Source organism: Siphateles boraxobius, unplaced genomic scaffold, assembly GCF_051911475.1.
Source record: "Siphateles boraxobius isolate OS27281-9 unplaced genomic scaffold, OSU_SipBor_1 19, whole genome shotgun sequence".
NCBI classification, from domain to species: Eukaryota; Metazoa; Chordata; class Actinopteri; order Cypriniformes; family Leuciscidae; genus Siphateles; species Siphateles boraxobius.
This window is the reverse complement of record NW_027508799.1, coordinates 8,941,112-9,013,200: the sequence shown is the minus strand read 5'-3', so window position 1 is coordinate 9,013,200 and position 72,089 is coordinate 8,941,112. Positions and strand designations below refer to the sequence as shown.

Here is a 72,089-nt window from a genome sequence, read left to right as displayed (position 1 = left end):
GAAGGCCAATGGCTGAGAGAATTCCTGGAGGGACTTCATCAGAGCCAGTCACTCCCGAAGATTCAAGTTCCTTCATAAAATGTAAGAGATCTACATATGTGTTATTTTTTATATAGGCTGTTTTTGATATTTCCATATATTTTACTTTGGGTTGGGTTTTTTGTTGCTCCCAAAATATTCTGATGGTAATATCTGTCTTTTGGAGCCTCCTGTCCCAACAGAACCCCAGACAGTTGTAAGTAGCCTACTCAATACACCAGAAATTATGACAAATAGTATTATAAAATGTGCTCAACCAAATGTTCATCTTCACTGGATGATGGGGATGAAGAAACAGTTTCTGCTGCCACAGAGAGGCCTACAAAGGAAATGTTAATATTGTGTGTCTACACATCAGACAAATCTACACATTCACATTTCTTCCAATTATTTATGTGGAGTAGCCTATAGAATCTAAGTTTATATCTAAGTATAAACGGATATTCGTATCTCTCCCCCGTCCCCAGAGTGTGGAAGAACAGCAGGAGGAAGGTCCATCAACTTCTGGTGCACAGATGAACACAGTTCAGTGATTTTCAGTGAATGTTTGTTTGTTTGTTTGTTTGTTTGTAAACTTTATTGTCCTTCTTCAGGAAATTTGTCTTGGGCTCAAAGCTACATTAATACACCACATACATACAGCAAATGGACTCGAGGCTGCATTAGTACAGTATACATATAACATAACAAATAACAAATGCACACACAGAAACTATTGACCTACATTACTGCATCTTGCTATTTAACATGTTAGTTGATAGGGGAATGAAGGATTTTTTATAACGGTTACTCTTACACAATGGTACTCTATACCGTCTCCCTGAAGGCAGCAACTCATACATTGGAAATAAAACATGGCTGGTATCACCTACTATTGTCTGTGCATTTTTTAAAACCAACGATTCATAAATTGATTGAAGTGATGAGTATTCCCTTATACCCATAACCTTCATTGCAATTCTCACAAGACGAGCAATCTGTGATTTTAATTGAACCGAAAGATTGCCATACCAGATTTGCATGCCATAATTTAAAAGACTACCTAAAACGGCATAATAAAATAATTGCATAATTCTCTGATTTACACCAAACAGCCTAAGTTTTCTTAAAAAATACAAGCGTTGTTGGAATTTTGAGGCGACGTAATCAATGTGAGCTTTCCAAGTGAATGAACAATCAATAACCACACCTAGATACTTATAGGTATCCACCTGATCAATGACATTATCATTGATGATTGGGCTGTAATCACCTAATTTTTTTGGATCTATTATCATTTCTTTAGTTTTTGATGCATTTACGATGAGATGATTGACATTGCACCACCGCACAAAATTCTCAATTTCAGACAGATACACTGATATATCATGATCTTTCGCCAAAAGACTCAATATTACTGTGTCATCAGAATATTTGATTATATAATTATTCCTATTTATACTAAAACAGTCATTTGTATATAAAGTAAACAAAAAGGGAGAGCATACGCAACCTTGAGGCGCACCAATACTAATTGGTATGGGATCAGAGAGTGTATTGCCACAGTTTAATTCTGTAGAATTTGTTTAGAACTACATGATGTTCTTTAGAACTACAATCTACTGTATTTTCAGTTGCCAGTTAAGAAGTTATATAGACTTATACATACTATAGACTTATTATACATCTTATTTAAAAAATTGCGGGCCAGTTTATTCATTACTATTTTAATATAGAGGATTTTCACTACACGTCATCAATCCGGAAGTCGGCCATTTTGGAGGCACTGAACATAAACACTGGGTGCTTCTCAATATCCCTCCTCGTCTCCTCGCTCCTCTGTACTCCATCCTATGACCCGGAAACCAATCAAGCACAGCCATCTTGAAGGACATCTCAATTCTCTAATTGCACTGCGAGGAGTCGAGGATCGAGAAGTGAGGAGGCTTTCAGAGTTATGAGCAAGGATACACAGGTGTATCCTATTCGGAAATGCTTTATTGACTAAACGTGACGCACGTATACATTCTCCTCCCCCTCCACATCAGTCACAATCATTTTCATTTATAGTTTACCTTTGCAGTTTATAAACCACACATCTCACATATTTCAACAGGGTATCTTGCTTCATTATTATTCATTATGAATTTCTTAAATAAACAAACTTCAACAACTTAAGGGCAGATCCTTTGAGCACTGCTGATGACGCTGTTAAGTGACGCTCGAGTGATCAAGTATTCCAGTGTATAAAAAAAGCTTTCATTCGATTCCTCCGTCCTCATTTTCTTTCCTTGCATCCTTCCCTCGCATCCTAGGAAAGGAAGCGAGAAAAGGAAACAAGGATGCACAAATAAGAAATGAGAAGCACCCAATGCCACTGAACTGAACGGACTTGCATATTTGGCTGATTATTGCTGCTAAAAAATGGTCCTATGGAATCTGATCAAAAATGATGTCCACACTGTGTATCTGTTCCCATCGAATTTGTGTGTTCATGCAGCTCTTTGGCAATATGACAATGGCGTTGATGGAGGGGTTTGCATTTGCCATAGACCCCTTTTCAGTTGGTAAACATGATGACGTTTTTATGTGGGCGGAGCTTAGGTGGAGGCAGAACAATCCCTCTGGCCGCTTCACTAACGCTAGTTTGCAAGTTTTGTTAGCTTGTTTTTTAACAATGACGGGAGAAAATCTGATTTTATCTTAATGTGCAAGGTCCCTCACTGTCCAGGACCGTGATTGTTATTTGCAAAAGTTAATTTTAACGGATGAAACCAGATTAGCTGACCCATCCACGCTCAGTCAATGGATGGTCGATCTGACAGGATTAACGTTACCTCGGTTGAGTGGCCTGCCTTCTACACCTACCTGATAGAGAAACCGAGCATAAAGACAAACTGAGGGCATACAAATCTTTAGATGCCTATAACTGTGATGAATGGTCTTGACTTGTGGCAACGTTACATTGCGCGGTCCTGTCCAGCGCCAAGGCCAGAAGACGACAAGTAAAGTGTAAAATGTAAAGTGACATTACAGTGCAATTTTAATGATGTGAATATTTTCTAGAAATAATATTTTTTATGCATTAAAATTATATTAATTAACTATGTATTTGATTATTCTTTCTTACCAGGGTCTTCAAAAGTCTATCACAATCAATCACAACAATGTATACAATCACAGAAGATTCACAAATAATCACAATAATTTAGAAAACATGCAATAAAATTTCAAATTGGATCCTGTAGGTGAATCTTGCACCCAGAAACACAACAAGATGACATTTAATAAAAATAATAATAATTTAAGATCCTTATTATGTAGCAGAATCTGTGCTGGTTTGTATTGGCCGCCTCAAGTTTTCACTTTGTTTTGCCTCCAGCTAACGCCGTGACGTAATTGTGACGTCGGCGCAAAAGGGGTCTATAAAGATGTTGTCTTCTTTTTTATTTATTTATTTATAAGTTTATTTGTGTAGGGACAGTACAAAAAAAAAAAACATGATCCCAGTCAAAACTGGAAAATATGTAGTGCACATAAAGAATATAGCCAAAGCTAATTTTCATCTCAGGTCCCTAGAAAGGCTTTTCTAAACAAAAAAAAAAAAAAAACAAAAAAAAACTTTTACGTTACATTACACTCTTACATTACACTTTAAAAAATAAAACTTTTACTTTTCCATTACAATACACTTTTACATACTAAAATTATTACATCTAAATAAACGTGCAGTTCTGGTTTATTTTAAACCACTGCTTTACCTTCAGTGTAAAGGACTTTATTTCCAGTATTACCTTATACTCATTTGGGAGAAGGTTCCAGAGTTTGGAGCCCTCAACAGAAAAGGTTCTTTGCCCTTGTGTAGTCTTACGAAAATTAATCCTACAATTCCCACCTGCCGAACTCCTAGTAATTCTACTTGTATCATCCTGTCTCTTTATCAATTTATTTAAAACAGATGGTGCCTTATTGTGCAAACACTTAAAAATCAATTTTATATATGACAGATTCTTAAAATTTGCAAAACTTAGCATATTCAATTTTTTTAAAACGTTGCAGTGATGCCATTGATATGGCTTTTAATCCATTATTTTTAGAGCACGATAATACAACATTTCAATTTTTTTAATTAAGGTATCAGTTGTTTGAGTCCAAACTGTAATACAGTATGAAATGTGGGACAAGATCATTGCATGCATAAACAGATGTGCTGCCTCAATTGAGATATAATTTCTAATAAGTCTGAAACAATTTAGATTAGTCCTTACCATTTTTGAGAGCTTTTTTATGTTTATCAAATTTAAGTTGTGAGTCTAAAACAATACCTAAAAAAATTTACTCATCTACCTCCTCTATTTCTTTATTATTTACTCAAATTATTACTTATAATATTATTAATACTCAAATTATTTTTAAACAGCACATAAAGACTGTTTTCTTAACATTCAGAGTAAGATGATTTTCCTGGAGCCATATAGATATCCTTTCCATTTGTTCATTTAAAACTGCAGCAACCTTGACAGATGACTTAGCTGATGTATAAATAACTGTGTCATCAGCATAAAGCTGAAATTCAACATCTTGACAACAACATGGTAGGTCATTTATAAACAAACTAAAAAGCAAGGGGCCTAAAATTGAGACTTGTGGTAAGCCCATTTTGTTTCTCATAAACAATGATTTTGTACACTGTAAAATGTAACAAGTTGACTTTACTTAGAAAAAGTGAGGAAACCGATTGCCTTAAATTTTCCAAGTAAAGTATTTTATTAATTTTTAGTTGGCGCAACTTAATAGCTTTTGTATAGACAACTTGTTAATCAAGTATACTCAAGTAAAGTTGACTCAAAATCATTGGTTGTGTTAACTTCTTATTAGAGTTCACATTACTAGGAAAAAATTAGGAAACTGATTGCCTTAAAATTTTGAAGTAAGCTGAACTAAACAAATTAAGTTAAGACAAAAAGACAAATTTTGAAGTAAGCTGAACTAAACAAATTAAGTTAAGACAAAACGACAAAACTGAACTCAGGTAAAACATTTTTTATTACTCATCAATTGTCTTTATGCACTACAATGTACTAAATGTCATTCAGACACCCCTAAATATGAAACAGTTTTTTGTTAATGTAACTAACAATTTTAATCACAAAAAGCACATTGTTATTCTTGTTAACCCTAAAGCAACTCAAATGTGCAGTGCAAGTGCAACTAAAAAAACAGCAAAAAAAAACTCTAATTATGACTGATGAAAGCATCAACATTAGGGTAATGCAGGAAAATTGACACTTTAAAACAAAAAAGTTCCATTGGAAAAAATGTTAAACAAAAGTATTTAACAATACAACTGTTATAAAACAAGATAAACATTTTCAACCAAGGTTGACAAGTGACAATTTAGAAATGTTTTGTGTATTTTACATATTTTTTGCAACCACAAATTTAAAGGGATAGTAAAGGGATAGCCACTAAACTGAAAAAATCTGTCATAATTTACTCTCCCACATCTCGTAACAAACCTGTAAGTTTGGATAGTCTTTGAAACACAAATACAAATATTAAAAATTAACCAGTTAAGCGTTTTATGTCCCTCTATTGAAAGTCCAGATAACCCTAACTTAAAAGATCTAAAAAGATTGTTAAGATGTCTTTATGATTTGTTTTAAGACTAGACCCTTTCTGTTACGGGTTTGAAACAAGATGAGGGAGTGTAAATTATGACAGAATTTTCAATCTGAAACAACATTTACTTACATGAGCAGCATGTTTTTAAGTGACTGTAGTTTAGGCTTCAGGAATTTGTGTCCCAGAGAAAGAAACACTCTCTGAATAAAATCAAAGGTGTTCTTGAGCTGTGGAGGGTACTTCAAATTGAGCGCATATATCAGCCCAAAAAGTAGGCACATGGCATCCGGAAGGTTTTGAAGTTCATCCATAACAATGACTCCTTCTAGGATGATTGCTGTGTGTGAACCCTCTAAATGCAGTGCTTGTGAAGAATCCTGGGTTTCTTCAGTCATCACAGTTATAATCCCAATGGAAATCTGGGGTGTGTCGCAATCACTGTCCTAATAAAAAAAGAACAGAAATATTAAAATTCTGGTTACATTACAAATAGGAAATCTCACAAATGTACATGTAACTTAAAGAATCAGGACCATCACCTTCTGTTCTACATACAACTCAACTAACAGATAAACGTTAAAGTACTGTGTGAAAATTAGACCTCAGAAAACAATGCACAGTACTATGACGGCAGAACAAACACACAAGAAAATGTACAATTACATTTGAAGAGTTTGTGTCTGGTCTGTTTCTGGGATAGTTGAATGAAGCATAATTGAATGGCTATATGTGATGTATGTGTGGGGGATTAGTTTAGAATGAAATATACAGAGAATGGTACTTGCCAATATGGTTTTGAAAAAGTCTGAGGTGTCTTCTCCAAAAATGAGGGGAAGTCCACGAAGAACTGCTGTGCGATTAGCAGTGATGTCAGTGCCCTGGAAAACCAAATTAAATTTAAAATTAGTCGAATAAACTACTTTAAAATGAAGTGATGACTGCTCTGGAAAAAAGTTTTATAACATAGAATTAAATTTTATGAAATAACAGTTACAGAATTTAGTTTAAGAAATAAGCATAGACAAGCTTACCACAGACTTAATTTGCTTAAGAAATTCAGAAAGTTTTTTTCCAACTGCCCCTTTCTTGGATTCAAAAATTTCCAGAAATCGAGCTGTATGTTGATCAAGTGCTGTGAAAAATCCTTGCTTGAGGTTTTTGCTTGTGATGCGAATAAACTCTGCATTGATCTGTAAAAGGAAAAAGAAAAATGTTATATCTATTAGGCTTTTGGTTACTGTGTTATAGGGATACTTGAAAATTGCCTTATTTACTCACTCTCGTAGTATCCCAAATGTATCTCTATTCTTCAGATAAACGTAAATGTATATTTAGAAAAAGAGTTCATATGGATTAATGTCATGATCACTGTATAGTATGTGCTTTTAAGAGCTTTCACATTCTTTCATACTCAGAGATGGACTATTTTTTTAAGAATTTTTATCTGAAGAAAGTCATATACATCTGGGATGGCATGAGGGTAAGTAAATGAAGAGACGTCTTTATTTTTCGGTGATGTAGTTTAATTGTTACTTACTTGACTTTCTGTGAAGAGTGATGGCCATCTTTGAAGAGTCTCTTTTACTGGAGGCTCGATCTCAACAACCTCTTTTCTTCTCAAGGAAAAAGTGGAATCCATGAGCTGTGATATCAGGGTGGAACTCGGATGACATTTCTTCATTTCTTCCACAAGTTGTAAGCGTTTAGATTCCATGCTGCAGTCATCCTCACCAGAAGGATAATTTGGAAGAAAATTGATTTCAAATCGTTTAGGCCTTTTAACACTTCTCAAAGGATCTTGGCTTCCCCTTTTCCCTACGTTCATAAGAACATCTGTGCATCCAGCTCGTCGTAGCTTCGTTCTATAATTTCCCATTTTAAATTTGAGGCTGTTCTTCCATCCGTTCCATCCAGTGGAGGAACCTGGTTCAGTGAGGCATGGATGTTTTTTGACTAGTGAAGATGCAACATCATTGAAATCGTCATCACAGGGATATGCTTTGAAGCTGTACATACACTCAGCAAGTTTTTCAAGAATTTCGTGCTTCATGTCCCTGGGAACTTGCATATATGTCTGGTCTCTCATGTACAGAAGGTTTCCTTGGCGCAATCTGAACTCAATATCTACAGGAAAATTGGGGATTTCAAATGTCTCTGGCCACTGAGCCTGGCGTACATGAGATGGCCCTTCTTCAGAAGACAAAGATACAATGTCTGTGTCAGCTGTACTTGGTGTAGGAGATGGTACAAGAGAGATCACCTTTAAGGTGGGCCTCTCAGGTAAATCTGCAATGTCTGTGAGGTTGATTAGTGCATTGTTAAAATCAGCATCTTCGTACTGAAGAGAAAACTTGTATGGAAGACCTAACTTCTCTTCAAGTTCTTCCATCAATGTGTCCAAAGTTTGTGGTTTCCTATGCAGCGTGATTTTCCGTATGTTATTTTCATTCACTATCACTCTAAGTATAGTTCTTGTCTCCATTGTGTCCAGTGAACCTAACAATGAGAAAAATCAATTACTTTTACACTTGAGTTCTCAATAATAAAGGGATAAAAATGGAAATTCAGTTATTTACTCACCCTCATGTTGTTTCATGTTGTTTTAACCCTGTATGACTTTCTTTTGCTGAACATAAAAAATGATATTTTGAAGAACGTTGGAAACCAAACACGTTCAGGTTGCCATGGAAGTCATTAGGGAACTGAAACTGTTTGGTAACAAACATTGTTCAAAATATCTTTTGTGTTCAGCAAAAGAAAGTCATGCAGGGTTGAAATAACATGAGGGTGAGTAAATAACGTAATTTTATTTTGTAGGTGGACTATCCCTTTAAATGTTCAATTTAGCAAAAGATAAAATGTTTCGCTGTAACAAATGTCCTGCCCTGAATTTTGTATGGTGCCAGTGGAAAAGGGTCATTCAAATCAAACAGCTTAGTGACTTTCATTTCTGATACATGGCTGCATAGTTCATAGGACCGTAAATGCTCAATGTACCACGCTGTCTGTTGTTTGCATACAAACAAAATGTCAGTGTTGATAATGACAATTTTTACAATTTGTCTAAAATCAGGCAGACATGAACTTGCACCAGCAGACAGAACCATATCAGGACTGTAGTTGATCCCATCAATGCACACATTAGATGTGACAAAGACAGTGCTTTGGGTAGCAAAATTCTGCTGAAGTACGTTCTGTACACTCTCAGGAAAATATGAAGTCAGTGTAGATGACACTTTGTCCATCTGGACTGAAGGTTTAAAAAAGGATGACGAGTCCATGTGGTATGCTATCATTCTCTGATGTCGGACTGCCAGAGTTTGTGTGACATTTTTGAAATTTTTTGTGTCACGAATGATTTGTTTGAAGAATTTATGCTTGCCTTCAAAACGCATGGTCCAGACATCTCTAAGTGGCCCATATGTCCTTATTAGTTGTGGATAATGTTCAATGTAGTGGTGTTTAGGACGCAACATGAAATGAGGAAATACTTTTAAAAGCAAACCTCTGTGCTCTGAAATTTTAGCCTCAAGAAAATCAATAGTATCATCCGTAAATCTGAAGGATATCACCAGTTCTAGAATGTCTTTCAAAAGCATTAAAATCTCCCATGTTGCATCATTTTCTGGGATGTCAAAGCCAATCATTAGTGGAAGAAGTCTTACAAGTGCCCAGTTTTCATGGGCATTGCCCCCAATCGTGCCTCTTGAGGCAAATGTAGTTGGAATGACCTGAGGTTGATCGGTCTTGTCTATGAATTTGTATGGAAATTGTTTGATTGTTCTGTTCACATACTCAAGGGTGATGTACTTTTTGTTGATTAAATCATTGAGGCACAGTGACATTTCAACGGGTATGACACCCTCCAAGAGATCATGCATGATGTCAGGTGGAAAGCCACTGACAGAGTGAAAATGGTCAAGCTCATTTAAAACACACCGGCCTTTTACACCATACTGTTTTACCAAATTTTGGTCTTTTAAAACTTCTTCAACTTGCCTGTCATGATTCTGCTTTGTCCTGGGTTCAAATCCTCCTGACAGTACGTCTTTCTGCTGTATTTCACTCTTTTTCACCATGCAAAAGCGGCAAGGGTGTTCCACAATAAAACTCTCTTGAAATCCTGCCAAGGAATGAGCACCAAGATTATCTGCAGATACATTGAGAACAGTTCCCTTAACACATTCCCCTAACTGCTCCAAAAAGACACCATGTTTCTCCAGAGTTTTGAGGTCTTGTACAAGAGGGTGAAGGACTTTCTCATAGCCATATTGTTTTACTGCACTAGCCTTGCATAAGAGTGCCAGTTGAATTGCCTGAAGAGATGACCGGTGTTTAGATGGAAGATTAGCAAGAACCCAATAGACACTGAACATCTTGTGTTTCTTTTTTGAAGTGCCAAGAGGATTGGCAATCTCAAATTCATCAGTGTACAGGGTAAGCAAAATCCTAAATTTCCCTGCCATCAAAAAATCATTCTCACGATAGTTAGTGCTGTCTTTGTAAGAGTTGATCCCAATTGCATTGTTAAAAGGAGCAAGAACTTTCTCAAAGACATCAGTTCTGTTTAAAAGCACCTGCAGCATGTTCAGAATTGGCACATAAGTAAATGATTGTGAGTCTTTCCCAAGTTTATATTCTGTTGGCACAACTATTGGAAACTCTTTTTGAAAATATGATGCTCTTTTACTGATTGTAGAGAGAGACTCACCAGAATCAGTCATTTTCAAGATCAAATTATTCTCTGTGACAGCTTTCATGATGTCTCTCAAAACAGAATCATTATCACGGACTCCATGTTGATCTAGAATCTGCTGTATGGCATTACGCAAAAGGGGCTTTGACAGAAGAGATATCTGATTAATTTGTTGAATTACTTCCTGTACTGCTGCATCAGAGATATGCAGAATGGTTTGCATCTTAAGAAAGAGCAAGCCTAAATTACGTTCTAGTTGATTCTGCAAAAGATCCAGATTTTGAGTCTGGTCCTCTTTTTCATTTTCATCTTCGTCAAATTCAGTAGAATCCATTGACTCATGGTAAGATGTATTTTGTGTAACATCTTGTGGTAATTCTGCAGCTACATTTTGAATTTCAACTGCAATGCTAGCTTTTAACTTCCTCTGACTGCTTAATTGGTGTTCTTTACATTTGTGAGCATTAAATGTAGAATAAATTCTGCTCTCAAAATTGCAGTCATTATATGGGCACTGAACCTTTTCATTCTTTTTTAAATGCTGACGCAAGTGGGTGAAAAACTCAGATTCTGTACAAGGTTCCTTAAATTCACAGAGTAGACAGTGAAATATTATTGGAGATTCTTTTGATCCACTTGTTTGTTCTGCATCAATATGTTGGGAATGACTTCTTGTTAAATGAACCTTCAATGCATTAAATGACTTAAATGAACACAAACAGTCTGCGTGAAGACATGGAAATGGTGTAGTTCTGGTGTAGCTTCCATGTTTTATGCGATAATGCTTCAATAGGAGAGCTCTCTTTTCACAGGAAAAAAAACAGTACTTACATTTCCATTGCATGTCTCATCTCACAAAGCAAGCTCTGCAAATGAAGAAAATAATATTAACATACACACTTTTTTAATATACGGCTTTGTATTTTCATTTATAAATCAATATAGTGTTCAAACATTTAAAGTGTGGGGTGGGCGATATGGCAAAATATGATATCACAATTCTTTTCATGTTGGTTTTACTATTTTGCATTATAGCCAAACGAATTTCCATATTTTCAAAAAACAAAGCTAAAAACAAAAATAGAATAGCAGACATTTTAGGCCAAAATGAATGATAATAAAAAGCTTAGTAATTGTTTTATCTTTGTTAATAAAAAATAGGAACAAAGATACACATTACATATACACAAAATAATATACAAATGAAATAACACCCTATACTTTGGCTTGACAGTATACATTAATAATTTATTCTTATTAAAGCCACTGTATTTAAGTCAAGAGGAGTGAGTAATTTTCACTGTCTTTTGTTTTATTAACATTAAAAGAATAGTTCTCCCAAAAACAATTGTGGGGCAATTGTATCATGTACTCTTCTGTTGAAAATTAAAAGTTATTTTGAAGAATGTGGGTAACCAAACAGTTGATGGTCCCCATTGACTTCCATATCATCCTACTATGGAAGTCAATGGGGTCATCAACTGTTTGGTTATCCACATTCTTCAAAATATCTTATTTTGTGTTCAGCAAAAGAAAGAAATTAATACAGGTTTGGAACAAAATGAAAGTTAGTTAATGATGACACATTTTAATTTTTGGGTGAACTATCCCTTTAAGAAAAAGGCGCATATGCCGTTCATTATTAGACTGCTGTCACTTAAAGACCTGCACGCTTCTAAAATACATAAACGCATCCGATTAAATTAAGTTCACTTTTACTTTAGACATAACCAACTGTGTTCATGAAAACATTGTGTATATTTCACAGTATTACCGCAATAAGACGCGAAATATAAAGTTTAGTAATCAGGTGCTGTTAAGTGGTTGATGATGCACTCAGAAAATGACATGCGCCCATTTCAGAACAGCACGCAAATTAAATGTTTAACCGGCAAGGCTTTAAAGCACAAGCAAATAATTAAAGTTTGTGAATTGCAGTGTCCCGTGAGTGTAACTCCTGTGTGTTAACATCTGAAGTAAATGCACGTCGAGTTGTAACTTTACAGTAGGCCTATAGCCAATGTTGAGACTGTGGCGCCAGAACTGCAAATGATTTTCGCTGTAGCACGACACTACTATATTTCTTCAAAACAGATCGTGGAGAATTTAATCCCACACCCTTAATTTGAAGTAATCCAAAAGTTAAAATATATTAATTATAGCATTGCTATATTGCTACATAATTATTGCAACATTAAAATATAAATCAGTAAAGTTTTTTTCTCAGTCTACATTATACTCACAATAAAAATAAATAAAACATAAAAAGGTTCCTTGATTGAAAGCATGGACCTAACGATTAGTCTAGCGATTTGCAAATGCTAGACTGCTCATTACGAAGCACAATCCAACACAATCCAAGAATTTGATTAAAATAACACATCCAATGTTCATGTGTAACGCTAGTTTGTTTAATCTGTTTTATTTATTACAAGATCAATTATGTATATTAAGCAATTCAGACATTAAAATAAGACAAAAAAGCACTGACTCACCTTTCCATGTGCTTTCCTCGTCCGAAATAATGGTATTACGTTTCCAAATCGGCTCCGCCTACTGGTAGAACTGCGCATGACCACTCGAAAATGTTCAAGATACTTATTATTTTAAGTAGAGGGTAATTTAATCTATTGAGTTTAATAACTTACTGTGCTAAAAAATTGTCCTTACTTTATCAAACTTAGTAAGGTCAACAAACTTATTCAAAATAAGTTTTATTCACTTAATGTTATTAGTAAGATCATCAGTTACATTTTACAGTGTATCATCAATTTTAACACACTGATCTCTTAGATTTAAATAAGAGGTGAACCAATCAATTGAACGTTTACTAAAATTAAATGCACTTAATTTAGATAAAAGAATAGTGTGGTTAACTGTATCAAATGCCTTTTTTTAGGTCAATGAATACTGCTCCCATCTAATTTGGTCCCTGATCCAAAGAATGTCTAGCTTTTTTAGAAATAGCATATAGCTGTTTCGGTGGAATGCTGGGCTGTAAAACCAAATTGATGTTTATGTAGGAAGTTATTACTATCTAAATAGCTTATTAATTGTACAGCTACAACCTTCTCCAAAACCTTTGATATAACCGGCAAGATTGATATTGGGAGATCATTTGAAAGGTATTGGGGAAAACACAGTCTCTAATTGATACATTTGTCAAATGAGTTAACGGAGTTGTCATCACGGAGCTATGTCTATTTATCAAATCAATATCTAAATTGTAAACATCTTTTGCTGTTGAATTCGGGAGAAGCTTTAAATTTTCAGTTATTCTATTTTCTTTAATCTCCTTAATAAAAAAAGAAAATTGGTAGCTCATCCTCCACCTTATTATTAAATGATATTAGTTTCAAATTTTGAGCCAAATCATCTACTGAACTTATAAAATATGTATTAAATTCATATGCTAGAGAACCTTTATCTTTAATAAATTTTCCATCTATTTGTACCTCTTTAATTGTTTGCTGCTTTTGAGTTTTATTTGTTAAATTATTTAATTGTTTTCCATAGGGTTGAACTTTGACCTTTGGTATTCTCTATTATTTGTGTATAATATGATACTTTTGACTTCCATAATTCTTGTACTACTTTGTTTCTGAGACCTGTATCTGTATCTGTATTTAATTTAGAGGATAATGCCGTTTTTAAAGCTAGGTCTCTTTTTTTCATAAGATACGAATATCACTGTTTAACCATGGTAATGATACATTTTTCCTTGAACATTTCAAAGTAGTATAATATTTGTTTACCAAATTACTGGTTCAGTTAAGGAAGTACGACACAAGTTCCCCTCATTTATCTGTAATATATTATCCCAGTCAGCATTATTGATCTCTATTTCTAATTGACCTACTTTAGATTTCTGTATCCCAAACTTAATTAGTTCTATCTGGTCTCTGGTTTTTGAATCGGATTAGTCGTTGTTTAGTTACTTTCCTTACTGATAATACCATATTATGGTCCGATAAACCTGTCAGTAGATTATAATGTTGTATAATACGCTCTTCCCTATTAGAAAAAATAAGATCTATCAAAGTCTTACTAGTTCTGGTCACTCTTGTTGGCTTTTTTATCAACTGGTCATAAATAAAAATGGACATCAATATTTTTTACTTTTGTCTTCCTCTTTTATCTCCCAAATTTATATTAAAATCACCATTCAATGCACTCACCTAAAGGATTATTAGGAACACCATACTAATACTGTGTTTGACCCCCTTTCGCCTTCAGAACTGCCTTAATTCTACGTGGCATTGATTCAACAAGGTGATGAAAGCATTCTTTAGAAATGATGGCCCATATTGATAGTATAGCATCTTGCAGTTTGGTAGGTGATTGAAGGGGTGGTGATGGCGCAGTGGATAAGACACATGCCTTTGGTGTGAGAGACCCGGGTTCGAATCCACTGTGAGACACCAATGTGTCCCTGAACAAGACACTTAACCCCTAGTTGCTCCAGAGGCGTGCAACCTCTGAAATATAGCAATTGTAAGTCACTTTGGATAAAACCGTCAGCTAAATGAATAAATGTAAATGTACTGCAGTTGATGGAGATTTGTGGGATGCACATCCAGGGCACGAAGCTCCCGTTCCACCACATCCCAAAGATGCTCTATTGGGTTGAGATCTGGTGACTGTGGGGGCCATTTTAGTACAGTTAACTCATTGTCATGTTCAAGAAACCCATTTTAACTCTTCGGGGTCGCCGATCACGCCGGCGTGATCAAGTTACATGACCAGTTTAAGACGTCGAAGCATAAAAACAAAGTCACGTTGAGCGCTGCCGTCCACTTCTGTCGAAAGTGCTGGCTTGAAATTCTATTTTACTTTTTGTTTTGTGTTGATAGACCAAGTAAAAACGGAGATATGATCATTTAAACTTTATATAAAAAAATACTGACGCGTTCGTAAAAGAACGCAAGATGGGATGCGACAGGCGTTGCATTTATTCTAATAACTTCGTCGGTTTTTGTCATAAAACAAAACGGAGAAAAATGTGTGAATCTGCTGACTCTGCTCTTCAGGCTGCACATTTTAGGGAATGGAGGAGGAGCCAACTGAGCTAAGACGCAAAATTGAAAGGCAGAGGATTTTACGGAGTTGATAAAGAGAGACATATTTACGTTATATATATAGAGAGAGATTATTGCTAGTTTTTGGAAGAGTTTGAGTAGATTTTGAGAGTAGTTTAGGAGTAGTGTAGATAGTTTAGGTAGTTTAGGAGTAGTTTAGGTAGTTTAGGAGTAGATTTAGATAAACTGTTTTGAGGAGAGGCAAAGATAAAAAATAAAAATCACCTGATATTTGTTGTAAATAGTTGTATGTATAATTTGATTTTGTGTTCATTTTACCTTTTGTATGGTATATTTGCAGTATTGAGGAACCCCTCTTACTCAAGGAATGAAATCCCTGTAATGTAGCTATCTGTGTAATTGTACATTAAGTGTTTTGTAGAGTTTCTAAGCAAAAAGGAAAAGAAAAAACGCCTATTGCCACACCTGCTTTTTGCTGCATATAGTTTAATTTTATCTCAATTTTACATTTTTGATGTTGTATTTGCACTATTTGCGAACCCTCATACTCTGGGAACGCAAGGCCTTAAATATAGCTCTCTGAATAATTGTGTGCACAACATTTTTTTAAAAGTGGCTGAGCTAAAAAGAAAGAAAAAAAGCCTATGGCTACACCCGCTTTTTTTTGTAAATCATATTTTTTTTGTATATAGGTTGATTATATCTGAATTGTACCTGTATATGTTGACATTTACAACTTGTGTTTACATTTTAAACCTTTTAAAATGCTTCATTGAGCATGTTTGTGTTTTTTGTAGTAGAAAAGCTATAATTTTTCTATTCGGATTTTGTGTTTTTTGTGTGATTTTGGGTCCAGTATGTTGATAGAGTACATCAAAGTGAAAAACTAATTGTCTGATCATATAGGTGATGTTGTGCTGAAAAAAATCATACCAAACATTGGTATGCTAAACATTTGTTTATGTTGCAAAATTTTAAAAAAATAAAAGTACTCAAAAACGGCCAAAATAGCCCGAGACTCCGAAGGGTTAAATAATTCAAGCTTTGTGACATGGTGCATTATCCTGCTGGAAGTAGCCATCAGAGGATGGGTACATGGTGGCCATAAAGGGATGGACATGGTCAGAAACAATGCTCAGGTAGGCCGTGGCATTTAAACGATGCCCAATTGGCACTAAGGGGCCTAAAGTGTGCCAAGAAAGCATCCCCCAGACCATTACACCACCACCACCAGCCTGCACAGTGGTAACAAGGCATGATGGATCCATGTTCTCATTCTGTTTACGCCAAATTCTGACTCTACCATCTGAATTTCTCAACCGAAATCTAGACTCATCAGACCAGGCAACATTTTTCCAGTCTTCAACTGTCCATTTTGGTGAGCTCTTACAAATTGTAGCCTCTTTTTCCTATTTGTAGTGGAGATGAGTGGTACCTGGTGGGGTCTTCTGCTGTTGTAGCCCATCCGCCTCAAGGTTGTGCGTGTTGTGGCTTCACAAATGCTTTGCTGCATACCTCGGTTGTAACGAGTGGTTATTTCAGTCAAAGTTGCTCTTCTATCAGCTTGAATCAGTCGGCCCATTCTCCTCTGACCTCTAGCATCAACAAGGCATTTTCGTCCACACGATGCCACATACTGGAGGTTTTTCCCTTTTCACACCATTCTTTGTAAACCCTAGAAATGGTTGTGCGTGAAAATCCCAGTAACTGAGCAGATAGTGAAATACTCAGACCGGCCCGTCTGGCACCAACAACCATGCCACGCTCAAAATTGCTTAAATCACCTTTCTTACCCATTCTGACATTCAGTTTGGAGTTCAGGAGATTGTCTTGACCAGGACCACACCCCTAAATGCATTGAAGCAACTGCCATGTGATTGGATGATTAGATAATTGCATTAATGAGAAATTGAACAGGTGTTCCTGATAATCCTTTAGGTGAGTGTGTAGTTTCAATAGAATTATCAAACATTTCCAATAGTTCATTCATATCATCATAAAAAGAAAGAGTGTGTGATGGAGGATTATATAAAACAACAATATTAAATTGCATTCGCGGAGAAAGTATCACTTTTATAGCTAAACATTAAATTTTTGTATTTAGATAAACTCTTACACATTTAAATGTATCTCTAATATAGATCAACACCCCACCACCCCTCCCAGATGATCTGTCTTCTCTGAAACAGACATAGCCAGTGACATCTACCATTTTTGTTGGGATATTACCTTGAAGCCATGTTTCACTCATAAAAATGTAATCTAAATTTGATTCAGTCAAAAGAATATGAACTTGATCCAGCTTTGGCATCCGACTCCGGATGTTTAAGTGTCCACCTAGAATTCCTCTTAATTTAGATTTAGCATTCCATACAATTTTGGCATGATTTACAGTTTGAAAAAAATTCTGATCTGTCTGTTTCAGTGTCGATCTATATTCATCCATAACTGACCTCCTCTCCTGGTAAGTGTCGTCAAGCAGCTGATCTCTCCTGCAGACTCCTTTCTCGGTTTTGCTGGAACGATGTCGGTCTGACGTGTTTACCTTTTTTCACACCACACCCGCCTAGCTCATCGGAGCCGTTAACCACTCCGACAACCATCTCACAGTTCTCACTTCCAACTCCATCGCCATCGCCCCTTGTGCTCGCAGATCATGCCGGATCAGTCCCGCGAGACACAACAAGCCCATCGGCGGCACAATCCCGCTCCAAAAGCACATCCACCTGTAGTAAACTCTGCAGATCAAGGTCCCCAGCCACGCCGGCTCTAGCTGCAGCCGGCGCCCCTTCAGTGAGATCTTGCAAGCCCGGGAAAAAGTGATTATTCACAGAGCTCGCAGATTCAATTGCAGCTGCGCTTATGCTTATATTTTTGCCCATATTAGGGCCAGGATTCAAATGGACATAGCCAGCCAACAGCAGCAAGGTGATCAAAATGTGCAACTTAAAGCTCTTACACTTGTCCATGTTTTGTTTGGTGAGTTTCATTTTGTAGTAATGTCCCACTGATTTGTGTCCAAACCTCCGATATAAAATGTAATGGCCGTATCCGTAACAATACAACTTGATTTGTTCCGTTTTTAACCTTAATCGCCTATTGGGTGATGAAGTTTGCTTTGTTTCCAACCTTGAGCGATGATGAATTAATACCAGCACCATGCAGCCGCTGATCAGTAAACAAATCAGTTGTTTATGGTTACCCTTTATGGTGGAACATTTCCTTTTAAAAAATCCAATGAGCTGAAAAACAATCATTTGCAAAACTTTAGCTAGGAGAGTGGAGCCTAACCAACCACTCATTCCCTTGGCCGCCATATTGGAGTTTAAATTTTACAACATGGAAATGTGTAGCCACCGCGCTGGACTACTGCGTCTTGAGCTGTAGAACTGTAGGAGGCTAGTATGCACAGCTTTTTTCCACGCTCTTATCTGGCTCTTATCCGGTTTAAAAAATAATAATTTTCTGCTTGTCCGGCACTTTGCAACAGTACAGCCTTGTTGCGTCAGTGACTTTAAGCATGTTCCCTATAACAACGTCTGACGTTTACATTTTACGTGGCATGAGAAAGTCACATACCACACGAAATCCGATCAGAGTGTTCAAACTGAAGCGGATTTCCTGATAGGGTGATTTGAATAGGATTTCAAACCATATATGGATGTAGCTTGAAACAGATTTCATGTGTTTTTTTGGATTGGCAATCTGAACGTAGCCTATGTCGGGATAATAAATTGAAGGAAGAATAGCAGTAAGGGCTAGAGAAGCTAGCTCGTTCGGATCTTTACCTCATATTAACTTTTTCCTCTTTCCTGCTTACTAAGTCCTTCTCTATATGATTTTGCAGCTTCCATGTGTTTTTTTCCATAGTTTAGACATCATAAATGAGTGTAACAATGTGTTCAGTACTACATAAACAGTGCAATCCATGCTGTTGTTTACATTGCTGTTGTTTACGCTCCTCATACACCCACACAGCACACCAGAACTGTTTTCGGAACCGAAACTTTCGCACAGTTCCGGTATTTAAAAAAAAAAACGGTTAAGAACCGATTTTCGGTTCCCAACCCTATTTATCATTATTATGTATGGGTGGCCTAACAGTGAATTGATTATAATCAAAACCTGCAAGTGTACACTTTGAAGAGTAAAAATGACATAGAAGGTTAGCTAATTAAATTTTATTAAAAGTATATGATTCCAAAAGTCATACATTTGTGAAAAAAGAAAAAACTACATATATGAATATACACATTTCTTTTAAGTATAATACATAAAACATAAAAAGCAAAGGCATATCAGAACATTTAATGAACAAAACCGGGTTCTGTACAGGAGCATAGTCGAAAGCCAGGAGATAAAGGTCGGTAACCGGAATCAGTCCAGGAAACAACTACAAATACAGAGGAGAGATGCAAGCCCAGGAACCAGTAGGCAGACATGAGTCCGAAACCAGGTAGATAATCCGGGACCAGAGAGGGTGGCACTGCAGGCACAGGTAAACTTGGCTAAGAACAAAGCAAATCGGAGCTTCACATGACAGAAATACAGGTAGTGACTAACGTTAACTAGCATGAGCAGACATGAGAAAATCTAGAAAAGATATGAATGAGACTAAATAGCTGACAAATCAAAGGAAAAAATAAACAGGTGTGCGAGCGATTTAAAAAAAATAATTGCTATGCGTTTCCAAAAAAGAAGAAAAAAAACATTGACGTGCAACAAGTTAAGTCGCTGTCTGTTCAAGGAGTGTTGAAATGTCAATTACTCATCATTTAAAGTCATTTTGGTTCATTATGGCTTATAAAGTTTGGCATAAAGTTCAAATATTTGTCATACCTGACCAGAAGATGTTCAAAACTTTGCCTAAAGGTAAGGATTAAAGGACATTTGAATACTAAAAGAAACATAGCTAACGTTAGCATACACTGGTACTGTAATTTACACATGATCGCAAACTCGCTGAATTATTAGCTGATTATTATTCTGTCCCTTCAGTTAGAACAAATTAATGGTAGATTAGACAAGGAAGTTGTAGGTTCTGTTTGAATAATTACAAATCTTATTTAGCTGAGGTAAATGAAACCTAATAATCACGTCACGTATCCTTGAAGAATGAAACGGCCCAATGGTCGGTTGAAATTTAAAAAGCTGATTCGCGCTTCAGGGCAGTGACGAGTACATGTCTTCAAGTGGTTGTCCAGACCCCCTAGGCACAACCTTAAGCAATGGCCCTGAATGGTGGTTCAATGTCAACATTGTGACAACGCTGTAACAACCTTCACCATACAACATAGTTATAGCAACCTTTTGGCCATGTTGTTAGAAGGTTTGGTACGTTGTGCCAACGTTCTGTGTTTGCTGGGTTGTGACCTCAAGAATCGATTTGAATCAAATCAAATTGCTGGTACCAAAAGCTTCCTGTCATAAACAGAGGAGGATAGACAGTGTAAGTAGTAAATATAAAGCTTTATTGCAGGAGTGGATGAAGAGGTAGAGTGGGGAGGCGACACAGGTGAGTCAACACGGTCGGATACAATATCCTCAGGCAGGCCGAAATAGTGGAAGAGTACTTCCGACGCTTCCAAGGCTGTGGGTAGGCCCTTCAGGGGGGACAAGTTTGCAGGCTTTGAAGAAGCGATCCACGATGACGAAGACGCAGGTGTTGGATTCGGTAGGGGAGATCGGTCATGAAGTCGATCCCGAGATGAGACCAGGGACGTTGAGGAATGGGCAGTGGTACCAGCTTTCCTTCGGAAGCTTGGGGGTGTATTGGTGATGGCACAGACTGAGCAACCCTGGACGTATCGGAAGATGTCCTGGGTCATAGATGGCCACCAGTACCGCTGACTGAGAAGCATGAGGGTTCGCTGACTACCTGGGTGTCCAGAACCTGGAGAGGTGTGAGCTGAGTCCATGAGGGGCAAGCGACAGGTGGATGGAATGCAGATTCGCACCTCCCGGCGGAGCAGTTTCAGCCTGAATGACTTGGTTGATTTGATAGTCGATGGACCATTGAATGGGACTGACTATCATGGCTGGAGGGAGAATGGGTTCAGGATCACTTGATTTGGGTTCGGGATGATACAACCGTGAGAGGGCATCGGCCTTACAATTCTTGTGTCCAGGTCGGTAGGTGACTACAAAGTCAAATCTTGTGAAGAATAAAGCCCATCTGGCTTGACGTGGGTTTAGGCGTTTAGCTTCACGGAGATACTCTAGGTTTCTGTTGTCAGTCATTACCTCAAAGCGGTGATTTGCTCCCTCCAGCCAATGTCTCCATTCCATTCCAAGAAGCTGTCCTCCACCGGGGACAGCTTCTTTGAGAAGAAGGCACATGAATGGAGACGTTGGAGATTCCCCTGCCGCTGTGAGAGGACCGCTCCAACTCCGGTGGTGAAGGTGTCCACGATCAGGGTTGGAATGAATCAGAAATTAAAGGTTCTTTAAGGTTTTTAAAGGCATTGGTGGGAGACGGGTTCCAGGACAGAGACTTGGGACGGTTCTTGAGGAGTGAGGTGAAATGAGAATACTATAATAGGCTAGTTGCACGTGGTCGCCAAGTTGGATTTCTGATCAGCGAGTGTGCGGTTAGACACTTCCGGTTTCGCTTTACGCCGGTGCAGGGAGCCAGAGAAAACTGAAAATTATCTCTTATAGTTGTTTATAGAATCAATTATATCACTTAAAATACGTATATGTATTTTGTTGAATGTTAAGTTTTCATTTTCATAAATAATTTGTGTATATTTTACACATAGTAAAATACTGTATTATAAACACCAGACAGATAATGATTTATGAAACAGATGCTCTTTATCTCACTTGCACAAAATAAATGCAGTAATAGCATAGAAACGCATAGGTGAAATACACTGAAAATTATATGCATTTAAATTACATACTAAAACACAAACAGTTAGCAATAATAATGTTGTCAATTAAAGTAATGCCGACTACAGACCCGGTTGTTTTGGGTCGGGTTGATTAAGTCATCCCTCCGGATCTTCTGCCCAGCAGCAGCAATGGGGAATGCATGAAAGCTGACTTTGTTGTAACGTGACGAAACGTAATGACACACAACAATGAAGTGCTGAGGCTGTCACCCTCTGAAAGCCAAGTCGCCTCTCTTGAATCCTAAAAATTGCGTGCAGCATGAGTCCAAGACAATCTTCTGTTCGTGAACAGTTGAATTTCATTCATTAATCCGACTATGCATCCGTGCATTTAATTGCCATTTACTCGTGTGATAGTAATATATATCTTAGTAATATTTTAAGTGATATAATTGATTCTATAAACAACTATAAGAGATGAGAGATAATTTTCGGTTTTCTCCGGCTCCCCGCACCGGCGTAAAACGAAACCGGAAGTGTCTAACCGCACACTCGCTGATCGGAAATCCAACATGGCGGCCACGGGCAACTAGCAGATTCTGTATGAATCGCCGATAGAAATTGCCAAATCCCAGGAATCTTTGGGGTTCTTTGATGTTGTTGTTGCTAGTTTTGGATGGTCTCTACCTTTCTCTGGTCCATTTGGATGCCTCGCTGGTCAATGACATATCCTATAAACTGGACTGAGGTGGTGTGGAACTCGCACTTCTACAATTTAAGATATAGTTGGTGCTCTCTCAGGCATTGGAGGACTTTGCGCTTGACAAGTTGGCGGTGTTCGGCCGGGGTCTGGGAGTATATCAAAATGTGGACTATGACAATCCACTGGATGAACTCCCGGGGCATCTCATTTATGAACCCCTAAAAGAGAGAAGGTGAATTGGACAGGCCATAGTGCATTACCTGATATTCATAGGGCCCTGCGGGGGTCACAAAGGTGGTCTTGCGCTCATCTACCTTGCAAATGAGAATCAGATTTTAGGCGCTCATCAGGTCCAGCTTGGAGAAAATGCAAGCTCCACGTAGCTACTACAATGCAGTTGGGACCAGAGGAAGGGGATAAAAACTTGACGGTTTGGGAGTTGAGTACACGATAATCAAAGCATGGCCGCAAGCTTCCATCTTTCTTGGTCACAAAGAAAAAACTGGAAGCAGCAGGGGATGTGGAAGGTAGGATGAATCCCTGTTGAAGTCCCTCTTGGATGTACTCCTCCATTGCCTTCTGCTCAGGGATGGACAATGGGTAAACTCTGCCCTTGGAAGTAGTGGAATTCTAGGAGACAACAGTAATAGAAATGCCCGACTTAGACCTTGGAGTAGGAAGGGGTCTTGGTGACAGGCAGTAGTGGAAACGGGAATCGCCCTATTGAAGGATCTCACCAGAATTCCAGTTAAACTTTGGTTCATGTTGCAGCATCCACTGGCGTTCCAGGATGATGTCAGTGGTGGATCCTTCCAGCCTTAGGTGGAAGTTGGATGGTACTCACCGCGGGGCGTGGTGGTCAAGTAGGGGAGCTGGTGATATGTCCGTCTCCCCCACAATATAGACAGAGGTGGTTCAACAATCTTCGTTGACGCTCCACAGGAGTAAGGTGATAGGAATCCACCTGCATGGGTTCAGGTGCTGGAAGGGCGACATATAGTATGGAGGGCAGAGGATGCAGTGCGGGTTGTGGTAATGAACAGACAGTGAGACGCTGAGACACACAAATGTTTTTTTGGATAAATTTCTCCAAGCCAATGACATCCTTATATATGACCACGAGCTGACGGATCGCCTTATTAAGACCTTGTCAAAAAGCGGTGAGAAGAGTTGTCTCATTCCAACCACTTGAACCAGCTAGTGTGCGAAACTCTAGGGCATATGAACTCATCGAGTTGTCATCTTGACGCAGATGAAACAGATAAGTCTCTCTGGTGAGTATACAAGTAGGGTCTGTAGAGCATGTCGTAGACGAGACTAGTCAATGAGGTCTTTCTTGTTTTACGGCGGATGGCATTCAGCTTATTGGTGCATTTTCGCCACCTTCTGCTCCGGAGTATGGATCAGAAAATAGGTTTACAATCTACTTTCCTTACCCTCATTCCCACTCATACACTCATACTCATAAAATGTTGATGCTGTTGAAATTCTGCAGCAGAGCGACGACATCTCAGATCATTATCTAGTCTCATGTAAATTACATTTAGCCAAGGCTGCAAAGCCAACTCAGTGTTACAAGTATGTTAGACCTATCACTTCTGCCACTAAAGATTGCTTTATCAATAATCTTCCTAATCAGTTTCATCGTCTCAGCATCCCAGATAGCTTAGAAGAACTTGATATTGCAACAGAAACTTTTAACTCTCTCCTTTCCAGCACTTTAGATACAGTTGCTCCGTTGCGCTTAAAGAAGATTAAAGAAAATAGTCCAACACCGTGGTACAACGAGCACACCCGGGCCCTTAAGAGAGCAGCCAGAAAAATGGAGCGCAACTGGAAGAAAACAAAACTAGAGGTATTTCGGATTTCATGGAAGGAGAGCTCGATTGCTTACAGAGAGGCTTTAAAAGCTGCTAGATCTGCTTATTTTTCAACCCTATTAAAAGAAAATAAACATAATCCAAGGTATTTGTTTGAAAAAATGGCTACACTAACGAAAAAGAAAGCTTCAAGCCCAGAAGTTTCCAAGAAACACAGCAGTAATGACTTTATGAACTTCTTCACTTATAAGATTGATAATATTAGGGACAAAATTATAACTATGCAACCGTCTACTACAGCATCACATCAGGGAGTGCATTATAGTCTCACCGAGCTAAAATTTGATTCATTTGTTGCCATAGGAGAGGAAGAATTTTGCAACATGTATGTTAGACCCTATACCGACTAAACTACTGAAAGAGATGCTTCCAGAAGTCATAGATCCTCTTCTTAACATCATTAATTCATCTTTGTCTCTAGGATACGTGCCAAAAACCTTTAAGCTGGCTATGATTAAACCGCTTGTTAAAAAAACGCAACTTGATCCTACAGAATTAATCAATTACAGGCCGATCTCGAATCTACCTTTTCTGTCAAAGATACTAGAAAAGGCAGTATCCTCACAACTGTTCCTTTCTTAAAAGAAATTGTATCTGCGAGGATTTCCAGTCAGGATTTAGACCGCACCATAGCACTGAGACAGCTCTCATTAGAGTCACAAATGATTTTCTCTTATCATCCGATCGTGGTTGTATCTCTCTATTAGTGTTACTTGATCTTAGTGCTGCATTTGATACTATTGACCACAACATTCTCTTAAATAGACTAGAAAGCTATGTTGGCATTAGTGGAATTGCATTAGCATGGTTTAAATCATATTTATCTGACCGCTATCAGTTTGTAGCAGTAAATGAAGAGATGTCTTATCGATCACAAGTTCAGTATGGCGTACCACAAGTACTAGGACCGCTGCTGTTCACTCTGTACATGCTACCTTTAGGAGATATCATTAGGAAACATGGAATTAGCTTTCACTGTTATGCTGATGATACTCAGCTCTATATTTCTTCCAAACCTAACGAAACTCACCAATTCACAAAATTATTGGAATGCATAGTTGATATCAAAAATTGGATGACTAGTAATTTCCTACTAGTAAATTCTGAAAAAACAGAGATTCTAATTATTGGACAAAAAACTTCCACATGTAATAACCTAGAATACCGTCTGTTAAGTCTTCGTCGTCAGTTCGGGAACCTGGGTGTGCTCTTTGATACCAATCTTTCATTTGAAAGTCATGTGTCTAGTGTCTGTAAAACCGCATTTTTCCATCTTAAAAATATATCTAAATTACGTCATATGCTCTCATTGACAAATGCGGAACAACTAGTTCATGCGTTCATGACATCAATGCTAGATTATTGTAATGCTCTACTGGGTGGTTGCCCTGCACGCTTAATAAACAAACTACAGCTAGTTCAAAACGCAGCCGCTAGAGTTCTTACCAGAACCAGGAAGTACGACCATATTAGCCCGGTTCTGTCAACTCTGCATTGGCTCCCTATTAAACATCGTATAAATTTTAAAATATTGCTGATTACTTACAAAGCACTAAATGGTTTAGCTCCCCAGTACTTGAGCGAGCTCTTAACGCATTATAGTCCTTCACGTCTATTGCGATCTCAAAACTCCGGCCAGTTGATAATACCTAGAATATATAAATCGACTGCTGGCGGTAGATCATTTTCCTATTTAGCACCAAAACTTTGGAACAATCTTCCTAACATTGTCTGGGAAGCAGACACAGTCTGTCAGTTCAAAGCTAGACTAAAAACACATCTCTTTCACCTAGCATTCACATAACACTCTATAGACTTCTATAATTCAATATTAGGCTGCTTAGATTAGGTCAGCCGGAACTGGGAACACTTCCCTCAAATCCTGATGTACTCGTTACATCATAAGAAGAATGGCATCTACGCTAATTTTAGTGTCTTTGTTTATCCAGAGGTTTTCCCGCAGCCTGCTGGATCCAGGCCGTTTCCAGATCTGATGAAGGACTTTCGCCTGATGACAATGCAGTGCTGAAGTGCCAACTAGCCTCTCCCTATGGAGGATCCCTATACCACTCTACAGATAAAGCGTTGTGGAATTTTTCGGTTCGCGTACCTACCCAAAGTGATAAGATAAAAATTCTGCATCAAAATTTATAGACAAGTAGTTTGTTTAGGCATGGTTTGTAAGGAATTACAAACCCGCGCACATATATTCAAACGCACATAACTATAGAATCAATTCTTAATGCGCATGTGAACGCCATCAGCGTCTATCACAGGTTCACGTTTAAAGTCTGTTTAGAGAGAACGGTGTCGTCTTAGCGGCCCCTAATTTAATAAAAAAAGATCATTTAGACGGAAGTGAATCAATCAAAACTAACTTTAGCTGGAAAAAACATTTTTCAAGAGCCACTATAAAACCAAACCAATCTCTGTTACCTTAAATTATATGTTTATCTCTGTAAAGCTGCTTTGAAACAATCTACATTGTTAAAAGCGCTATATAAATGAGGATGACTTGACTTGACTTGATACCCACACACGCATATCACCACAAAATTTTTTTTTAATTTTAATTTTCCAAAATACCTAGCTCTGTTCTTCTATGCTCTACTTATAGCCCATTACAATACCTCCCTCACATTCTATTAATTATAGTTCAAATCCTATTGAAAATCCCCGATTCTCTTAAAAATGTCATCAGTACTCTGATCTGTGCCCTATCTTTTGTGCTCAGTATCCTTTTTAACGTGAACTCCTACACCCCTATCTCCCTCAATTTTTCCTTCATCACCTCTCTCTCTGTTTCATATTTTCTACAAATCATGATTACATGCTCTACTGATTCCTCTTCTTCACATCCCTCACACAATCCTGTCTGGTGTTTTCCTATTATCTTAAGGGTTTTATTTAGTGTACAATATCCCAATCTTAACCTCGTCAACACTATTTGAAGAGTTTGGTTCCAAAACGCAATAAATCCATTTTGATTAATTTGAGTAAAAATGTGTTTTCTTTACCAAGAAAGTGGAAAGATGAAAACCACTATTTTCTGTTTTAAACCTGCACATAGCATTTTTAGGTTATAGTAACATAAAAAAAAATTAATCCATGTTTTGATTTTCAAAGATTTATTATAAAAACTGATTATTTTTTCCCCCAAAATGCAATAAATCCATGACACATTTTTTTTTTTCAAAATGCAATTAATCCATTGAATCAATATAAAAATTTTTATATTGAAACTGTTGAAAATACACAACAAAGTAAGTTTATTAGTATAATAACATTAGTATAATATTTTTAGTAAGTTTTCACAGAAAAAAAACACGTAATTTGTCATATTAAGAACACTGTAAGGAAGATTCACATATTATAGTATTAATTTTATATCACTTGTAGGCCTAAAATAGAGATTAAATAAAGATTTTATTCAACCCATAGCCCTGTTGAGCAAGGTCACCACAAGCTATTGATAGGTAAAGGAATAGCTAGCAATAGCTCTCGGTGACCTTGCTCAACACGGCTATGGGTTGAATAATGCCAGAGTTATGCTTCAAGTTTTAAACAATGAATAAAAATCACATTCATTTTTAACACACTGAATTTGTTGTCTTGTGCATACTATAAATCCATTGCATTAATATAATATCTGTGTAAATCTGTTCAAAATAGAACTGTAAAGAAGATTGAAAACTGATTTGCACATGAGACCTCTTGAATTAGACTACAGAAAATTACATTCATATTTAAGACATCTTTGTTCAATTGATTGTCTTGTGCATACTATAAATCCATTGCATTAATAAAACAATCTTCTTTGTAAAAACATTCAAACAACTTATCATTCATTAAGAAATCAGTGAATGGTCACTCTCAAAAGGCTGACACAATGGGCTGCAGACATCCCAAGTCTCCCGGAAGTTCCGGGAGTCTCCCGCATATTGATAGCGACTCCAAGATGCCCGCAAATTATTTCAAATCTCCCGGAATCTAGAGCTCGCGAGCTCCCAACCGTGTAGCGCGCGCACGGCAGAGAGGGAGAGAGCGAGAGACCTTGTGTGTGTGAAATCATAAGCCTTCCAGTGTTGCCTGTAAGGTGTGAACATTCCCATGGTTGCGCAAAATTCCGTAATATTCCTCCGGCATAAGAATGGTATCCTTCTTTCGAAACTGTTGCTCAATCCTTCCAAATACACGGTCCACGGGCAGAAAACTGTGCCCCCTTTTAGGGAACACATACTCGGCACTAATCCTAGGAAATGCCTCCTTCATCAAGGCAAACAGCATGGACAGAAAATGTATATCTTTGTTTTGACCGAAACAAGAATCGCTGAACAATCGCAGCCTTTGAGCGCGGTGAACAGCACCACTCAACGGTTGACGTAAACAGTGGTCCAGAGCTGAAGCAGTCATGTTGCTACCTTTTCTATTCTCATGCTCCATCCATGTGTACAGATGAACATCATCCACTGCTTGTTTACTGCCCTTCTCATGGTGAAAAACAACACCAAAGACATACATGTGCAACAGTCTGGAATAGTATGCCTGATCAATGGGGGTTCTAGGGAATCACGATCTACCTTCCCCAGCAAATCATAGAACACCTGAGCTCGTCTCCTGTGTAGAATGAGGATGTGGGATGTGGACTCACTGCGTTTCTCTTCTTCAGTTGAGCTTGGGTCCTTAACTCTCAGTTGAAACCTGGCACATGAAGAACAGGCATCTGTGGCAGGATGCCCAAATCCAAGGTTGAAGTGCTGTCGAAAAACAGTATAATACAGGGAGTAGATGACCAAATCATGATTTTGCCGGTCTAATAGCTCGTGCATTCTCTTCACGCTGAGGTCACTGGGTAGGTATTTCCGGTAGGTGCTCCCCTTCTTCCATAATGGCTAGCCCTTCACGTAAACGTTTGGATGTGATCCATCACGAGCTGCTGCTTTGTCTCGTTTTCAGCCACCTTACGAGCACCACCTCTGTGTTCTGGTCTGGCTGTATCATTGAGTGCATAATACTTTGCCACTCGAGACACACGATCTGTGCCGATACCTGCAATGACAAAAAAAAAATATTTATTTATGTATGTATGAATGTAGGGGAGAGCGGGGCACAACAAACGCTTTTTGACTTTCTCAGTTTGTGTAAACCTACTTAGGGTTCAGAGTATTCATTTTTTCCTGCATTAATTTCAAACGTCTAGTATGTGGTTTTGTTTCATTAATACACTATACTTTTTTCTTGATTTACCCATAAAAACATGCCCCAGGGCACATTGTAACATGAACAATGACAGCTTAAAATGTTATCTGATCTTATCAAAAAAAATATACAAAACAAAACAAAACATGTTCTCAATAAAATACAATTATTAACTTTTTTATATAAAATAATGAAATTTACATATTTGAGCTGAACATTGACTCAACAATCTTTATTCACCTTTTTCTCATGTTTTCTCAATAGAATTCATAAAAGTATAGAATAGAATAGCATAGCTCTAATAGTTGGCCAGATGTGTCTTGAAAATATTTCCACAACTGCACTAGATTGGTCAGAATTAACGTGCGGGAAAATTCCAACAGAACTCCCGGATGTAAACAAAGAGGAAAATACGGCAGACATGCAGAGAATTCACTTAAAATGTACAGGTCCTTCTAAAAAATTAGCATATTGCGATAAAGTTCATTATTTTCCATATTGTAATGATAAAAATTAAACTTTCATATATTTTAGATTCATTGCACACCAACTGAAATATTTCAGGTCTTTTATTGTTTTAATACTGATGATTTTGGCATACAGCTCATGAAAACCCAAAATTCCTATCTCAAAAAATTACCATATCATGAAAAGGGTCTCTAAACAAGCTATTAACCTAATCATCTGAATCAACTAATTAACTCTAAACACCTGCAAAAGATTCCTGAGGCTTTTAAAAACTCCCAGCCTGTTTCATTACTCAAAACCGCAATCATGGGTAAGACTGCCGACCTGACTGCTGTCCACAAGGCCATCATTGACACCCTCAAGCAAGAGGGTCAGAACCAGAAATAAATTTCTGAACAAATAGGCTGTTCCCAGAGTGCTGTATCAAGGCACCTCACTGGGAAGTCTGTGGGAAGGAAAAAGTGTGGCAAAAAACGCTGCACAACGAGAAGAGGTGACCGGACCCTGAGGAAGATTGTGGAGAAGGACCGATTCCAGACCTTGGGGGACCTGCGGAAGCAGTGGACTGAGTCTGGAGTAGAAACATCCAGAGCCACCGTGCACAGGCGTGTGCAGGAAATGGGCTACAGGTGCCGCATTCCCCAGGTCAAGCCACTTTTGAACCAGAAACAGCAGCAGAAGCGCCTGACCTGGGCTACAGAGAAGCAGCACTGAACTGTTGCTCAGTGGTCCAAAGTACTTTTACAAATTTTGCATGTCATTCGGAAATAAAGGTGCCAGAGTCTGGAGGAAGACTGGGGAGAAGGAAATGCCAAAATGCCTGAAGTCCAGTGTCAAGTACCCACAGTCAGTGATGGTCTGGGGTGCCATGTCAGCTGCTGGTGTTGGTCCACTGTGTTTTATCAAGGGCAAGGTCAATGCAGCTATCTATCAGGAGATTTTGGAGCACTTCATGCTTCCATCTGCTGAAAAGCTTTATTGAGATGAAGATTTCATTTTTCAGCACGACCTGGCACCTGCTCACAGTGCCAAAACCACTGGTAAATGGTTTACTGACCATGGTATTACTGTGCTCAATTGGCCTGCCAACTCTCCTGACCTGAACCCCATAGATAATCTGTGGGATATTGTGAAGAGAAAGTTGAGAGATGCAAGACCCAACACTCTGGATGAGCTTAAGGCCGCTATCGAAGCATCCTGGGCCTCCATAACACCTCAGCAGTGCCACAGGCTGATTGCCTCCATGCCACGCCGCATTGAAGCAGTCATTTCTGCAAAAGGACTCTCAACCAAGTATTGAGTGCATAACTGAACATAATTATTTGAAGGTTGACTTTTTTGTATTAAAAACACTTCTTTTATTGGTCGGATGAAATATGCAAATTTTTTGAGATAGGAATTTTGGGTTTTCATGAGCTGTATGCCAAAATCATCAGTATTAAAACAATAAAAGAACTGAAATATTTCAGTTGGTGTGCAATGAATCTAAAATATATGAAAGTTAAATTTTTATCATTACATTTTAGTGAGAGTGCAGAACGCGGTAAGTCAGTCATGGCTTAAAGGGAGCGCTATTGACAATCTAAATAATAATTTTGTTTGACTACGGCAGCTGGTTTAGTCCAAAAATGCACAGTTATTTGGCAGTTGGGTCGGTTCGAGGTCGGATCACGTTCTCACCACAAACAAACCGCTCCAGAGTAAGTTTGAAAGCGTACCGAGGGTATGCTTATTTGGTCCGCTTTTGGTGCGCACCCGAGTGCGATTGCTGCTTTCACACCTGCCCAAACGAACCGCACCAAGGGGGAAAACGAACTCTAGTGCGATTTAACCGAACCGAACAACCGTAAATGATTCAATTTCGATGCCTTACGTTTCTTACCCACCGCAGAAACCACCATAGCTTCATTAATGCCGTCAAAATTATAATTTTTTTTGTTTGTTTGTTGATCGAAAAGTACAAAATAGATCATAAAAACTAGGAAGCCGGGTGTATTTAAAGAGCCGCCGGTACTGTTTACAATGCGTGGAATGGTGCGTTGTGATTGATTGAGTGGATGTATCACATTCTGCAGAGAAGTGCTCTGGTGCAGAGTGATGTTGGTGAATCCAGAGCAGGTGAACATCCAGACGAGATGAAAACCACGAAGACACCGGACAGGAACTCGAACCATGACCGGACTGAAGACAGGCACACAATGAACAAAACACGGAGGACACCAAACCAACGATCTGACAAAGAGGGGAGAGTGTGATGAGTTGATATAGGTGAGTGAATTGGCAGCAGCTGGTGCAGGGAATAAGATCACCTGGCATGCTGATCAGTGGAACGAGCGGTAACGCCCACTCACACACGCTCACACACACAGAACAACAAATACACGAGACACGAAGGAAACAGCAAATTCATGAATCGTGACAGTAACACTAATAGAGAGATACAGGCACGATTGGATGATAAGAGTAAATCATTTGTGACTCTAATGAGAGCTGTTTCAGTACAATGGTACGGTCTAAATCCTGATTGAAAATCCTCGCAGATACCATTTTTTTCTAAAAAGGAACAAAATTGTGAAGATACTGCCTTTTCTAGTATCTTTGACATAAAAGGTAAATTCGAGATCGGCCTGTGATTGAGTAATTCTGTAGAATCAAGTTGCATTTTTTTAGCAAGAGGTTTAATCATAGCTAGCTTAAGAGTTTTTGGTACTTATCCTAATGGCAAGGATGTATTAATGCTATTAAGAAGAGGATCTATGACCTCTGGAAGCATCTCTTTCAGTAGCTTAGTCGGTATAGGGTCTAACATACATGTTGTCGATTTAGATGATTTAACGAGTTTAGAAAATTCTTCCTCTCCTATAGCAATGAATGAATAAAATTTTTCGTCAGAGAGACTACAATGCACTGCCTGATGCAATACTGTAGTAGACGGTTGCATAGACGGTTGCATTTATAAAACTCTGTGTAGGATCCTTACTAAAAGTGTATGTGCGCCCGAAAGCCAAAAATGTTGTACGCAAAAAAATATTCAGACTTATAAAACCGTGCGTACACCAGAATCTACGAAGAATTCACTTGATAAATGCCAGTTAGCGGAAGATTGTGCGCACATGCGTCACCTCCCCGAAACAACCATAAATGGAGCTTACAACGCCTTACTTACTATGCATATCCTCATCTGCATATCATTTGGATATGATTATTCATCCACGTGATAACATGTTTAACAGTACCAGACATTATGAAAATATAAAATACGGATGTTATTAATAAAAAAATATTCAATAGCCTATCCTTGCCTTGTTTTTGAATAAATAAATCAAATAGGATAGTGTAAAATACATTTCAGATAAAGGTTTTCTCAATCTTTTCCACTGGCCAAATAGTATTTTTAATTGATTTATATTTTTAATGGAAACAGATAGACATTGTTGTGCATTATTTGCACAAAATTATTATCTCAGACAATCTGCTATTATCATGATAAGCAATTAATCTCTGTAGATAGCATGCCAGAGGAAAAGTGTTCAAAAGCATTGCATTCACAACAAATATTTATATTTATTGAATATACAAATGTTGTAACTTCTCAGTCAATTATTTCATGTAGTTTAAGTGTTTAACACCATTAATGAGATTGGCATATTTAATCTAAATGTTTATATCGAAGTAAAACATAGTTTGAATCATTCTTTTATTTATATAAACTGTTATTGTGAACATGCACTATATTTATGATAAGGACTTATAATGAAGATTTACGGTTTTAAATAGGCTGCGTCAGTTTCACTAAATGGCCCAACGCGCCCGCTGGCGCGGACATTTAAGAAGGGTTGGATGTTTGCTTCAGGCTTGGTGAGTGAAATTATGTTTGTATTATCTTTCTGTATATGTATAATTTTCTTTCGATTTTCTGTCTAAAATTGACCAAGAAGGCATTTAATTCCACTTCACCATCGGTGTCGCCAAACTGCTCCATCTCCAAAACGTTCGTACGCATGGGTCAGAGTTTGCGTGCAGGTGCGCAAATTTTGACCCAGCTTTGCACGCAGTCCCCTGTGAGAGTTTGTGCATGCGCAAAAGAGAGATAGTGTGCGTCAGACTGAAAGAGAGCGCAGTTCGAAACAGAGTTAAGCCGCCTTTCCACTGCACACGACAAACAACAGCCGTCGGACCAGAAGTCGTTCATTTCCAATGGAGAGTCGTACGGGAGCTGAGTGGAGTTCCGAAACATATGCGTATGCAGAAAATTCGGATCCGATTTGAGCTTTGGATCCGTTGAAATATCTGAACTTATGCGAATAGACCATATGTGACCGGACCGGATATGATGTATTCTAGTTAGATATATTTAAAAAAGTATATCGACTATACATTTAATTAGGTTGAATTGGTATGTTTTCTAATTATATCTCCCAAAGGAGAGGATATACTTTTTTTTCATAACTAGTAATTTCCTACTATTAAATTCTGAAAAAATTTAGGTTTTAATTATTGAACTAAAAATCTGTGCACACTTTAACCATTTCAATTTAAGTTTTCCATTCAGACATCAGTGTAATCCTTTACAGTCACGGGCATTTTAATACAATGCACTTTAACAGAACATATTATATTATATTCTGCAGAGAAACTGAGAAGGAATAAGATAAGGATCAGTTTTAGTTAAAATAGTTCTCTGCAGCGATAAACTGAAAAACTTCTTTCCCAATCATTTGAAATACGAAAATCAAGATATTTGACTTTATTCATGATTAAGAATATCACAAATATGTAGTTGGTATAATTAGATATAGCCTAAGCCAGAAGAAAAAAATAGAAAACAAATATCAGTGGTATTGATAGCTTTGGGAACGCTACGATTTATCATTTGAATCGATCCTTTATTTTGCAATTTGAATGTGTTTTCTGTATGTGATTTTCTATTATTATTTTGGCGTGTGAGGAGGACTTTTATTATGGTGTGGCGACATGATGTCATAAGGCTGCTCCGCGCTCCTGCGTCTGTGATTCGGCTGAAAAAAGGTTTGTGTTAAAATCAGTTTGACCCGTTCAGACATATAGAGAACTGTGAAAAACGTTAAGTATTAATGAAGTTAACATTGGTAATGTATTGTATCTAATAACATTAATGAACGTTCTTTTTTGTGAGTAAAGCACATCCACACATGAGTAACGTTAACAGAAAAGGTGCGTCTCATTTTGCTCCCTACATGTAAATCAGTTCATCATTTAGCTACACGCTGTTTGGTCACTGTTAAGTAATGATATAGAAACTGGCTTTTTGAAACCAATTCAGATTCAATTGAATCAAATGCTTCTCAAAAGGATGGACAGTTTGTAAGTGCTCGAATCACAGCAGCATGCTGACGACACCTGCAGTAACAACAGTGTAAATGCAACAAGATTTAGCTTGGATTCATTTTTCTTTCTGTTAATTATTCTCATCTTGAACGTGACAGAGTGTAAAAACAAACAGAAAAACTCTTGCTGAAGCGACTAAGATCCATGTGACACACTGTTTTAAAGATGGCGTTTATTAAAGAAGAAAGTGAAAACATGGAGATTGAAGAAACATTCAGAGTGAAACAAGAAGATACCGAGGAACAAACAGGTTGGTTTCATTCTTTTCATTCAAGTCTTTCTTCAGTCATTCTGCTTAATGTACCTCTTTATCTCTATTTATTTATGCAACTTGTCACAAATTAAATGAGTAAAACAAAGAAATAGTCAAAACAAAACAGTTATTTTGTGTAACAATCAAGCCATCAACATTATAACTACTTCTGAATTAAAAACATTAATAGTCGATCATTTATATGACTAAATAATGCAACAGTTTCTAAAAAATACATTTATTTAGCAAAAAATGCAAACCCTGAAATGTGAGTGATCAGCTTTTTTTTCATCCTCAAAATCACTTTATCAAATCAGGGTCTTGTAAACGTTACTTTCTTTCCTGGCATACTGATTGAAACACTTACTCCTCAAAATAATAGCGTTTAAAAGGTAATAGTCAATTGTACTGCAAATTTGTTGCATTGTTTTCCTGTTATTTCTGTAAATCTGCTTTGAAACAATCTGTATTGTAAAAAGCGCTAAATAAATAAATGTGACTTGACTTGAAAAACACTTTCCCTTTTAAGTAAGAAATTTAATTATTCAATTATTATTATTTTTTATATTGGTCTCATATTTGTGTGATGCACATGGAAGCTAACCATTTTCAATATTCAAAATTCTTCATAAAAACTGTTAAGCAAAACTGAACATAGTTTCAAGGACAATTTTTCTAATATTTTATTTGTGAATGGCAGACTTCAGATCTCTCTGTAATAAACCAATTCTCTTGGGTCAAACTGTGGGTTAGCCCTGCACGCAGCTGTTTTCTTAATCCCGCTCACTAAGGCTTTGCGAGTAATCGTAATTGATTTTCAATTTCGATTTTGGCTTTAAGATAATCTTGATAATCGATATAAAATGATTATTGTGCTGCTGCCGCATTTCACCCATTGCACTTCTTTCCTTCACAGCTGTGTGCTTTCATTCATTCCTGAGTCAAACTTAACATCCAAATCAAGAAGAATAAGTTATTGTTGTATAATACAGTCTGTGAAGGACCAAGCAGTCAAGGGCAAAGAATACAAGATTTCCAAACAAAGAACATTATTTATTAAATGCCAAACAAAGTTACAAATTAAATTACTTGAAAACTGAACGAAATAAAGTCAGGTCTAGGTCCATAAAAAGGATCAACTAAACAGAACCAAACTCAACAGTAATCAAACCAACTAAGCAAACCAAACTAAACAAAAAACATGACACCTCAAATGACACTCATGGGGAACTTATATGCACAAATGACTAGTCCATTACACATACACAGGGAATAACACAGACATCACTTAACACAATTAAAATAAAGTAATTCATTTCAGAAATTGGCAGCATGGATTAGCCCAACAGAACAAAATGGCGGCAACTGATGCCAGCCGGTCCTTTATTGGAACGGACCTCCACCGAAGCCAGTGTCCCCGACAGCGACAAACCTCCACTCGTCCCACGTAAGCAACTTAAACTCAAAAGAAATAAACGTTAGCAATATACCAATAATAACTAGAAAGTGTGCACCCAAACTAGTATGTCAGAAAATAAAACCGTGAAAATGAACCAAATCTGTGTCTGTCATTATTGTGAAATATGTATATTGCGTGATCTGTAACCAAGGTATCTGCAACAAATGTTTAATCATGAAATACTAAAAATAACGTATAAACAACCCTGAAAGAAGGATGCATGTATGCTTGAGTGTTCTTAGTTTTCGTCCTTTTTTTCACACAGTCTTATGTTGCTAAACTGTGGGATGATATTAAACAGTGTTATTAAAAGCGCATTAAAGCGTTAGTTCACCCTAAAATGAAAATTATCTCATAATTTACTCACCCTCAAGTAAAAAAACATGTATTGAATTGCACTAAAATTTATGTCGTTAAAGATAAGCTCTGGCCATTTTACTCGATATGGATTGATCTAACAGCCAATCACACAGCAGAAATAAATGCAGTTGCCAACATTTGAGTTTTGCTTGAAGTGAGAGTTTTTTGGGGGGAATTTGTTCCATATCAAAAGTAACCTTTTCTGTCTAGTCTGTATTTGTCAGTGTCCTCTTTGTCTGCGATTGTTCTCCGCGTGAGAAAATGCAGTGGTCCAATCAGTAGTTAAGAGCCTGAACTTGCTTATAGTAATTCGGAAATAAGTGCACATGAGTGAACAAAAAGAAGAATGGCTAATTAGCATGAGATTTCTTTGTTGAGCGTGAGACCGTGAGATTGAGGCTGAATGCGTGAGTGTCACGCCAGATGCGTGAGAGTTGGCAACACTTGACAACAGCCAGTCAGCATACAGCACAGCAATGTACACGCCCATTTCCTACTACAAAGAAAGCTCAACCCGAGGAAGAAACATGTGCAAGGAGTTACTAAAGTAAAAGTGAAACTAACCTCGAGTTATCATCCAAAGATGACAAAATTCTCGATAAAAGAGCACAAATTCAGTTATATACTCATTTGAACCGCGCACACAGACCGTTTATCCGCTCGATTCAAAGCTCAAATGGCAGCAGGAGCAAGTACTAGAGCAGATGTGTTTACTCGATGATCGTTCTTGATCACACAAGCACTAAAAAGCATTGTGAGATCCAGAGAAGTGCTTCAATTCAGCGAAGAACACAAATGTCTGTGATTTAAACTACTTTAAAGCCAGGTAAAAAACAAGAGAAACACTGTGTGCAAGATACAGTCTGAAGCTTTTCAAGCCTAGTGTAGGAACACTATCTGCACAATGATATTGTGGCAGAAACGTGGGATATTCATTTATAATTTTATTATTGTGTATATGATGTATTAAATGTATTAAAATAGTAGCCTAATGGAATAGAATTACAGTTTTTTTGTGAATAAACTATACTATGTGCATTTATACAAAATGTAGCCTATTTAGGCTACTGTTTTTTTATACAAATACCATAGAAACAATATTTTACCATGGTAGTGAGGTGCTATATGTATGGTTTTAAATGTGGTTATCGTGATCAAAATCCAATGGTTAAATTTGATAAAACTCAAACAGTCAGAATATCTAAATTTGACCATATAAAAATGTTGTTACAATTTTTACAAATGTTACTGTTTTTGTTAATTTACATATGCATTATAACTGTAGCTACTACTACTGTCAACTCACTGTCAAATGTGCATTTCTAAGAGACAACGTAATATTATTAATATTGCAGCCTGCACTGCAAACTGTGCTGAAGGCAACACAAATCTTGCATGACTTTAAACAATATCAGCCATTAGAGCATGCAGAAACTAATAAATCATTTTACTATTAAGCTATTAATTTTAAGGAAAAGTGTAAAAAATTCAAAAACATGGAGTATTTGCCATGTTCTGACAATAAAGAGTAGTTTAAAACCACAATTAATGGTCTGGTTTCTACAACTTTCACTTATGAGCAGAAATCTGCCTTTAAATTTGAAAGAAATCTTATTGTAATCATTTTTTTGCCCATATCGCCCAGACCTACCTCTTCATTTTAATATTTCTTGGGGGATTCCACAAGGGTCGACTATTGGTCAAACTCCAAAAAAATGTTTAAAATATTGTATATGTTGCCTCTGGGGGTAATTTTAAGAAATATGGAGTAGGCTATAATGTTTATGCTGATGACCTTAAATTGTATCTTTCCAGTTAGGATGGTGACTATTCATTTGTCTCCTGTTTGACAAGTGTTTGACTGAACTCAAAATGGTGGTTTGACAAATAACTTTCTTTAACTCAATGAGGTTAAAACTGAACTCATCCTCTTTGGAAAAAGTTCAGTTTTTGTGATGAAATGTATGAAAAAATGGATAAAAAACTGTAAAATGTTAATAGTTGTGGCTCACTGTCCAGTAACATGCACTCTCATGTGAGGAATTTGGAAGTAATTTTCGACTCAGAACAGTCCGATTTCTCGTTCAAAGGTTTTTTTTTTTTATTGAACCTTTATTTTATTGAAAAAACAATTACTGTATGATGGCATATTCCCCCCCCCCCCTTTTTTTTTCTTTCTTTTTTACCAGAACATACCCCACCCATATACATAAACATAAATAAATAAAATGGAATGAAATAAAAGAAAAGAGGGGAAGGGGGTAGCTACTCTGATATTGTTGTAGTTGGTTTCTCAAAAAGTGTCAGGAAGGGGCGCCATATTTTGTAAAATTTATTCTCAGATCCCTGGGTGGTGTAACGTATTTTCTCTAAATTCATACAGGACATAATGTCCCTAATCTAATGTGAGTGGGAAGGAGGAGCAGGATCTTTCTGCTTGAGTAAGATAGCCCTACGACCCAATAAGGAGGTAAAGGCCAATACTTTCAGCTTCACTTTAGGCGAGCCCAAATTCGGAGCACTGCCAAAAATGCCAGTAAAAGGGTTTGGCTCAATTTGACGGTCAAGTACTTCGGAAATCGTTTGAAAGACTGAGACACGTCCAGTACATGTGAAAGAGTGACGCAGGTGCGCTCTTACAGCTATCACAGGTTGGGTCCACATCAGCGAGCATACGAGCTATGTAGAAAAGGGAATCCAAGGCACTCTTCTTTAGAAAATTAAAAAGCCTTTATTAAACTGGCTCTATCATGATTGAAAAAATGATTAAAACATGTGGGGGAAAATACAACCCACGCGTAGCGGCACAACCAGCCTTCTTCAGGGTATATTTTCCAAACAAACAATTTCCTCATTTATAGATGCTAATTGGGAACACCTGATTGACAAATAGCCTGCACATACAGAGAAGGTCCACTAGGAGGTAGTACAAAAAAAAAAAAAAAACATCACAGAAAAGGGCTGAAATCTATTTCTTCATTTAAACCAGGATATACAGTGGCCTGTAATTCATATATATAAAATATTTCTCTCTGTAGAAGTAATTTTAATCGGTCACCACCCCGAATACTCTTTTTGATTGTTTCTAAACCCTCAACCATTAGACCTCCTGGGTTGTTATTGTGCACGTTTTGGAAGTGTTTTGCCATAGGATAATCTAAATTGGCTTTTCTAATGGCATTCTTATGCTCAGATACTCTGTCTTTAAGACGTCTCTTGGTCCGGCCTACATAAAAGCATCCACATATGCATGATAACCTATATATCACGAAAGTGGTATTGCAATTAATGAATATCTTTGTCATACTTTTTATCTGTCTTAAAATTAAAGAATTCTTTACACAGCTACATTACATTTACGAGCTAGTTTGGTTTTAGATATGTGGATTAGGGCTGCTCGATTATGGAAAAAAATCATAATCACGATTATTTTGGTCAGTATTGAAATCACGATTATGTAACAATTATTTCACATGACTTTGGGAACGTGTTGCATTTATTAAAAAGACACCTTTCAACAATTATTAAAAAAACGAAATTTGAATATTTTTTTTGTATTATTTGAACAATTAAAATAAATAATATAACAGATAATACTTCAATAAGTATTTTAATAATTCCCGCAGGTCTACCACTTATAATGTGGGAAATTCCCCCGCAAAAACAGTGTTAATTTTGATAGCAAAGTTTGATTTAGTTTTAGTCAGTCTTTTGACTAAAATACAATTTAGTTTTAGTCATATTTTAGTCATCTGAATTGTTTTAGTCTAGTTTTAGTCGCCGAAATACAGTAAGATTTTAGTCGACTAAATATACAGTAGATTTTGTCGACTAAAATATAATGGGATTAGTTAAATTGTAATGCATTAATTTAGAGTTTCTCTAAAATTTCCAAACCCATTATTCACTCCCGGAGAAAACATCTATTAACCTGTTAATATGAATGATTTTAAAGTTTGAACATGCAATACAGATACAGATTTAACTACTGTGTCATAAAAAATATCTTAAAATTAAACAAAAACGCTTTTCCTAAAGTAGAACACAGTGTAGCGAATTAGCTCAAAGAAGGGAATATATAATTAATAATTAATCATGGTTATGATCGAGTATTGCATACATATTTTAAATCTCCTAAAAAGGGAATACATAGCCCATGTATTTGTATCACTATAGATAATTAATTACAACGGATTATAATCAATTATGAATATACAGGTAGGCTATAGATCGATTCCATTATAACCTTTAACAGAATTAATTTCACCTTGAATAATCTGTTCGTCCACCGGACAGACCGTATGATTTTCTTATCAATTCTCAAGAAAGATTCTTCTTCTTATAAACTCTCAGGAAAGGTTATTCTTCTGATCATAAAGAATAACTTTTATGTTCTAGGTACTTGACAATATAAAGCTTGTAACTTAAAATCACACATTTAAGAGACTTTGTTAGGTGAGCAGTAGACAGAGACAATCAAGCGTATAATGGGTTTTAATAAATGAAACTATGAAAACACACGACCACATTTAAACAAAGAATACATATTCAGAATTACGAAAGTAAAGAAAGAATGAGAGAGAGAGAGATCACAGAATGGCAAATATCACAAACAGTTAACCTTTGAGAGCCAGCAAAGAATCAAATCACCTTAAAGCAGGGGCAAACAATCTTAAACACATCTAAATCTGAATAGAAATAATAATTGTATGGATCTTTGGTGCTGAGCAAGAATGCGTGTGTAATGATCCTCGCTGGGTCGTGAGTTTGAAGCGATCTTTCGTCTCTTCTGGAGCGCGTGTCATTCGCTGGAAGTTTAAAAGTTTACTTGAAAGCGAAGTTGTTGGAAAGTCCATTCCACTCGGAGATCGAAATGAATGAGCACAAGATTAATACAAATAAACAAAGAATAGAAAAAAAGAATACTAGAAGATATAGAATATGAGAAAAAATAGAATACTAGAATAGGGATGAGCCGCCGTCATCGTCCTTTAAGGAAAGCTTAGCTCACACCTCTTCTGGGTGAGCTGACCAATCACCCTCAGAAACTTTTAGCGGGAGAGACTTTCTTTGACAGCCTAATTTACATGGTTTATGAAGGATTCAGAATTCGTCATTTCTACTCCCAAGAATGGTAAACATAGTATATTACATTTTATCGTAACCTACTATATATATTTAGCTAAGACAAACCAAGAAATTTTATTCGGTACCAAAAAAAGATATGTGGGGAAGGTACAAAAGTAACTAACACAAACTAGGAAAGTTATGAAAGTCATAACTAGGTTAATATGAGGTGGGAAGCATACATACACAGGAATATATCATATACATTTGGAATGACTTGTATTATGAAGGAATGTTTGTATATGTGTATTGGGCGTCTCTCCGAGGTCCATCCATGCTGTTTAGCTCCTATCCTGTTGTGAAAGTGACAACAGGACAATTTGATCCAGACTCTTCGGCGCCAAGCGTGTGATTTACATGAATGAGTCCAGTAGGTTAAAAGCTTTCCTGAAGCTTAGAATTCGCCTAAATGGTCATTGTGATTTCATAATGGAAAGGAAGTAGCTAGAGAGAGAATGTACTCTCCACACCAACCTGAAAACGTTTTGAAAACGAAAAGTTTTTTCTGTCTGATCTCGGAGGTAAGAGAGGTGAAAATTGGATTAACACTGGAGGTCTAAACACAGTGATTGAGCCCGACTCAGAACGTTACGGATCAACGCTGGCAGCGAGACGAGAGATGACAACTAAAGGGTTCATTTAAATCGAAATTCCCGGTTTACCATAACTGCTGAACTCTGGTGCAGACGGAATGTCAATCAAGTATTTCACTGTTTATTTTTCTTTTGAGAATCTTTGCTTGTTCCGTTGCTGAGGAACATTTGAACGAAGATATTGAATCGTTGAACTGAGACATTGAATCGTTGAACTGAGGCATTGAATCATTGAACTGAGACATTAGCTGTGTCCCAATGTGAAGGCTGCGTCCTTCAAAGGCCGTATTTGAAGGCTGATTGGCCGCATTTGAAGGCCGATTGCGTCACAGCGGCGCGACGAAGGATGTCCCAATTCAAAGGAAGGATACATAAATGGATCCTTCGTGGCCTATCCTACCTGATCCTACCCCATAAGTCATTGCACGCCGGTGACGACAACATTTTTATTTAAAAAAATGACGGATGATTGTTCTTGTCGCAACTGTGACAGCTACCGATGAGGAGCGGGAGTAACATTTAAATTTCATTTTTTAAAATGGATAATTTCTTCAATTTTCTAAAACTCCATTTTTTGGGAGGAAAAAGCTCAGCATAATAGAATAAGCAAAAAAAGACTTCACATATAAAAAAGAAATATAACAAAAACACAAGGTTAGATTTTATTATATAAAAATAAAACATTCATAAATTATTTTGATTACCATATTACTGTCTTCAGTGACCTCATTTATAGTTATAATTATAAACACAAATAATAATTACCATTATTATTATTATTAGTACATTTAGGCTACATATTTAGAAGCCGCTTTTATCAAAGAAACGAACAAAGCAATTCGTCAAATGTCAGTCATAATACAGGTTAGACAAAAAACACAAGATTTTGACGCATATCCAAGTGTTTGTGTGGAGTGTGGAGGCGCGGGTGCGGACACTTGCATTTTTCTATCAACAGTGGAAACAACTTAAAATAGGCGACTCTATCATTTCTGCTCATACAGAAAAGAATAATACATCATTCGCAACTACTTTTATTTGTTTCCAAAACGAATGGACGCAAAAGTACACAGACCCAACTTTTTCTGCAAATAGACTACATTATTTGAAATATTTAATAATATAAGGTCCATGTACTTTTGCGTCCTCTCGTTTTTCTTTTTTTAACCCGCAATTGAAAAACGAAAAATGAACGGTTGTTAGGCTATTTTTAAAACGCAAAGTTGAGCACCAAAATTTGAATATGAACTGAACTGTACAACTGTATATATATATATATTGTCGTATTTTGAGATTTTTGTTTTTGACTTTTTTCCACTTTATTAAATATTGGAAATATTCACAAATTTTGAATTTCAAAATCAAAATTTCGATTTTACTGGTTTTCTAAGGCCAAATTAGAACCTGGAAATTATATTCGAATTTGTTCGTTTAAAAGTGGACATTTCAAGCTTTGTATAGGTAGGCTATATTTTGTTTCAGTTCATTTTTGAGACGTGCTCCAGTTCACGGAGATCACGAAAGCGCAACTGATTGTTTTATTTTATTTTACAAAAGCACAAAGTTTACTTGTTTTTGTGAGTTTACACCAAAAAATTGTGTATTTTTATAAATTTATGTTTACACATAAAACATATTGTGAGGACTGAAGGGACGGATTGCACAACCGTTGCCACAGATTGTTTTGTTTTTTTCCCACAGATGGAGGGTTTTTTCCCTCCATAATACAGGGTTGAAATATACATTTACCATATTCATATTCATCATTTATATGGTCCATTTATGCTACATAATAAAAAGAATACACTAGCCTAAAAAATCGCATCAAGGTAAGATATAAGTGAACATTTGAACCATATGCCCATGTAAGTTTTCTTTTCATTACACTTATTTACGTAAGTTAACACCCAATACTTGAACAGTTTAAAGTGTAATCTGGCAATTCAGGAAGCAGCTTTGAATTGGGATGCAGAAAACCTCTGGCCATGATACAGCTATTAAAGCCGAAAATACATGACTGAAACATCCTCACCATGTCTTCCAGTAAAATATAAACAAAAACATGACAATAGCCAATTCTGGATCCATAGCTGTTTATTAAATTATATAAAATGAATGATCAGGATGGCAGCCGTACTCTCGCACAGTTGCTAGGCTCCAGGAGCGGTAATCAGGAACACCTGGATGCGCAATTAGGAAATCCTGCGAAGGCTACATGGTGCGTCCTTCGAAGGATGAATAGGCTGCATCCTTCGAAGTCCGCGGCCTTCGGAGGATGCAGCCTTCACATTGGGACACAGCAAGTGAATCGTTGGACAGTGAGAGATCCTGAGTATTTGAGCTGTTGAATGAATCATGAAGAGTTTGAAGTGAATCACTGAATCATTGAATGTTTGAACTGTGTAGATTGAGTCAATGTGTGTTGAACCTCTGTTATAAATCTGGGATGGCCTAAGATTGTAGTGTTTGCAACAAGTTTGTTATTCCAGTTGTATTGTTAATGTTTAAAGGTCAGCGGTAAATTTAATCAGATGTAGGAGAGGTACCTCTAGAAACTGTATTAGAGAAATTGAACTGACGTCACCAGGAATTTATATAATTTTTGTTCTTGAATTATTTTCTTATCAAATGGTTATTTGAAATAGTTTTTTTGTGTGTATGTAAAGTAGGAGAGTGAATTGAATATAAAAAAATACATGCAATGCATATTGGGTTATTGTTATCTGCAATATTATTGCCTTTTGTTCAACAGGGTTCATCTATTCAAAAGCCACAAGTTGAAAACTTTGTATGATTAACTTTTTATTTACTGACTTTTTTTTTTTTTTACTTTTTACTTTGTTATTTTAAGTAAACTTATAAGTTGGCACCCCAGAAAAAAACAGTCAATCCGCTACAGTATGAATTAAATATAATGAATCCTTATTAGAGCTATTAACGAGCAGTGAATGCTTTTCTCTTTTTCTTTTGTTGCTTGATCAATATTAAGGACACAGACCGCATTAGGTTTATTACCCACTGTCACTTTAAGACATCGGATCATGTCCAAAGACATGCGGATACAATTGCACTGATGCACATCCGATGCACATCCGATACACTCACAATGGTTTAAGACATAACCAACATAGTTTACGCGCATACTCTCCAAAACGGACATTAAGACATAATGTTGTATGTATTGTATGTAATTGGTGGTGATGGCGCAGTGGATAAGACACATTCCTCTGGTGTGAGAGACCCGGGTTCGAATCCACTGTGAGACACCAATGTGTCTCTGAGCAAGACACTTAACCCCTAGTTGCTCCAGAGGCGTGTATAAGACCTAAATAAGACCTCTGACATAAATAGCAATTGTAAGTCGCTTTTAGGGCTGCAACTAACGATTATTTTGATAATCGATTAATCGGACGATTATTTTTTCGATTAATCGATTAATCGGATAGAAATTAAATTAGATTTTTTTATTATAACTAAATAAAACCGTAAATCAGGGTATTTATGTGTAAAAGTGTACTTTAAAAAGTGCAAAAGCCACACATTGAGTTTTACTAATATCAATATTTGCATTGTTTTTAATGATAATTGCTGATGGCAAGTTGACAAACATGATTATTGTTAAAAAAATGATATCCAACATATTATGTTTTAACACAATTTTTGTTAAAACAAATTTACACAGACATGTTGTTCAGATGTGAATATCTGAACTAAAAACAAACTAAAAACATCTAAAATATATAATTCATTTAATTTTTATTTAAAATTAATTATATATAAGGAATATAAGGATAAAGAATATAATATATATTATATATATAATATATAAAAGAATATAATATAAGGATAAATTGATTAAATAAATATAGAAAGACTGAAAACAATTGTGTGAATGTAGAGCCGCAGTAGATCGCGTTTGAAAAACAATTAAAACTTAGTAGACAAATGCTATAAAAAGAGAACGGAATGGAGGTAACGTTACCCAGCAAGCTAACAGGCTTGAGTAAAGGACAGGAGAAATTATGCATTAGTGCACAAGCATTCGCTGAAAACCACTGAGTACAGTGACTAAAAAACAATATTTTACTGCTGCTGTTATTAACTGCCTTTGTATTTAATGCTTCACTTTGTAAACACCGTTTTAATTTAACCTATTTCTGCGGTAGCGCTATTTTAATCCATCACTTACGTTGCGAGCGAACTGATTGCGCAACCTGATGCTCGAGACAAAATACAGACATCCCGGAAGTCCCGGGAGTCTCCCGCATATTGATTGCGGCTCCCTGATGCCCGCGAATTAGTTCAAACTCCCGAAATCTAGAGCGCGCAAGCAAGAGCGCGCATGCGAGACAGAAGAGACTGCTCCAAACCGTGTAGCGCGCGCGCTCGGCAGAGCGCCTGAGGGAGAGAGACCTTGCGTGTGTGTGCGTACCAGTAAACGCTCCCCGTGACGTAAGCAGACCAACTAATCGATAATGACATTCGTTGACAACGATTTTCATAATCGATTATAATCGATTTTATCGATTAGTTGTTGCAGCCCTAGTCGCTTTGGATAAAAGCGTCAGCTAAATGAATAAATGTAAATGTATTTGTCCATTCAGACACGAAAGAGAGCTCAATTCAGTCCTCGCACGATTCTATGTGCAATTTGTGCATGGCTGCACACTTCGGTCGGGTGTGTGCGCACAGAAAACTAAACCAAATAGAGCGCTTTTTTTGCGTCGTCACTTTTATTCAGATTTATATGTCCACTCTACTCATTCTCCCAGACGTTTACATTTTTTAACGTTTTATGAGACCTCAAGCTCATGCCAACTCCTGTCACGCCGGGTAGATCAGCACGTTACAGTACAAATGTGTGCATCTACCACATCAGTTCTGACTGGATCACTTCCCAAATCCTCACTATCTAACATTTTGGTCTAGTTTTTATTCGTTGACGAAAATATCAATAGATTTTCGTCATAGTTTTTGTCATCCAAAACTAGTTTTTATTTACTTATCGTCTCGTTTTCGTCTTTGAAAAAATGTCGTTGACGAAAATGACAAATTATTTGTCGTCAAAATTAACACTACCCTAAACATTGATTCACTTTAGCAAGTAGATTGTATGAGTAGCCCTTATGAATCCAGAGAGATTATAAAATCAAATCAATCATTTTAAAACTTTTTCCATGGGGCAATTTCACAAACCACTTGAGTGTTCAGCGGTGCTGCGTCTTCTCTCTCTCTGTCTCTCAAAATGGGTTGGACAAGGCAAGCGTCGAAACTACACTCTCGCATTTAGGAGTATGTACATGACGCAATTGTCACTTGAACAATCGGGCCAGCATTGCATCATAACTAAAGTTGATCATTTTCACATCTTTTTAAGTCTTATCAATTTAAACATTCAAGCTGAGAGAGATTATGGCTTCGGGAGGGGCGGATGTGCGCGTGTGTGTGCGCGTGTCATTCAGAATACAAGACAAAATAAGAGTTTTTTTGCACAACAGAACATGGGAAAATAATATTTTTTATTCGATTGTACTATTTTGGTGATCGTTGGGATCCAAAATCAAAATTCAATTAATTGCACAGCCTTAATGTGGATACGATGTACAACTTTAAATTGCACAAGAGCATGACGCGCGCACATGGTGGTAGTGTGTATCCAATCCAGGACTGAATCCCAGTTGTGATCTGAGAAGGCAGAACCTAGGTCCTGCTCCCACATGGTTCTTACAGCTGCTAATGAGGGGCTATGCAAATTCGAAATAAGGTTGTAAAAGACAGAAATTGTGCCCTTTAATGTGGAATTAACAGAAATAAACATATCGACAGGATTGCCTGGGGGTTTATTAGGGAATTGGGGATTTAACTTCTGTATAATACCTGATTTGTAGAAATCCGAAAAATTAGTTAAATTAAAACCAAAGTTTTTTGTCGATTGAGAAAAACTAGCAAATAAATCATTGATAAATAAATTGCGATGCATTTTAAGCCTTTTTTGTGCCAGATCTTAAATGCACCATCCACAATCGAGGGAGCAAACAAATGATTAGCTGCAATTGGGCTAAGAAGTGAAAATTCTGCAGTCCAAAATTCTTTCTAAATTGGGTCCAGATTCGAATGGAGTGCTTAATCACGGGATTACCGTTGGGAATAGAAGAAGAGACTGGGAGTGCGGCGCTTAAGAGGGCAGAAAAAGACAATGGACTAATAGTGCTGGTGCAGCATTGAAAATTAGGGAGGGCCATTCCACCTGTTTGTTTGGGTCTTTGAAGAAAAGCTTTCTGTAACCGAGGGTGTTTACAATTCCAAATATAATTTATCATTAAAGAGGGCCTGAAAAAAGGATTTGGGGAGAAAAATGGGGAGACATTTCTAAAAGATATAGGAACTTTGGGAGAAGTGTCATTTTAATTGAATTTATTCTACCTATAAGAGAAAAAGACAGAGGAGACCACTTTGATAGTATTTGTTTCGCATGCTCCAACAATTTGAGGAAGTTCGATTTAAATAGGTTTTTAAAATTTCTGGTAAAACATACCCCCAGGTAACTCAGATGATCTGTCACCACCTTGAGTGGAAGAGCTGTATAATTAAGTTGAAGTGCTTCTAATCGGAAAGAGTTCGCTCTTACTCAAGTTAAGTTTATAGCCTGAAAACTGACTGAAGACCTCCAACACAGAAAGTGCCTCCGGTAGGGAGGTGGCTGGCTTTGAGACAAACAAAAGTAAGTCATCAGCGTATAATGATACCTTATACTCGATTCCTCCTCTCCATATCCCCTGTATCCGTTCGTTACTGCGAATGGCAATCGCAAGTGGTTCAATTGCAATAGCAAAAAGGACTGGGCTCAAAGGACAACCCTGCCGGGTCCCACGATGCAAATCAAAACTACTCAAGTACCGACTGTTTGTTAATACTGAGGCAGAAGGGCATGCATATAATAGTTTAACCCAAGAAGTGAAAAGAGGACCGAAACCAAATTTTTCTAGGGTAAAAAATAAATAATTCCATTCTACTCTATCAAATGCTTTTTCAGCATCCATAGAAGCAAGGCATTCTGATTCAGTATTCTTGGGGAAATATAAAATGTTCATTAACCGGCGCATTTAAAGGGATAAACTATTTATTTTACAGCTTAATTTGACCAAAGGCATTAATATATATATATAAATGCTATTAAACCAGGCTGAAGCTTAAATTATTGTAAAGTTTTTATTTGAATAAATAATTTAAAAGTACCTTTTACAAAAATTTACTAAAATCAGAAAGATTGAACAGAGGTGCTACATTTTTGTGTGTGTGTGTGTGTGTGTGTGTGTGTGTGTGTGTGTGTGTGTGTGTGTGTGTGTGTGTGTGTGTGTGTGTGTGTGTGTGTGTGTGTGTAAGAGAAAGTGAGAGAGGCAGAGAGAAGGAAACGGAACAAATAATGCTAGTCTATGCAATCAAATCTTTGTGTAGGCTAGTTGACAATAACAGTGTAACAAATTCATAGCGAAGATTCCAACAGTTAAATATTGGGTTAATCAAACGCATTGTAATGGATTCTCCTTGCAGATAAATAGCTACACTCACACAATAATTGCACTCACTCACATCCATGCACAGTAAATACACTCACTCAGATTCATACTGGACATTAAATTCACCTTTCAGCTCTTCTATTCTAAGCTGGGCAGGTAGAGGGACAACTTACTTTCTCAACTGGCGGTTTTGGGCAAATCTCACGGATATTTTTGTACAGATAAAGGCCATTGCACACTGAGTCTAAAATTCGCATCCGAAATTTTCGCACGTTAAAAATAAATTCGACCTCACGTTATGTCAATCACGCTTGCACACTGTCTACGAAACTTTCATCCGTTATATAAAAAACATCGGATCAGGTTCGATTTTCTGTGTGTTTCGCATCCGTACTGTTGTAAACTTTTTCTTCTTAAGTGTAGGAGACTCAGAAGCGAAGACCAGGAGACGACAGTAGCAAGCAGTTTGAATGGTGTTTTCAGAGCCACCGAATCACGAATATGAAAAAACGCGGACTCAGTGTGCAATGACCAGGGGGCTTGATGACGCTTTGGCAACTTTGCTCTCTTTTGACAGTGACATTTCTCAAATTAATAATATTTAGTCTTTCTGAGGAGATCTGCTAGTTTGTTTATTACAAAGAGCGCTGGCTGCGAGTCTGACATGAGGATGGGTGGACCAATCGGGTGCCGGTCAGTCGAAACGGCTTCCCATCGACAAATGATTAGCATTTGTGTACATTTCTAAGCTTTTTGATGGGTTCTATACAACGTGTAACACCATTTGGAGAGCAGAGATAGTTGCGTTTCAGGGGATACCCGGGAAATGCTCAGAGGTGACGATAGGAGTTGAGAAAAGCAATGTTCATTTCCAGCGAATTTAGTAAAACTTTGTAAACTTTAATAGTAATTTAAATACCTTTACTCAATTATCCGGACTACGAAACCTTGGGAGATTATTTTTGTCTGTTTGAAATTAGCAACAAAAAAAAAATCTATTATTTCATTGTTTTCCACATAATCGGCCCATATCTTAAAATGGAACGTTGTGACTTCCGACTCATTTCGCCAGATCGGGTCACATATGATGCATAATCTAGATGATTTTTATCCTTTTTTACCAACAGGGATATACAGGCCTGATAGAACGAAGGAGGGAGTTTACCTGAGTCAAATGAGTCTGAGAATATTAAACATAAAAAAGGCGATAATTCAACTGAGAATTTCTTAAAGTCAGAAGATGGTCCATCTGGGCCAGGAGATTTACCTGATTGCATAGATGTTATTGCTGCAATAATTTCCTTCTGAGTAATAGGTGCCTCAAGGCTATGCCTCCGGTCTTGAGAAAGGGAAGGTATGTTTAGGTTACTGAAAAAGGTTTCCATGGCAGTTACGTCTAGTACAATCCGACCTATACAAATTTGAATAAAATATTTGGAACTTTTCATTAATTAGTTTCTGATCTGATGTTGTACACCCACTGTCTGTCCGTATTCCAGGGATAAGTTGCTTCGCTCTAAATCCGCACAGTTGATTGGCCAGGAGTTTAGCAATCTTGTCACCATGCTCGTAAAAAGTACTTCTACTCCTCAGCAATTGGTCGGCAACTTGACGAGGTTGAATCCTGTCTGGAGTTTTAAATGTTCTTTGTAAAGTTCAGGTGAGGGTGAATTAGCGTATTGTCTGTCTATATTCAGAATCTGATCCGCAATTTCAGTTTGTTTCTATTTTAAACACTTGTTTTATTTTTTATGTGCTGCAAAATATATAATTTCACCCCTCAAATAGGCTTTCAGGTCTTCCCAAATCGTTGCATTGGACATATCCGGTGTTTTATTTATACTCAAAGTTTTAATATGTGTGGAGATGTGTGTAAGAAAACTCTCATCTGAGAGTAACAATGAGTCTCCACTGTCGTCTTGTACACTCAGCATCAGAGAAAGCTAATTGAAGGAGCAGAGGAGCGCGATCTGAGATCACAATACTTTCATAACTGCATGACTTAAGGTCTGACATTAATGAATTATCAACATAAAAGTAATCTATTCGGGTGTAGGTGTGGTGGACGTGAAAAGAATGAATATTCTCTTCCTGTGGGGTAGCAACCACATCCTCTCGCCGCTCTGGAGAGTGATGCGCAGCTTCGCAGGGAAGAGGAGGGAGGATCAAAGACTGCGCTGATAGAGCTCAGCCATCACCCCCTTGTATTCAGCCCACTGCTTCAAAACTTCCGTGCTGTAATCGTCATAAAACCGGAGCTTGTGGCCATGGTATTCCAGCTCGCCTTGTTTATGTGCCTCTATCATGATCAAGTCTTTAATCTGGTATCGGTGAAAGCGAATGATGACAGGACGCGGTCTCCCTGTCCTGAGACCACAGCCTGGATCTTGTCTAGCTTAGTGTTCATGCTGCCGAACGATGACTTAAACTCGGCGGCTATGGCTGCTCTGTGCTGCTCAAGCAAAGCCAAAATGGATGTAGCCGATAAGCTAACATTAGCATCATTGCTAACGCTCTCCGAGGACGTCTCTGATGTTCAGTTAATCGATGAAAGTAGGGTTTATATAGGAGAGTCAGAAAAAGTTAGTTTGAGCTAGAACACGAACGCACCTACCCCCTGCTGGGTAACTGAACATTGTTTTGACCATCAAATAAATTTGTTCTGGAGAGTGATTTTGTACCTCTGTGATGGTGCCAAGAGCCATCGTTCATTCACAGATCGCATGCTTCTGGTAGGGATGTAGAAGCATGAGTGGAAGTAGGAGGGTTCTGAGCCTGTGGTAGATCTGTATGCAAGCGTCAATGCCTTGAACTTGATGCGAGCAGCTAGTAGCCAGTAGGGCTGGGCGATAAATCGATTTTATCGATTAACTCAAATGTGTAGTTTACGCCTATTTTTTTGAATGAAAATCGGTTTTCTCTTTAACAACCGCCGACGCTCCCATCTGGGCTCCCATAGTTCCGACCGGGCTCAGCGCTTGCCATGATAGAGATACACAAACAACATGGCAAATGAGCAAGACTGCGGTAGCAGAAGCACACCAGCCGAAAACATTCAGGCTACTAGCTGAATCTGCAGGACTGCCAACTCTCACGAGTTCACTGTGAGAGACGCAATTTTGTCACTTTTTACACACTCACGCCACAGATCAATTTTCTCACGCAGAGAAAAATCGCGAAGCAAAGAGGACACTGACACCGACAGACAAGACAGCAGGTTAATATCGAAATGAAACAGATTCTCAGCTCTCAGATTCTGTCAATTTTATTTTACGAAATTCAAACAATAAACACCGTTTTGGCCCTTGTAAATGTGACGTGAAAGAACGCTGGCAGATCTCAGTTCAAGCGGCACGTGAACTGAACATCTGTTACTCTTTACTACCAACTTACTGAAATGTAAAATCAATCGATCAGTGTTTTTCAACCGCGGAAAGATGTCCATAAAAAAGATGGAGAACAACATATGTCACGTAACGTTACATTTACCTCAGGATGCCTTTTAATGACCCATAGCACGCATGTTAGTTAGACGCATTATAAAATAAAAAACGCATTATATTTAATTTGAGTTAGTTTTAACCTTTAATAATACCAGCTGACAGGGCTCTCTGTATGTTTACTAGAGCCCGACCGATAAAGGATTTTGAAGGCCGATACCGATACAAATATTTGTTGGTTTTAAAATCCGATAAACCGATATATCGGCCGATATTTTTTTTACAGAAACGCGCAACAAAACATTAACAGATTTCCCTAACATTAGTTATTTGTAGTTAATTATGAGTTTTAACTAAAATAATATGATAATGCATTTTAAAAAGAAACTTGTTTCTTTTATTGTCACAACAGAACAGAGGAACATCAAAATATATTAAAGTTCTGATAAATAAAATGTATAAAAATAGAAACTTAAGATATGAAACGTAAAGTCCTTTGAACAAAAACACAAAAACAACAACAACCAAATCAAAGTTACCAGTATTAAAAGACTTGGTATAGCTTCATAAATATAACTTTGATACTACTTATAAATTGTTAACAGTATATATGAGGTAGTGTACTGAATCAGTCAATCCTCAATAGCTCCAGTCCAGCAGAGGCAGATTGTAGTACAAAAAGCAAAGTTTCTCTGCATTTTCTCCTTTCAAAGAGCTTCGCCTATCCTCATAAATATTACCTATGGTGCTGAACACTCTTTCGCTCGCCACAGAGGAGGGTGGACAGGAGAGGTACTGCCTTGCCAAAACTGACAGTCTGGTGAAACGGTTGGTGTTGTGTTTCCACCAATCATATGGATTCCCACTCTTTCTGTCAATGACAGGCTCTCTGAAGTACCGTTCTAGCTCTTCGATGATCCCCTCTGGTTCCACTGCCTCACTGGTGGATGGAAGGAGCACAGTGTCATACAGCGAGTCTAAGAGACTGGGTACTTAGTCCTCTGTTCTCAGCCTTTTGGGATCGGTCTCCTCAGATGGAGTTTGCGTGGCATAATCTGGTGGACTGATCTCCATAGCCTCTTTTAGCCAGGTTTTCACTTTTACCAGAATTTCTGGTACCAAAGGCCGCTCTTTGTAGCGTGGGTCCAGGGCACAGGCAAGCACCACCTCTTTAGCGTCTTTAACTTTTGCAAATCTTTTTTGCAAACTGTCCAGCATGAATTTTCTTGTGGTTTGAATACCGCTGGTGGTTGGTCCCTCTGACTCCAGTAAACGTTGTAACACTGCTAAACATGGTATAATGCAGGATGTGGATGAGTCCTCTCTGCTGAATTCCAGTGTCACCTCCTCCAGTGGTCCAAGGGTCTCTGCCAGGGTTCGACGCAATGGACCATTCCTCTGCTGACAGACATGAGAAATGTCCATGGTCGCTAGCATATGCAGTGATGGCTCTTTTCTGTTCAATCATCCTCACCAACATGTGCAGTGTCGAGTTCCACCTTGTCTGTACTGCCTGTATGATCGAATGCTGTGGGACACCTAGCTCCTCCTGAATGTTAGATAGGCGTTGCTGTGCCGTAACAGAGTGGTTGAAGTGAGTTGCAATTTTCTTCAGCTTTGCCAGAATGTCCACCACCACTCTCTGGGAACTGAGGCCATCATTGATCGCTAGGTGCAGTATGTGAGCACTGCAGCTCAGGTCTGGCATCTCAACAAGGCGCATGCCTTTCACCATATTTGCCCCACTGTCCCTGAGTACAAGCATGACCCGCTCCTCATCAATTTCCCATTCTTCAAGCATGGACAGAAATGTCTCTCCAATGTACTGTCCTGTGTGGGACTGTGACAAGGATTTCACGTTCAAGACAAGTTGGACCTTTTTCCAATTCTTGTCAATGAAATGAGCAGTCAGGCTCATGAGTGCCTCATTTGACCCTGACCAACAGTCGGTGGTAAAAGAAATGCTGTTTCCTGCATTTTCAACTGACAGCAGTTTCTTTATTTTGTTTACAACTCCTGTGTAAATCTCATCCATCTTCTTTGTACAGAAAAATGTATCTGTCTTTAATGGGTATCTGGGCTCTGCTTTGGCCATAACCCTTTTAAACCCTGCACCCTCAACAACTGTAAAAGGCAGGATGTCAGTGGCTATCATCTCCATCAGGAGTTTGTCCATTTCTTGAGTTCTTGGATCATTTGGAGTCCATTTTGTGGTTTTCTCTAGCACTTGTTTTAGGTTTGGCTGTGTCATATTCATCAATGATGATGTGGTTGGCTGTGCTTCTTTTTGCCTCTTCTCGTACATCTCTTTGTGTTTTGATTTAAGGTGTGCCCACAAGTTGGATGTATTTTTAAATTTGAGGCTGCCAGATCCCTGGCTTACAGAGGCTGTACAGATGTTGCATGTGACTGTACCTGATGGGCCTTTTGTGAAATGCTCCCATACTTGACTTCGTCCACCACTTGCCATCTGTTAAAATATAAAGTAAACAAGCCAGATGAGATACACAAAAAACAACATAACATAAAACGTAACATAAACATACAAATAAAATGATTGCTGCTACAGCCGTTTTTAAATTCTTTCCATCAAGCAACATCAAACCATTTTCAATCATCAGTTGCTGCCTGCCTTCTAAAACCTACTATTTAGCGATGTGACTTGTTAATGCTGCGTCTGAACGGCAGTCTGCAACGCACACTTGGCGTCGTTGGATTTCACACACATGTAAAAGAAAAGCTAACTTTGTCTTTTATGCACAAGATACGTTTGATACTTTTTCTCTGTCTAAATGTTCACTCCTCGCAAGTCTAACTTACATTTTACAATGCAGGGACTGTAACTAGAGATATGCTAGTTATAAATACAGTGACCATTACTTTATTTAGGCACAAAAAGTTCTTGGTGGTTTCCATGCTCATTAATGTTAACGTTTGCGGTCTTCCACTGATGATAGTGGCATTAGCTAGCTTTGTGGTTAGCTAGTCTATGATGAGCCATAATTTAGCAATGCATAACGTCATACTGCAAATTGTAAAACATACATTTTCAATATAACAGGCCAAGGAGAGATGATATGTCTCATTGCTATAACTGTCACGCGCTATTAAAGAAATACTTCAGTCACATCGTCAAAAGTTAAAAGGACAGTCAGTCAACTACACTGTAAACGTAACGTAATTATTACTAGCTAATTCCGCTTCACTCTCGGCTTATTTAACAGCAGCAAAACTAGACATGATATTTATTTGAGTTAAGAGAACTGATGGGAATGTTCTTTTAATTGTTATTCAAGCAATGTATGTGACCAACTCACCATGGCATGAACACACTTCACAGATGATCTCACTGGCGGATAACTGATTCTCTCTGCCCGACTCTGGCTGGATCAGCAGGTTGCAGGATGTGTTGCGCGTTATACACGAGTGTTGCCAACAGGGACGGTGTAGAGTGCCCTCTGGTGGACAAACTATACAACTCCAACACTCATGACATGGTTGAAGGATGTTTCGTCTGTTTTTTTTCTTTTTTTTTCTTTTTTTTTATATTCATTTATCGACTATTATAAACGCCGATACCGATAGTTTGGAAAATGCCTAATATCGGCCGATATAATTTTTTTTTTTTTGGAGAACAATTAACACTTTACCGTATCTACTGTATCTATTTATCCAAAGGAATTTATATTGAATCAAGATCAGAATCAAATCACAAGAATTTAATTGAAATTGTGAAATTTGTGTTAAGCAATAATAAAAACAGTAGCATACCAGTAAACTTAATAAAATTGTTTAGTTACCAAATAATTTGACAATCACAATACACTTATTGTGATGCCAGTTTTTTTTTTTTTTACACATCCCCCCAATCCACCCATTTTATTTTATTTTACATTTTCATTGTTTTCAAAGACAGGGCCTGTCCTCTTGTCTTTTTGGCTTGTTGTTTCTGATTGCACTTTAATCGAGATCAAATCCCATATCAAAACAAAATAAAATTAAAACTTGTTTTGAACAATTTCTTTGTCATCTGCAGATTGATTTTAAGTAGGGAGAGAAAAAAATTGATTTAAATCGTAAATCTGATTTTTTGTGAGGAAATCTGGGATTTTTTTTAGGCCATATCGCCCAGCCCTAGTAGCCAGTGCAGAGAGAAAAAGAGAGGTGTGATGTGGGCCCTTTTGGGCTCGTTGAAGACAAAAAGTTAGGTTTGATTGCACATGATGGAAGTCCAACCAAAAGAGCATTGCGGTAATCAAGCTTAGAAAAGAACAGGGCCTGGACAAGAAGTTGTGTTGGATGCTCAGTTAAGAAAGGCCTGATCTTCCTGATGTTGTGTAGTGCAAACCTGCATGACCGAGCAGTCTTTGAAGGTTAGCTGGTCCTCAAAGATTACTCCAAGATTTCTGACTGACCTTGATGGGGGTGATTGAGGATGAATCTAGCTGGATGGTGAAACAGTGCTGTAGAGTCGAATTGGTAGGGAAGACCAGAAGCTAAGTCTTTGCCAGGTTGAGCTGCAGGTGATGTTCTTTCATCCATATCGAGAGACATGCATGCAGCTACTGTTGGATTGTCTGGTTGAAATGAAAAGTAGAGCTATGTGCAGTGGCGGAACTAGAGTTTTATACATGGGGTGGCCAGGGGGTGGCCACTGCTACTTTCGGGGGTACACAGTACACACACACAGTGGAAAAGCTTGTGGAAGGAATTGGGTCAATCTGTTTGTGTCGAAGTGTTGAACATCCAAAATACTGCAGAAAACAAAGCTGAAGCACCAAGTAGATAAGATACCGCATGTGTCTGTTATGAACTGCTGCATCTATTTACAAAAAAACTCACATTTACAAAAAAAAAATTTAAATTTAATTTAATCTTTTATTAGATATAGCAGGCATCAAGCAGACATGTCCTTGAAAAAGTTAAACAATTTTATTGCCCATCAATAAAAAATATTATCCTGGGAGGATTAAATACAACATAATTCTTTCTTTATAATACTTTATAATAATTCTAGTTCTAATTATTTAATTTATAATTATTTTTTTTGTGTTCATTTTTGGGTGAACAATCCTTTTAATCTGGCAGAATCATCTCAACTTAAATTCCTGAATTGGGTATGTGATTGACTGGTTGTGTCTAGATCCTCTGACCTGTTGCTGGTTCTGAAGTCTGACCACACTGACTCTGACTAGCCAGTGGTGATGCAAGGGCTGGGGGGTCTGTTTGCACCTGATCTGCCTGTTAGTCCAGTCATTTTAAGCCAAAATGGGGGTCAACCTTGAACAAATTGCAACAAGCAAACTCAACTGATTTTGTATCCTCAATATGTCCTGAGTAAGGAAAAAAAGTCCCAAAGTATCCCATTAGGGAAAGTTTAGAAAAAAACACAAATATAGCCTTTTTCTTACGAGAATAGGGTAAAAAGTTTAACCTTTAGATATCACCATGAAAATTACTGAGTTGATTACTTACATCAAGACAAACAAAAAATGTATTCCAAGTTTTTAAAAATTGTTTGTTAAGATGGACAAACGGTGCATAATCTAATTACGTATGTGGTAATTTGCATAAATACCACAACAGATCTAAACATTGGGTCTTGCCAGGTGAAAATGTCTTGTTGAATCTTGTTGACACATAACAGTAAAAGACTTAATGTTAAGGTCTGAATGGAACCCATTTAGGCTACTCATGAGCATTAATACATAGAGGCAGGAAGAAGTACTTTAGAAACCAGCCTTTTTTAATTATTAAGAGATGGGGTTTGGGGCTGGGTCTGTGCGACTGTTTCTGGGGGACGAGTCTAAGGGAAGAACAGGAGACAAGGGTAAGGAGAATGCAGAAGACAAAAGGTAAGTAAAATAAAAAGTGAATCCCCAGAAACAGATTTCGAAACTTTCCCCTAATGGGATTCTTAGGGACTTTGTTTCCTTACTCAGGACATAATGAGGATACAAAATTATTTGAGTTTGCTTCTGTTGCAATTTGTTCAACCTTTTTTTCATAAAATGACTGGACTATGTTTGTGCTTATTTTAAAATAACTGATATCTCTCCCTTTCTTTTCATGTTTAATTGACCCTGTTTAAAAATATGACAAATTTAAAATATGATTCCAATCATAATCACATTCTAATCATCATCCGATTACCAACATTTAACTCTTTCTCGCCAGTATAAAAAAAAAATGTGGTTTTGGTAATTTTCACAATTTCATGGCACCCCAGAATATTTTGTTGTATGAATATCTGTACATACCAAAAGAAAGAACAAACCCTGTGCTTTTAAAAAAAAAAAAAAAAAATAATGTTATTCTAGCTTCGTGCATCTTTTTTTTTAATCAACACTTGAATGTTGGCAAGTTTCATAAAAAGCAACATGAGCAAAAAGCTGAGAAAATCGCATTTTTATCAAAGACTACATCTAGATAAGATTCATAATGATGATCAAAACACAGTAGATCGAGTTCATCAACAACCTACACCCATAAAGCTTCATAGTCCTATAGTGATCGCATTATGATATTGCTTGTTTCTGCTCTTCTTTGCCTGCGTTTTGATCTCCTATCCTCACATTAGCTAGGACATTTGTATACTGTAACGTACACACGGCAAGGTACTGTATATGCGTGTATTAGGCCTAATGTAGGCTATTGGGAGCAAACCACCCTGATGCTAAACCTTAAAAGCTTACTTCAAATATGATGTTTTCTTATTCGGTGAAGTTCGGTATCTTGCAACCGTCTCTCGTCCTCTGCTCGTCCGTTTGAAAACTGCGCGCGCCGCGCTGCCGGCGAACATAATTTAAAAAAAATCAGCATCAGCAACTGCCAGTAGCAAATAAAATTTTGGGGTGGCACCCGGGGTGGCCAATCGCATGTCAGGGGTGTCCAGTGCCACCCCGGACCCCCCTCTGGCTCCGCCACTGGCTATGTGTCATCCGCATAGCAATGGTAGGAGAATCCATGTGCCTGTATGATGGGTCCCAGTGATGTAGTGTAAATGGAGAAGAGGAGGGGTCCAAGAACTGAACCCTGAAGAAATGATGTATGTATGTGGGTGTTGTTAAGTTACCGTCTTACTGTGTGCCCCCATCTCCGGCCATCACAGGATGGGATCTAGAGGACATGTGGTAGGATGACTGGAGAGAAGTTGTTAAGATACATCTGCCTCAGAGAGAAGAAGAGAAGATTTCTGTCTGTTGGTGCTTGGTCAGAGTTTCTGTGTCTGGAGCTGAGAACTGACTGCTATTGTAGTTTTGTCACTGAAGAAACTAGCAAAATTATCAGCAGTTAAAGGGGTGGTGGAGGGGGACAGAGGAGACGGTTGGATGTTTTGAGAAGTTTGCATGTGTTTGAAACACTAGCCGCGTTTCCAGCTGACGTAGATGGCGTAGTATGTTTTGGGCAGAAGACAGAGTTATTTATTAAATTCATAAAAGACAAAATATTTGCAGAAATGCTGGATTCTAAACCTCAAAGAAATGCCACAATCAAGAGCTTGAAGCAGATAGGAGGAAGAAACACCTCATATGTGCCACTCACAAGTATTAGGGGCTTTCCTTACCATTAATGCTGAGATAACACGCCTACGTCTCCTTCAATTAAAAATAATGACTAGTGCGGTGGCTGGGATATATATATATAAACCTACCAGCATCCGTTGCCATGATTTTTGGAATGACTAATCGCGAGAGAAAAAAATGACGATTTAGTCACATAACATTGGTTAATCAAAATGCTGTCATTTGGCAATATTTTTTTATCGACAATTTGAAAAAAATCACAAAAGTTTTGAGCAAATCTGTAATGGAAACATGCCTAATGTTGATCTTGTTTTGGAAATATGAAGATTTTGCAGCATGGAGACTTCAACTGAAAAGGATGGGAGCAGAGACTGATACATACTCAGTCTCTAGTTGAGTTGAGTATACATACTCTATTTTGGTTCGTTGTTCACGCAGAACATCAGATAACCAGGGGAAAGAGGGAGTAGCACGCACTGGCCTGGAAGACGGAGGACAGATTTTGTCTATACAAGTAGCTAAAGTGGAACATAAAGTGTCTGTTGTGGTATTCACATCCAGAGATGAGAATTGTGTGGGTGAAGGAAGAGCGGCTGACATCAGAGGAAAGATGGGAGGGAGAAACGGAGCACAGTATTTGGGACGTGTTCTAAAGAAAGCAAAGAATTAACAATATTGACAAGAGGTGCTTAGAATACAGGTAACACCCTTTTCAGTTTAGTGGGTTTAGGATTCAGCATTTATGTTGGATTTGATGTTTTACATGTCTAAAGGTTTTCATGTCTTTGTGCCATTAAACTGGTGTTAACTTGTTTTTCTTTCTTTTCACCCTAGACCTGATGGTGCTAAAAGAGGAGAGTCAAGAACTGAATGCAAACAGTATGAGAAAGAAATGCCATGATTTCATGACTGAAGAGAAATCTTGTACGTACTCACTGACTCATAAAACAGAAACTAGAAACCTCCAGATGAGAGTTCATACTGGAGAGAGCCCTTTGACCTGCCAACAGTTTGGAAAGAGTTTCAGTCTAAAAGAAAGCCTTAAAGTCCATTTGGAAATCCACACTGGAGAGAAACCGTTCATATGCCCTCAGTGTGGAAAGAGATTTACACAGAAAAAAACCCTTACTGTCCACATGAGAACTCACACGGGAGAGAAGCCTTTCACCTGCAAATTGTGTGGGAAGTGTTTCACAGTAAAAGGAACTCTTAAGACTCACATGAGAGTTCACACTGGAGAGAAGCCGTTTGTTTGTGAGCAGTGTGGAAAGAGTTTCAGATATAAAGAAAGCCTTAATCATCACATGAGGATTCATTCAGGAGAGAACTGTTTTGTATGTCATCAGTGTGAAAGGAGTTTCACAGACAGGTATCATCTTAATGATCATGCAAAAATTCACATTGCAGAAAAGCATTATATGTGTCATCACTGTGGAAAGAGTTTCAAACACAGAAAAACCCTTGAGAATCACATGATAATTTACAATAGAGAGAAGCATCAAATATGTCATCACTGTGGAAAGAGTTTTGAACATAGAGCACACCTTGAGAATCACATGAGAATTCACACTGGAGAGAAGCCTTTCACCTGCCCTCAGTGTGGAAAGAGCTGCACGACGAAAGGAAATCTTAAGATTCACATGAGAGTTCACACTGGAGAGAAGCCTTACAAGTGTCTTCAGTGTGAGAAAAGTTTCACATATCACACAGACCTGAAACGGCATTTGCAAACTCATTCTGAAAAGAAATTGCCATCTTCCTCAGTGTGACTAGGTTTGGAAAAATTAGCAATTTCAACAATCATCTGCGCATTCACTCTGCAGAAATAGAATTCAGTTGTGATCAGTCTAATAAAAACATCACACTTGCACAAACATATGAAAAGTCATGTAAATGTGAGACCCTGTTTGTGTTCTTTGTTAAAGAGTATGGCAATAGAAAGTGTGAATCTGTTTAAAATAAAGGCTACTTTAACTTTGCAGCTGAATGTGGGTTTCATCTGATTGTCCGCCTTCATGAGAACTTCTTTTATTTGTATTCTAACTTTTTATATCCTTCACCTCTTTATTATTCTTTCCTTTGAGGCTTTTTATTTTTGTGCATTTTCATTCCAGTGGCCACACCTGACCATCTTCGTTGCTATAGTTTCAAATATTAAACTTCTACTTCTGCTCTCAACGAAGGCGGTCGCATTTTCTCTCCCTCTCCATCCCCTTACCTCCCCTACTTTGCTCCTCTTGTCACGTCTAGTCTACTGTCTTGTACTTTGAGAGACTCTCTCAGCACTGCTCTCCAAACTAAGAAAACATGGATTTGATCAACTGGTCTCTCAACGCAATTGACACCATCTAAGCTTGGGTTCGGGGGTACCTGACTGCCCTGCTGGAACGTTCGCTGCTGCCTACACGATGGACGTGTGGGAGAGGTGGCGGGTTGTGTGTCTGCCGGCTCTTTCCGTGGAGGATGTTGAAGATATCTACCTGCTGGACCGGATGGCTGCTTGCCTGTGCTGGACTACCTTTTCCTTGTAAACAGCCTAATTCCCAGCGATCATCAAATATTATTTTTGCTTGAAATGCCCATCCCTACAAAATACGAAATGTCTTAAACAGACAACAGACAAGCATCATATCATAAGAAAGAAAATATAAAGAAAGAAATATGTAAAACAAAAAATACATTCAAGTAGATAAGAAATAAAAGAGGCTCAGTAGCTTCTGCAGCATGAACACAAGCATGTAGTCTGCATTGTTGTTGCTGCTACGTGACGTAGTGGTGTCTGTCTAGGGTCGACACGTGGGGTGATAACATAATCGTTTCGCAAAATATACGGATTGGCTGTACACACGAAAATGCAAGGGTGTCATTTTCATATTTATCCACTCTAGGACCAGGTTTAAAAAAATAGCGGTTTCAGTCTCCCAAAACGCCAGATCCCTCTGGACGAAATGCCGATACGATACAAAATATTTACGTATACAGCTAAACACGTCTCTGTGTGGACAGGGCCTAAGGCTACAATCAGGTGAGTTTTTTTCAAGATTGGAGCTAAACTTTGCAGGACAGTGGCCCTTCTGAACCAACTTTTCTCACCTCTGAATTAGAGTATGTAGAGGCATTGCTCCATGTCATATGTTTGTTAGCTTTTGTTACGTCCAAAAACGTATTGGTTTTGTTGTTTCTTTTCTTTTTTATTCCCTGTTTCTCTCTCTACCCTCTCTTTACCATAAGCAGGAAGTAATGGCTGCCACCTGACTTCAATGATTTGTAACCTGATGTGATTGGAGGAGGACAGGAAGCTGTGGGGATTTAAGCAGCATGATTCCATAGACCTGTGTCAAGTCAAGTCAAGTCACCTTTATTTATATAGCGCTTTTTACAATACAGATTGTATCAAAGCAGCTTCACAGTGATAACATGAAAATAATATAAGAGTTTGTTTCTAAAAGAAAATTGAGTCAACGTCCACCTTAAGCAAGGCAGATCAATAATATTATTGAATATTAAATGTCCCCAACTAAGCAAGCCTGTGTGTGTGTATGTGTGGGGGGTGTGGGTGTGGGTGTGGGTGGGGAGACTGCATCGTGTGGTTCCATATCTTAACCCCGAAGTTCTGTTGATGTTCTTCTTAATTACATTTGGTTGATTGATCCTCTTCAGTGTTATCTTGTTAAACACTCTTGTGGTAATTGGTGTCTATGACAAGACTTTCTGGTTAATTTGTAAGTTATTATTTACTACTAATATTTATCTGTGTTAAAGTATCCTTTGTTATTATGTTAATTATTTGGGAAAAGGATTGGTAGAGAGGTGGGTGCTTTTCTTTATTGTATCTGGTTTCCTCCTGTTTAAGTTAGTTAGGGAGTTAGAGTATTCGTTGTACTTTTTCTTTTCTTCTGTAGATTAGTTAGTTTCCCCCATAATAGTTAGAGGGTTTATGTTTGTTATTTTTCCATTACCCCCAATTGAAGCCTGGAAATCCTCCCACACTCATAAGAATAAAACCTCTTGTTTGCTCTTGAGTTTGTCTTGGGTTATTCTTGTTAAATATTAGGTTTGGGAGCTGAACATTGCTGCCTCCACACATCACACCATTTATTTTCCTTCGTTTTATTCTGTTACACGTTCCTTCAACCCTAGACTAAATTGGGACGTAACAGCTTTTTTGCAATGTATTTGTGGGGTGTTTTGTATTTGCAGCAAAATGATGACATTTCTGAGAACAGCTCCAGTTGGGGATTAAACACCAAAAACTGGACTTTTTTTCTTCTTCTCTCAACTACGAGTACTTTCCACAAATAGGAAGGGCAAGCTGTAGTTGTTACACACATACAGTTGGTGGTCAACCAGAATGCCTATTACCGCTGCGTTCGCCGCCATATTTCATATTCCGTCGTTTGCAAAATGACCGCCAGGTGGCCCAAAGGGACATTTTGTAAAACAGCTGCAATTGCCGCATTTTAAAATGTCAGTGGAGCTGTGATCTGATATATATATATCTGGTTGTAGGCTATCTGTTTGTTCTTTAAAACACAGCACAAGGTCATAAAAAAACGTTTTATTTCGACAAGAATGAGACTATGTAAAAAATAAACAAATAAAACAATAGAGCAAACTTTTATAACAGAAAAAGTAATTACAGAATTGGTTAAAGCTAATGAAAGGTGGTAAAGGTATTATTTCTGGTTGACTACCAACTGTAGGAAGGATGTTGGTACTGTTTGTTTCAACATATGGCGCTTTTCCACTGCATGGTACGGTACGGTTCGACTCGGCGCGGAACGGTTCGGCTCGCTTCGCTTTTCCACTGCGTGGTACGACTCGACTCGGTACGGCACGGTTCGGTTCGCTTTAGCTCGGTTGCTTTTCCACCGCAGTTAGTACCCCTTCAAAGTGGGTGGGACTGATCGTTATTTGCGCCGCCTCTATTGCCATGACATCATCGTAAACGCGCCAAATTTCAAACGCAAAACACAGGAACAATGGAGCCTATCGAGGGGATGGTGTTCCTGATTCTCGGCATGTGGATGTTTTTAACTGCAAGACGGAGAAATGTGTTTAAAATGAGGCTGATGGCAGCAAAACAAAATACTGCTAAAAAAACAAAAGAGTCTGGGAACTCTTACAACGTAGCGCAGATGACGACATCACTCAGTTTGCCCGACGGCGCACTAGGGTAAGCTAATCTTGTTTAGGGTCTCAATCGCTATATCGTCACAAAGCATATAATGAATTTAGCTGGCAATATTATGTATTAAGAAGTGTAATCTGTGTATTTCAGATGTATCATATTTCGCAAAGTCGCCGCCACAGACCATCTGTTTGGACATTTAACAGAGCTTCTGAGTGGTGAGATGTGATTGTTCCTGGTTTTACAAACACGCAGTGGTTGGAGAACTTTAGAATCGGAAGAAACGTTTATCCATTTGTGCAACAAACTGCGTCCTGCGATGGAGCGACGGGACACAAACTTCCGCGTGTGTGTACCTCTAAAGAAGAAAGTAGCCATTGCACTGTGGAAGCTTGCAACCGGCTCTGAGTACAGAAGTGTTGGACATCTTTTTGGAGCAAGCATTTCAACTGCGTGTCGGTGTGTTCAGGAGTTCTGTGCTGCAGCAGAGACGTTGTTGGTACCTGAAAAAATTCGTTTTCCAGATCAGGAGAGGTTTAAAGAAATGGCTGCCTACGTTGAGAACAGATGGGGACTCCCACAGTGTATTGGTGCTCTTGATGGATCACACATACCCATAATAGCACCACAACACTATCACTGTGACTATTTCAACCGTAAAGGCTGGCACTCCATCATCCTTCAAGGTGTTGTGGATGGGAAGGGACTTTTCTGTAATGTTTTCACAGGACTGCCTGGAAGCCTGCATGATGCTCGGGTTTTGAGACTGTCCACGCTGTGGGAGGTGGCAAGCCGTGGAAACCACATACCAGCTAGCACCAAAAACATTGATGGGGTGAATGTTGGCTACTACATCCTTGGAGACTCTGCCTATCCCTTGCAGAACTGGCTCTTAAAACCGTTCATTGACACTGGACGGCTGACAGCGGAACAGCGGGTCTACAACACGAAAATATCCAGAGCACGTGTAGTGGTTGAAAATGCTTTTGGAAGATTAAAAGGAAGATGGCGTTGCCTTATGAAAAGAAATGACTGTTCGGTCGACCTTGTGAAATCTATGGTGCTGACATGCTGTGCTCTACATAACCTTTGTGAGAGTCATGGAGAGGCCTATGAGAGTGCATGGGATCCACCTTCAGCAGCAGAACCTGTGCTGGCACTGCCACAGCCTGTAGAGGAGGAGGGCAGGGATGTCCGTGAGGCTCTGATGCGTTACTTGAACAGTTGAATATGTCTGTTCTGTAAAGTGTGTTTGGTCAATAAACTTTTGTGCAGTATTTGAAAATGTTTCCCTTGCATATTTCTTAACCCCTTTCACGGAAAAGATCACAGATTATTTTAGTCAAACATTTCACCACTCGTTAAAACATCACACTCTTACTTGATCTGGAAAAACTTTCCCTCATTATAAAGATTTAAGACTCCAGCTTTGATATTTGACCACTTTTATGATAAATCTGCTTTGCAGTGACATTAAATTCTTAATCTATTTCAGGAGTGCGAAATTATTAATTTGTAACATTTTATATTTTGAATAGGAATCATCACTCATAATGCAGTCAATCATGTTTTCTCAGGTTTATTTGTGTTCACTTACATGCAATATACAGCATCTGGAGAAATAATTATCACATGTTTTTTAAATATTTTATCATACAGAATAATATTTCTATTAATTTTATGTCATAACACTATTTTAAACCATGACCGGAATCTGATACAAATACTCGATGGTGGTTTAAAGTGAGTTTTAAGTAAAAGTGTATTATTAATATTTTATATTGTGTAAATGTAGCTTGCTGATACCTGTTGCTTTAATCCACCTGCTGGAAAAGCTATTCTATTACATAATTCAATTTGTTAAAAGAATTCACGTAAGGTCCCAAAAATATGTATAAGGTCCCAAAAATATGTATATATTTTGTTTTTAAACAAGACTTAAAATAATAGGTGGATTTTGCATGTATAGTAGGATGACATGGGTGTCGATGGCTAAGCATAATGCCAGAATAAAGGCTATAATGGCTGAATTCAAACAAAAGAATAACGATAAAAGAATAATGAAGATTAAGTCTCATACCGGCAGAGGTGTGAAAGGTATGTCTATTGACTACAATAAAGCATGAATGGGACAGTTCTCCTCACCCGACATTAGTCAATAGAATGTAAATGGGTGTCTACAGGGCAATAAAATATTTGATAAGAATCTAATCAGCCTTCTCTTAAAAAAAACTCCCCATATATACTCCACAGCATGGATATCTTTAAGAAATCTTCAGATTTAAAATGGAGCAGGAACCCAGGTTCCTGCTCCATGCTTCCTTGAGCTTATATATCTCAATATTAATAACAGTCTGATTAATTCTGAGTCTTGAACTGTAAACTCTTACTTCTAGACTTGGCTTTCTTAATATATGTTGGTTATGTCTCCATTCAGAATAGATTATATTCAAGTGGGGCATACATGACACCCAGCATAAAAAGGTTGCTACTCATAAGTCACAGCAACCCCTTTTTATTTTGGGTGTCATGTATGCCCCACTTGAATATAGTCTATTTTGAATTTCAAAGGTATAATTAGCTATATTACATGCTAATGAAATATTAAAGCATTAAAAAGGAAAGTACACGTTTAACAAGTAAATTTTATTGAAGAAAAATGTAAACAGATCAAACTTCAAACAAAGTGCAAATATATTTACTGAAAAAATAAAATATATAAAGACATATATAAACAAAAATTTAAAGGTAAAAAATGTACACCAAGCAAACTTTAAACGTCGTGCGCAAACGTATTATACAAAAAAATTCAGAGAAAACAAGTTAAAAAATAACTATTTCTATGAATTATGGACTAGAGAGGTTTTAGTCGGGAAGAGAGGTCTGTTGTTGCCGGCCACTCATCACCTGTACAAGCATCCCCATGACGTTGAGGAAGGCTTGATTGAATGCTGCCGTTTGTGCATTTTCCTCCGTCCTTAAGGCCGCTTCCTGCTCCCTCGCTTGCCGGGCCTCATCGATTGCCATCTGCAAATGGAGCTCCCTCTGTGCCCGGTTCAGTTCCTGCTGTTGAATATCAGCCACCTGCATCTCTCTTAAAACAGCTAGATACTCCTGATGGTGCATGCTCCTTTTCCTCTTGCCTAGATACAAAGGAAGAACAGTTATAATTGTGATTTTTTTTCTAAAGGTAAAAAAAAAAGGAGAGTAAAAATAAAGCTAACAGAATCACATATCAATTAATTTATGAAATAACTGTTCATTAACAACCCTTACATGATCTACAGTGTGAACTAATCACAAAGTTACAGTAGCTAGCAATAATGTATTTATGGTGAGCAACAGGATTTCATGATATATCCAATTTTATTGCAGGCATTCAAATCAAAAGGATTAGGTAAGCTTAGTCTAGATATATGATTTGTAACAGAAAGTGTTTTAGTCGTATTTCATACCTGGTACCACACGCTCTGGTGTCCTGCTGGTGCTGGAGGTTGCTGGTGTAGGCGGTCGTGCTGGTGGCGAAGCTGCTATCACCATTTGGGACGTTGAGGCATCACTGCACGGAGAAAGTGCTAACGAGTCAATCGTAGACAATGCATCTGAAACAAAAAGTTACACAAATTATTGCAACACAAATCAAACTAGTCCAGAACATTTAAATAATTAAATAGTCATAGATGTATAAAAAAATCAAAATAAAGCTTTAAAGTAGATGGTCAATAAAGTGAAGCTTTCAAACTTAATATATTGTTAACTTAACACAACGTACCATCATCGAATGTGTTGTCTAACAACGAGGTGGCCGAGTCCAGGGCACCGTCTCTCCCATTGCTCGCAGGTCGTCTTCCGTAGATAGCGTCCATTTGGTCGAACCACTTCCAGGTTCTCCTGTTCGCACCACTCCGGCCGTTGTGATCCTTTATGGTTCTATAGTCACTCTTAAGTTTTTTTAATTTGTCCCTACACTGTTTGTAGGTCCGGTAATAGCCGTGTGCGGCTAAGAGCTGAGCTACTTCTTGGAACACTTTTTCATTCCGTTTTGCCCCATCCAGCTCTCGCTGGATCCGCTCCTCGGCAACCAACGAGAGGAACGTCTGCACCTCGTCCACTGACCACGATTCAGCCATTTCTTTTTTAAAGTTTTTATCTCTTTTTTTTCAAGAAAGTAAAAAAAAGATGCTAACGCGTTGGCTGTTGTCTAGTGGTTATTTAAATCTAGCGGGTTTAGTGTCTCGTGTCGCAAATCCAATGACGCTGGTAGTGACGATTCTATCTGACCAATCAGTGATCTGCAGTGTTTTTACGTCACATTTTAGTACCGGTACGGTACGCTTGGAACCTCAACAGACCAGGTACCATTTAAAGCGAGCCGTACCGTACCGTACCATGCAGTGGAAAAGCACCACAAGTGAACCGTACCGAACCGTACCGTACCATGCAGTGGAAAAGCGCCAAAGCGTGCCGTACCGAACCGAACTGTACCGTACCATGCAGTGGAAAAGCGCCAATATACAGTAGCAAGAAGTATGTGAACCCTTTTGAATTGGTTGGTTTTCTGCATTAATTACTTATAAATAGGGGTGGCACGATCCGCCTTTTTTGCCTCCGATACGATTCCGATACCTGGGACTCAGTATTGACCGATACCGATCCGATCCAATACTAAAATAATAATTAAAAAAACAGTGCCAAATGAACTAATAAACTGTATCTGTGTGCCTCACTGTGGGGAAGAGACTGTGATTATTCTTTTGTTAAAGGCATCAAAGCTTGACTTAAACATTATTTTCCTTACCTTGTAAAACAATACAGACAAAATATATACTATATAATTAAAAGACAATTATTT

At 37.8% G+C, this 72,089-nt stretch overlaps 2 protein-coding genes and 1 long non-coding RNA gene across 7 annotated transcripts; 1 reads left to right on the top strand and 2 right to left on the bottom strand.

Moving 5' to 3' along the window:
• Window positions 1-5,768: 5,768 nt before the first annotated feature.
• Window positions 5,769-12,884, bottom strand: LOC143742393 (sterile alpha motif domain-containing protein 3-like). Its single transcript, XM_077235250.1, has 5 exons — window positions 12,835-12,884; window positions 7,181-8,139; window positions 6,675-6,833; window positions 6,429-6,521; window positions 5,769-6,086 (listed from the first exon to the last, which is right to left on the bottom strand). Exons 2-5 carry the CDS (start codon window positions 8,123-8,125, stop codon window positions 5,769-5,771), a joined length of 1,515 nt encoding a protein of 504 aa, XP_077091365.1. The 5' UTR covers window positions 8,126-8,139; window positions 12,835-12,884.
• Window positions 12,885-35,413: 22,529 nt separating this feature from the next.
• Window positions 35,414-64,093, top strand: LOC143742491 (uncharacterized). Of its 5 annotated transcripts, none has more exons than XM_077235372.1 (4): window positions 35,423-35,492; window positions 35,997-36,081; window positions 37,406-37,531; window positions 62,941-64,093. In XM_077235372.1, exons 3-4 carry the CDS (start codon window positions 37,453-37,455, stop codon window positions 63,873-63,875), a joined length of 1,014 nt encoding a protein of 337 aa, XP_077091487.1. In that variant the 5' UTR covers window positions 35,423-35,492; window positions 35,997-36,081; window positions 37,406-37,452; the 3' UTR covers window positions 63,876-64,093. The 5 variants fall into 5 exon arrangements, with proteins under 5 accessions (XP_077091485.1, XP_077091487.1, XP_077091486.1 ...); XM_077235373.1 differs by having other exon boundaries at window positions 35,476-35,657; XM_077235374.1 differs by lacking the exon at window positions 37,406-37,531 and adding an exon at window positions 52,640-52,800 and having other exon boundaries at window positions 35,477-35,492.
• A 6,262-nt stretch (window positions 64,094-70,355) lies between these two features.
• Window positions 70,356-71,039, bottom strand: LOC143742567 (uncharacterized). The gene is made up of 3 exons (XR_013205483.1): window positions 71,010-71,039; window positions 70,693-70,839; window positions 70,356-70,380 (listed from the first exon to the last, which is right to left on the bottom strand). It is a non-coding gene; the product is annotated as an uncharacterized LOC143742567 (long non-coding RNA).
• Between the last annotated feature and the right edge of the window lie 1,050 nt (window positions 71,040-72,089).

Coding starts and splice junctions, on each gene's coding strand:
- LOC143742491 (XM_077235370.1), top strand. CDS start 35,997: ATGGCGTTTATTAAAGAAGAAAGTGAAAACATGGAGATTGAAGAAACA. Junction 36,082..62,940: donor AGATACCGAGGAACAAACAG/GTTGGTTTCATT, acceptor TTTTCACCCTAG/ACCTGATGGTGCTAAAAGAG.
- LOC143742393 (XM_077235250.1), bottom strand. CDS start 8,125: ATGGAGACAAGAACTATACTTAGAGTGATAGTGAATGAAAATAACATA. Junction 6,522..6,674: donor TTAAGCAAATTAAGTCTGTG/GTAAGCTTGTCT, acceptor TTGGTTTTCCAG/GGCACTGACATCACTGCTAA. Junction 6,087..6,428: donor ACTTTTTCAAAACCATATTG/GCAAGTACCATT, acceptor TTTTTTTATTAG/GACAGTGATTGCGACACACC.